Genomic DNA, 60,280 nt, shown 5'->3' on the forward strand with positions numbered 1-60,280 from the left:
CCCCAGCGAAGCCCAGCCCTTTCCCTAGCAACCCAAACTGAGCTCCAGGAAATTTGGTGAGGTGGTTTTACTACTGTACAACGGCTGCTGAAAAAGACAAGAGTTTTTTTGGTGACTCACCATCCAGAAGAAACTTGCTGCATTTATGTTGGTTGTGCAGGAGGCTCTACTTCTGCTTTTCAAAGATGTACGGTTGTATTATTGCTGTTTGCAGCCATTTTGGTATGTCTGTTTATAATTAAATATGATTAAATATCTCTGTTGTCCGAAATCCTCTTTTCTGATGAAGCTAAAGTTTCCATTTAATCTGGAAATGGATGTTTCCAGACCTGTAGAATAGGTCTCCCATTTCAGAGACTGAAGGAAACGTGGAGAGGCACAGAATCCACGATGCTTGAAGAAATAATCTGGTATTGTCAAGAGGAAGACGATGCAATTCAGACGACCTGAAGTCCACTATCAAAGCAATCTGGGTTTCCATTACATCTCAGCATTTCCACAGGCCAATTGCCTCCATGACACGCCGCATTGATGCAGTAATTCATGCAAAAGGAGCCCCAACCAAGTATAGAGGGCATAGAAATGAACACACTCCTCATCATTCTTAAATTTTCTTTTAAAAATTTAAAAAAAACTTTGTTTTTTCATGATCTGGAAGATGTAATCATCAAAACTACCGGAAATACGTCTTTGAAATATTTCACTCTGTGGATCTAGATGATATATTCACTGAGTTCCACTTTCTAAAATGAGTTCCAAAATAATTTTGAACTTTTATTTAATTATTTTTAGCTGTACATCTATATCTTCTGATCCATCGTCTCTTTCAGTTTTTTATTTTAACACTCAGTTATTGTTTTTCTTGCTGCAAAAGACACAGAGTGGCAACATGAATTATTGTTGGCTGCCTCTGAAACAATTCTCCCATCACACATTTTAATGTTTCTTGTTTCTAACACATATTTTATTTTCTTCATAAATATCTGATTTTAATATGATGATTTTCTGTTATTTCTGGCTGCCACTAATTATGCCAAATGTCTGCCAGCATTAACTTTGCAGCCACACAGTAAGATTATGTAACTGTGATAAAAGTTATGCAGTTCTGATCCAGCAGTGTTGCATAATTTCAAACTGCAGTACTCAATACTGAAACCACTCAGTAAGTTGGTCTTAAAATCTAAATTCATAACTCTTTAACGATGTTTAAACCTGAACTATTCTATGATAAACTCACAGATTATTGGAAGTATAATTGAGTAATAATAATAAATAACAACACAATTTTAAGAAGTGAGAATGTACAACTGTCTCACCAGGATCATCTTAGGATGATAGAGAAAAATACTGTCTGTATTTTACGAAGAGGTGCAGGAACCTCTTTGTATTTACCAGTAAGTTCTTGCAAATTTTACAACCCTGGCAGCAGGATTATTACACTATGATCAAGAAAAATATGCAGCAGAGTATGATCAAGATTTCTCATTAAAATTAGATGTTGCATATTTCCCCACATGCCAGTGAATGTTTGTAAACGGATTTGGAGATTGTAGAGACTATTGGCTCTGTGTTAATGTGAAATAAATACAATTTGGCATCATTTACAGAATCCCACCTTCAGAAATAAATCAGCTTTCTGTGCCCCCTTTATTTTTGTCCAGGGTTTTATGAAAATGCATCAATTTGCATCTCTACATCCCACTGTAACATGCAAATCAGAGAATGAATGACCACAGGTGGGCAACTAAAACTCTCACCAACTGAAACTACAAACTGGACCTGCTTTCACTGGAACAATGACATCACCGCTGAGAAACAGAGAAAAGGGAGGAAGGATGAGAGCGATCAGGATCTGTTCAAACTTTCTCTTTCTTTCTCTCTGTTTCATCATCTCTGAAACCTTCGTGACCGTCTCGCTCTCCCATTGCCTTTCATTTTTAACAACCTCCATCTCTCTGACACACCTCCTGGATTCCAGCCGTGTGAAAAAGCCAGCCACATATGGCGGACATATTTATGAATTTTCTCAGAGCCAAAAAAACAGAGAAAAAATGACTGCACAAAGGAAACAATTGAACAATCAAAACAAAGAAAAACACAATTTTGTTTCTTTCCACAAAGCGTGTAAACAGACAGTGGGTACTCACCAAATAGAGGTTCCATACTCGAACTGACTTGAGTGTTTACATTGACCATGTCGTCATTTATTTCCTCTGGAGCGTAAAAATGTAAAGATCCAGCTTTGTCCTTCTTTTATAGTACAAGATGTAAAAAATGTGTGAGTTTGGCCCAAACGTGCCGTAGTGTGAGAAGGGTGCCGTTAGTGCAAGGTAAGGCCGGCGTTGCTGCTGTTATCTTATTGATTTTCCTAATCTGGGCAAATGTGGGTGGGGAGGTTAAACAGTAACCAGGCTCTTATGGACACCAATCCATATAGCAGCTCTGTAACTATAGCAACATGATGATAGAAACTCAAATAGAAAAGAAAAAAAAAGTTATGATGTGCTTTTTCTCTCTCTCTCTTTGTCTCTGTCATCCAATAAACACTCGTTTCTGCAGAATAAGAGTTAGAAAGAGGGATGGGAGACGATTCGGAGTCTGAAGTCAAACAGCAGAGAAACTGGGTGGGGAAGGACGGAGAGGAGTGGAGAATTTGCAGAGGGTGGCAGCACTCAGAGCGAGTGGTGGGTGATGTTGTTGACTTTGGTTTGACTGATGGGGAAAAGTGATTTACTGCTCAGCTGCTGGAGTTTAAGACCCAAACGGATGAAAGTGAAAGTTAAAAATCTAAAGCAGGGGAGTCTAATAGTTCTGATAAAACGTTAACAAACAAAAATATTGCAGTTTTCTCTGCGTTCAATTGACACCTTTTCACATTTATATAATTTGGTTTGGTTTTTAATTAGAGTTTAACGCCTGTTTTCTAAAGCGTTTGAAAAACTGAAGGAGTTCAAATTGTTTAGTTCTTAATGCTAAGCTAACTAAAGATGCTACAAGCTCATAGATAGATAGCAGCTGTTTGACTCATTCTCAGTTATGAAATAAATACTTTTGTTGCTACAAATTTTATTTAAAAATGACTGAGAATAGTAACAGATGGCTGCTAAATAACTGTCCATCTTATTTATTTATTTATTTTTTAGCAAAGTTGAGTCTTGTACACATTTTCAGTTTTTCTAAATTTATCAAATTTGAATCAATATCTTTAATGAATTTCACAGTGAATTTGTATGACAGTCGGTAACAATTTAATGCAAAATTGTATAAAATTTTAAAAAAGGACGTGTGGCATGAATATTTATTCAGTTCCCTTTATTTTGATAATACTAAATAAAGCTGCTTTTCAAATTCAAATAGAAAAAAACACGGAGTCCACCTGTGAGTAACTTAATCTGTGTATTTACAGCTGCTCCATGAAGGCCTCAGATGTTTTTTTATTGAATATTAATGAAGAAACACATCAGATATCTCAGGGTTAAAACAATAAAACAATGTTTAAGGCTTTGAATCTCAGTTTAATCCATCATCTGGAAATTAAACAAATATGTCCCAACCCTTGTTAGCTCTTCGGGAGCTGCAGAGATCAGCTTCTCAGGTGGAAAAATCTGTTAACAGGACAAGTACTAATCATAACTCCACAAATCCAGCAATTATGACACAAAAACAAAGCAGCTGCTGGAAAGAAAGAAGTCACATTTATATTTTACTGCAGTCATGTAGAAGAAAGTGTTGCGGTTGGATGAGACCAAAATGATTTTTTTAATTCATTTGTCTGGTGGAAAACTAACACTTCACAACGCTCTACACACCATCACCATTGTAAAACACGGTGGTGGAAGTGTCAAGCTGTGGGGCTGCTTTTACTTTGTAGAAACAGTGAAAATGGATGAAGCTAAAACATCTTAGAGGCTTTAAAAAAATTGAAAATGATGCAACTTGCAAGAGCTATTGTATTAGAATGGTTTAGACTGGCCTAGTTAAAGTCCAGACCTAAATCAAGGAAAGATTCTTCAGCAATAAGTGCAAACTGAGGTTTCAAAATGTAGAAAACCAACTTTCCTTTACTTTGTCTTGAATTTTTACCTCAAATCCCTGTGAAAATTGACAAAATGTGAAGATGTGTGTGAGTACGTTTTCAGGGCGCTCTGTTTTTCAGATGTTTCCTGTTTGTGCTCACAAATTACGAGCGTAACTAATACTCTCCTCTTTTCTGACCATAAAAGCTGCATTAGAGTCTTGTTTTATGGCGGAGAAAGTCTCCGATGGGTAAATCAGGAGATGTAATGAGGTGAAATGCAGGCCAGAAAATTTCCTGCAGCAGCATAGAACAAACACGACTTGCCAACAACATGTTACCTGCCTGCAGGATGCTGTGAATCATCACTGATTTATGACTTAATTAATGGCCAGTCACACACACACAGAAGAATAAATTATATTGTTTTATCGTGGGAGTAACGCGCACAACGAAACGAAAATATTTCACGTGTCAAACTGAAGTTGTAATCAGTAGCTCGCCTCAGATTCAGTTTTTATTTGTCAAGAAGCTTTTACTTTTCTAATTAAAAGTCGTCATTTGGTTTGTTAAAAATAGTATTTGCTCACTTCAGTCAGAAGAATCAACAGCAATGTTTGTGTAAAACATTCATCCGGTGATGCTTTCCCCTCACGCTGTTGCCATGGTTACTGTCTCAACTTGTCATGCTAACGTTAAGCTCAGTAAAAACACATAAAGTGATGTGCCTCCATCGTTGATCCTTTGTTAAGGTATTGAGTTCTGGTTCTTCTCAGAATTAAATATTAGTTTCTCCCACCAGTTTCCCTCTGAAACGTGAGTTAGCGTTGGTGTGAAAAGTAAACACGCTCTGCTGAATGTTGTAAAGCCGTTGCTGTATTTTCTACTTCCTCTGTCACTGCTAGGGTTTTATGTAACAACACATAATTCATTGTTCAATAGCTTGCAGAACAAATCGTAGTTTAAATGTGTGAACACATCACCTTTATGTTACTAGGGAGGAATTTGGTCCAATTCTCTTCATAATTCATTAATTATTCATAACTATTTATTATCTTATTTATTTGTTTTGTTTTGCATTTATATCTTGATGATGGCTATGGTTTGTACGAATCAAGGTTTTAAGTTTTGCAGGTTTTGATGAGTTTAAATTTTTAGGTTTTACTTCAGATTTTCAATTTTATTTGAGTTTTTATTAGTTTTAACCATTTGCTTGATAGTTTAATTTTTTTTAGAAAGCTTAGTTTCAATTTAGTTTTAGTATTTTCTATAATAAAATTTTCATTCGGGGCAAGACTGAAAAAAACCATTATAGAAAAAGTTGTGGGTAACAAAATCCCAGAAAACAATCCCAGTTTTGTATCTGAAGTGCTAAATAAATAAAATATACTTACTGAATTAAAGTGGGGAGAACAAGTATTTGTTACACGGAAAATTTGAAGGTTTTCTCACTTGCAAAGTGTTACATTTTTATCATCTTCAACTGTGAATGAATGAATTTGAAACAAAAATTCAGGAAATAACACTGAGGGATTTTTAAGTAATAGAAACCTTAGACTAGTTCAGTACAAAGTAAGAGAATAATAAAGATTTAAATGTTTATTTTTCTGCATGATTCTGATAGGGATGTCACTGAACATCAACGTATCTCACTGGATCAGATATGTGGTTAAAATATATACTATATTTCTATAATCTATATGCATCAATCTACTACTTATTCACTCCAGTTACAATAATTTTTGCATTTTATGTATTTTCCAAGAAAGAAGAATAATATCTGGAAGAATCCCAGCTCATCTTTCTTTAGCAGAATTTGTAACTTAGTTTTGCTTCCCAGGTTCAGCTACTTGCTGTCCAGGCCATAGAGGAGGAGAGAGTCCCCAAAAATTATACTCAAGAAAAAGTAGCACTACTTCAACGTATTTTTACTCAAGTAAAAGTAAAGTACAGCTTGGTAAAAATACTCCTTAAAGCACATCCTCTCAAAAAAAAGTCACTCAAGTAAATGTGATTGAGTGACTATTTACTATATGAGTGAATATTTCAGTAGATCTTTATGTCTATAAACTGAATCCAGGTTTTTAAAATGTTGATTTTTAAAAGGAAAAGCTGATGGAAATATTGTCCTTTTTGTTCATTTCCAGTGAGGATTTTTTAAATGAATATCATAAAAAGCATTGTGAACTTGTTGCAACCGGTATTGAATGTTCACAAGGCTCATCGGGCAGCCAGAAGAGGAACAGGGCGTTTTGCAGCAGCTGGTGCGCTTCTCACACGGAGACTTAACCTCAATGTCATCAAGTCAGATCCCATGAAACTGAGAGGCCCAAACTAAACATCAACTAGAAGCATGAATAAAACTATAAATGATCTTTTTTTGCAGATTGGGTTAATTTATTTCTCTGCACTCTGAGATATTTCAGCTTGACTGCCGACACAGACAGTTTTCCTGCAGATGGCCGCCCTCTCACCGTCTGTCTGATGCAGAATGACTGATAAATAAAAATTCTCTCTATTGAGTTGCATCTTGTCTGGAAAGTGAGGAGAGTAACAAATTACACCAAACACCTACATCTAGCTCTGAAATAAAATCTTTATTTCTGTAAGTTGATTTAAATCCATCATGTAGAAAGTGACAGATGTCTGCACTGACAGTTTTATCAAGTAGAGTTGCCTTGTTGCAGAACTAAACTAGACTCTTTGTTGGTTTAGTTTGTTGACAATTTTAAAGTTTGCTCAAAAAAGTCGTTTTTATTTTCTTGTAGCGTAGTGACTTTGTAACTGTTAAGATAATTTCTAGTTATTTCTTTGGTCTAGCTTTTTCCTGCATTTTTAATTTCAAGAACTTAATGGTAAAATCTAATCTGTTCTGCATCTTTACAAGTCACTCACAGCGACAATTTGTAAAGCACAAATATAACGTTAATGTGAAACCAATTTGATGGTGCTGCGTAGAGGAATTTTAAAATGACATAATCAAGCAACAATAAACTCAGAAGATGAAAAAGAATGAAAGCATTGTATTTCTGCTTATGGGTTCAATTTGAACAAATATTCTACCACACATAAAACAATCCCTATTATGTTATTGAGGGTCTGAAATGCCCAGAGGTACTAAATGAATGATTAGTTAAATATTTTTTTATGCATGACATAATTATCAAAAAAATTACAAAACTGTTTTCATAATTCTTGAGATTAAATGTTAATATTTTTAAATACATAATACATGAGTTAAAAGCAAACTTTCATACAATTCAAATGGAATTTTTGCATTCAGTATAAAAATTATTTTGCTATTAATAATACATTTTTGTTGTCCTTATTCAAATGTTTACCTGTTTGAGAAAAAAAATGCACATTTGTTAATGAAACTGCCATGTAGTGTACAAATATGTACACTAGGTGACGATGTGCGTTTTGGTTTTACGCTGTGTCTTGCAGTGCACCCCAACAACCACATACAGAAATACAGATGTTTAATATTAGGGGAAAAATCATCTTAGACTTTTATTTTGAAAATAATCAATAATATTCCAAAGATTTCCAGGCCTGTCAAGATAGTGAGATTATCTTAGATCCCGACTTGGAGGAGTTGTGAACTTGCAGAAAACTGCGCTAAAGAAGCCACAGAGAGAGAAATTATGCTACCAATCTTATACAGCAAAACAGAAGAAAAAATATACAGTTAAGGAAGAAATTTGAGAAAATGTCAGGAATAATGGAATAAAGAACAGGAAAACGGTGTGTAAGATGACAGAAACTTCAAGGAGAAAGAGAAAATATATTTTATAAAGACTTAGGTTTGTTCATACAAGTCTGAACAGAAAAGAAAAGCAATGGACTGCATGAGTGAGATCGCAAGAGACAGGTCAACATATTCTTCTGCAAAGGTTCTAAGAGCAAAAAGGGAAGATTAAGTCACTTGAATTACTTTGTTTCGATTCTAGTCACAGTTTAAGTAGGACATTTTTTTCCAGTTCTAGTTTTAGTTGAATAAAGGTTTTCCTTTCTGATTTAAACTCCAACTCAGAAGATGGCGGTAATGCACTTTTAAAGCCGTTTCCTATCTGCCAGTATAATCTATGAAGAAGAAGGAGAAGCGCGATTGGCTGAGTTTCAGGTGACGTCAGCCAGACTTCAGCCCTACGTACGCAGTCAGAGCAGAGGCGTCAACATGGCGGTCATGGATGTCATTGTGGAGCGGTTGATGTCAGTATGGAGGATACCGGCGGTCAGACAGAGTTTTCCCTGGTTGTTTTTATTCATTTCTTTGCTGGGGTCCATTCTGAAGGAGCTGGACTTGGTTCCGCAGTCCTATTTCAGCAGCAGCAAGAACTTCGTCAACTTGTAAGTCCGGTCCGTGTGAGAATGGCGTCGTTCAGACGTTTAAAACTCCCCACCTGCTGGTGATGAGGATGTTTAAACTGACAGAATATAAGTCATTTTTCCTTACTTTATTTTTCAGTGATGTAGCGTCACTAGGAGGAAGAAGGTCATGAAAACATCCAAGTTTGTTCAGATTAAATAGTTTTATTATGGTAACGACGCAATAATTTCAAATAAAACATCTAGTTTTATGTTAGGAGTCTGTAAAAGTTGGTTTTGATTTAGTTTATGCAGAATTTTGAAACGCAAGGACCCTGAACAGTCTTGAAAATTTTTGAATTTTCAGCAGTTTCCAGGTTTGGTGATGTGTACTCTAGTCTAGATCATTCCCATTTGAACTTTTGCTTAATCTTTCTAATTTTTCTCAGTACATTTTCTGCGCTTTAAACTTATTTTGCCGGTATTTTTATGTAGCGCCAAAACAAAGTTCTCCATGTGAAAATATATGTGGCAATACATTTCTTTTTTATTCTTAATGTTCCAGATTCTGTATAGGCCTAACAAATCAACTCATAATTTACCTTAAAATTATTTAAAAAAATAATGTGAACAAGTGTGGGCACCTTTAAATGAAAAATAAAGGTAATCACTTAAAGTCCTCTTTGCATTTTTAATTTTCTGTTAATCAATATTTACACAAATACACAACTGCATTAACTAGTTTTATCACATTTCTGTCATCCACATTCCTCTGTATAAATTTGTGAATTTATACTGGTCCAGTAATTTAAAGTTTTTTTTTCATCCTTGTTTGGAAGATGACAAATTCAATAACAAAATATTCTCAAGTATAAATAAAAAGTAGTTCCAAGTTTTGCGTTCTTCAAAGAAACATTTGCTCAAATTTACAAGGAGTTTTGAAAAACTTAAATCTCTTAAGTCTTGTAAGTGAGGAGTTTTGGTTGCTCAGAAACACTTTAAGTAAAATAAATCTTGTCAAGTAAATCTTTTTATTATGAATTTCTTTTATTAGTCAGAAACAAAGTGAAATATATTACACTTACTCTCCAGTAGAACAAGCTTGCGTTTAGTCTAAATGTTAACATTTTAGAGCTGATTTTAGTCTGTTTTATTCTTCATTTGGATAAAGTTGCAGTTTTTTTCAGTGAATCAATCAAGTTTATTTGCATAGAGCATTTCAGCAACATGTCAGTTCATCATGAAAACAGAAACACATCAAATAGTAAACAAATGTGAAAACTACTGAGAGACATTACATTTTGTCGAGTCCATTTATTATGGTTCGAAAGCAACTAAACAGGCGAATTTTTAGCTTTGATTAAAAGAAATAAGTGTATCGGCTGTTTTGCAGTTTTCTGAAAGTTTGAATGCTGCTTCTCCATGTTTGGTTCTGGGTAAGATAAACAAATAGATGAGTTTCTCTAGTTCTTTCTGGGACTTTGGTGCTTTAATTCTGGAAATGTTCTTCAGGTGGTAGAAGGCCGACTTTGTAATCGTCTTTATGTGATTCTGAAGGTTCTGGAAAAACATAAATGTGTGTAAATTTCAGTGATTTGTTCTGCTTTGCAGGTATTTTGTTAAAGTCTCCTGGGGATGGACGCTGCTGCTGCTCACGCCTTTCCTCCTCTTCTCCAGCTCTGCCAACCAGAGCCGCTCCGCCCTGTTCAAACGCCTACTGGCGTTAGCCGTAGCAACAGCCGTGTGGTATGTCTGCACCGGGACCTTCCTCTACATCGAGGACGTGACGGGCTCTTGCTTCGATAGCAAAACTGCTTCCATTGCTAACGAGTTCACCTCCAAAGCCGCCTGTAGGCGTGCCGGCTTCCACTGGCAGGGCCACGACATCTCGGGCCACTCGTTCATCCTCAGTTACTCCTCCCTGCTCATCATGGAGGAAATATCCGCCATGACGGTTCTGAAGACGGTCAGGCTGCACAGGACGCTGCTCAACCTTCTGTACTTGGCCTTGAACCTGATAGTGGTGACGTGGGTGTGGATGTTCGCCTCCACCTCTGTTTACTTTCACAACCCGCAGGATAAGCTGCTGGGGACCGCGTGCGGACTGCTGGGGTGGTACCTGACGTACCGGTACTGGTACCAGAAGCCTTTCTCACCGGGCCTGCCGCCGCAGCGCCAGGAGAAAGAACAAAAGCAACGCGCCTGATGCACACCGCCGATTTTACAAGCTTCATTAAACCGTAGGTTATTTTTATCCGGGTCCAAGCTGGACGTGAAACTTGAAAACGTGTTAAGTTTTTGCATCCTGACAGGAAGGCTGCTTTGTTTGAAAGCACAAAATCTTATCAAGGATTTTGGTCCAGTTTCTAGTGCAAATATCTTAGTACACTGGAAATAACTTACAAGGAACAGGAGCTTGTTTTAAGTCGTTACTTCCTTAATATTTATGAAAAAGTTCTCGTTCCATTTGCAGATAATTTCATTAAAACATGACATTTTTCCCATGTTATAAGAGAAATAATCTACCAAAAGTGTCAACTCTCGGGGTCAGAGGTTAAGAGTTTGTACTGAATAAAGATGCAGTTAAAGAAGAACACTTCACTTTGTCAGAAACATCTGAATGTTTTCACTTACTTGGTTTTTAAATTTAATTCACCTGATTTAGGGGAATCGGTTTTGAAATGATTTGAAAATGTGCCAAAAATGAAATGAATGGAAAAATATTTGAGAAGACTAAATTTAAAAAAAAGCATTATTTAAATACAGCGTGGATTAATTTGTAGCACACGCTACTGTTTGTCTGCATTTGTTATAAAAGTGCCATCATTTGAGGTTGTTTACCACTGATGCTGAATATCGAAAGCTACCTTGATAATTCTACAAACAGGATTTAATTTAGCTGCTTTTTCTAAGTTTAATAACATATAGAATGTCATTTTAAAGATGTGTGCAACAAAGTACTTAAACCTCCCCCAGAATTTGGCTTAAAAAGGAAGAAAAGTAACAATTTGTGCCTCTAAATGTCTACAATGATGCTGTCCAAAAAAGTATTTCTTTAAAGTGCATGTTATTTATTTTTACTACATTTATTTGTACTTACCTCATGTATTCAGCACGTTTATCCCATTGGCTGCTAGTTTCTAAAACACAAAATAACTGCAGCACAGAAAGAATGAAAGCATTTCTAATAAATCTGCAGCATGTTTTTATTCTGGGAAGCCAAAACTAAAAGTTTGAAATGTTATCAGATATTCAAGTTTTACAAATCAACTTTAAATGATTTGTCTGCACTTCATGAATAAAAACACTAATAATGTTTTCTGAGAAAAGAAGAAAAAAGATGCAGCAGCCATATTGATTTTTTCAATTTCATATTCAGAATATTTAACTTCCAACAGCAAATGGGATTCATTAGTGTAAATCCAATTAAAAATATGCATTTTTATATCAAATAATCATGCAGTTTCAATTGTATCTAATAATTATAGTAAACAAAATCTGGTATTAGTGGATTTTAAATATTTTTGATTTTATTAAATAATTTCTGGATCCCACATTTTGTTTTTTCAAATCTTTGGCTTTGGAAATCACTGTGTTAGTCCATGCCTGCTCCCTCCTGTTTAATTATTTTTTTGTTTGTGTATTTGTATGAGCTGCCATTATCAGACGCTTTGCCGTAAATAAGTTAGTTAATTTTAACATTTCTATCTTTTCAGAGGGAACCAAGTGTTGACGCACAAAGTTTTAGGGTGCTCGGTATCTGATTGTCATCTGTCTTCTTTAAAATTCATATTTAAGAAAAGAAAACGGGGAACAAAATGTATTTCCTGTACACATTTCTGTTTTTAAGCTTCTGTTAGTGTAACTGTAGTTTCCAGGTGTCAATTTTATTTAAATTAAAAAAATAAAATAAATAAAAACCAGTTTCTTTCGATTCCATTTTCCATTATTTATTTGTCATTGATGGCAACTGAATAAATTAAGGCTTATGAACAAACATCATAAAAAGCACCATAAATAAATGCATATTAACACAAATAGAAACATTAAGGAAAATAAATAAAAATGAAAACACTATAGTGAGGTGTAATGGCCACAGCTGGGATTTCTGGTCCGAACAGGTTCAACCCGTTAGGAACCTTTACTGCAAATAAAACCAACCAGTGGTGCTGCGGCGTGTGCTTGCCATGACGACGGTTGGTCAGGTGAACACAATGATTGGCTGGTTATGACTTTTCACAACGTGTCTCCATCCTCAGCATCATCTCCCGTTTTTATAGTCACTCAAAAAAATCTGAGTGTTAAAATATTACATGACAAACGTCAGCAGGCAGTTTTGTTTACAATAGTTTGTACACATTTGCCACTCATTTTGCACTATAAAAGCTTCTTTCTGTCAGTTCTAAAATACAAATAAATCAGTTTGTCTAAAACACGGGGTTACCACAACCTGACTGAATGGATGCAGACGTACTGATTTACACTCCCAACTTACATTTCTGTGCCTAAATAGTCCATGAAAACATAAAACAATACACAGTTTGGGAGTGGACTCATACAGAAGTCTGGGGAGTTAAAAAAGAAAAAGGAAAAAGTTGCAACTTAAAGTGAAAAGTACAAATATTTGCAAGGCTTGCAAAAAGGGAAACAATCTCAATCTCATTCATAACTTCGGTGTGTTGGCATAGATAAGCAATTTCTACAAGAACAAATCTATCTGGAAACACATTGCATCCGGCAAAAAGGGGTTAATACCAAACATACGACAGCGTGTTCGGGACAGCAGATAGAAGAAGAGGAGAAATTTCTGCCAAAAAACTCAGAGATTTTGAGATTAATCTAAGAAATTGTCTGGAAAAAAAAGGTGCAGATTTCTGGGCTCCAAAAGCTGAAAATTTGCAAGACAAAATTCTGAAATTTTGAGGTGAATTTGATAAACTTTCTAGAAAAACCAAGTAAATTTTTGAGCTCCAAATATTGAAAATTGTGAGAAAAAATCAGAAATTTTGAGATTAACCTAAGAATTGTTCTAGAAAAAAATATATATTATGAGCTCCAAAAGTGAAACATTTGTGAGAAGAGAAGTCTGAAATCCTGAAATTAATTTGAGAAATGTTCTGTAAAAAAACAAGGAAATTTGAGCTCAAAATGTTTAAAATTTGCAAGAAGAAACTCAGAAATTTTGAGAATAATTAATGATTAATCTCACAAATTTGTCTGACATACTTTTGACTTTTGGAGCTCAAACATTTCTTTGTTTTCTCTAGAAACCTTTTAATCAAACAAGATATTTCTGACATAGAAAAGTCTAAGATTTTCACTTCTAGATTAATCTCAGAAATTTTCTGGAAAAAAACCTTGAGTTTCAAAAGTCAAACATTTTTGACTTTTGAACTTTATTTCTTGAAAATTTCTTGGATTAATTTCAAAATATCTGAGTTCTTTGATGGAAATTTTCTCCTTTTTTCATTTCCTGGCCCGAATACGGCGTCGTACAAACAGCAGCAATAAAACGTAATTTCACTTGCTTGGTATTGCTGAGGACGACCACTTGGACACTGAACAGTGCAGGTGCTTTAAATGTTACAATTAGCATATTCTACCTCTTATCAACACAAAGTGACCACCCCTTCACAGCATTAAACATTAAACAGGACCCATGCAATGAAACACACACACCCTAAACCTAATTCAACATTTGGTGCCACAGATGCAGAACTTCAATTTCAATAATTGTAAAAGCTAAGTGTAACGTTTAAAACACCCAACGTTTGTGACAATGACCCGACGTGTGCTGTGTAGCCTGTGCAGTTGAAAATAAACCAATTTAACAATGTCTGAGTGGTATTTTGTGAGCTAACATTAGAGTAATTACGTTGATATTTTTGGAAAAAGCACTAATCTGTGGGTTAGAAGAGAGCAGAGTTGTCACTATGAGGCTCAGTAAAGCTACAGTCTGTTAGCATCAGATAAAAACTGAAAACTGGATCAGAAATCAGAGGAAGTGTTTGACTGCAGGAAATAATGTGACCTGGTTTAATAACTCAAAAACCTTTTGGAAAACACTGAGAATCTGCACTAAAACCGTTTGCAGGTTTTACACAGTGATTGTACGCAGAAGTAGAGAGCAGAAAACTTGATTTGAATAAAACAAAAACATATGTAAACCATTTATCTCCATCTGTGGATTTAACACTGCTAGTTTTTTTATACAAGTGTGTAAAATATTTATTTTGAGGGTTGAACAAATAAAATAAAATACAATGTTAACTTTTTTAATCAGGTCCAACATTTAATATTGGTGAAAAATGTGCAGCAGCTAATTTTTTCTTTGCAAAAAATACCCAACAAAAAGCATTTTCAGAGCTCACTTTGACTTTGAAGATAACCGGTAAATTTAGTTATAGTAGTTTGGAAAACAATGTGTACGACTGTATTATTTGGCCTTTATTAATGAGTTTAAAAAAAATATGTCCAATATTTATTTTGGTGACTTGAGAAATCATTAACACCTCCAAAGCTCATTTTGAATTTGTAGATAAACAATAAATATGCCTAGTGTAATAATTTGAAAAGTTTTTACAAGGAGAATTAGTGAGATTCAGATTGGTTAGTTTATAAGTTCTAGCCAAAGACAAGCGAGTTTCTATTCTTCTTCTGTGGTCATTATTATAAGCTAACAATAATCATCTCTGTTCTGTGGTGCTATTTTTAAATTTGCAGCAATTGGGAAATTTATATCAATATTTTATTGTATTATTATGACCATATATCGTGTTTAAATTATGTAATTTAGTATTGGTAAGATGAGAAATGACGGTAGAAAACAGCATTAATTGATCTTGTACATTCTTTTTCCCGATCTTTATGCTAAGCTAACGGTAGCTATCTCCTTTCTGTGGCGAAAACAATTAACAACAAATGTGTGTGGGTGTGTTTTGAAATTTACACCAATTTAAAAAACATTAAAAATAAATACTTTGTTCTCTTCCTAACTTGTTTTTTAAGTATTTTTTTCATTTTTTGAAACAGGTATAATGTTAGCATTGCTGACAGACGAGAAACTTCAGCTAACCTCCCAGTCCAGAGGATAAATCCTGACAAAGAAACATTTCTTTGGCTGATTTTAAGTTTTGTAGATAGATATAAATATTTAGTATTTTTCTTAAAACTGCATCATTTCAAGTAGGTATTTATGGTTTTTTTCTACTAGCTCCAAAGTTTAGCATTGGAGAAAAATACCAAATAAAACAAGCTAATTGTTCTTTATCTCTTGGTAAAAAGACTTCAGAAAAAATAACTACACAGCTCATTTTGTAAGTTATAAACATTAAATTATGATATTTTATTTCAGGAATTGCATGGATTTAGTTTGGTCAACTCTGTAGGTTTCTGAAAGTCTTGTTTATTTTTCTAGTTTTCATGCTAAACTAATGCTAACAACTGTAGCATCATAGTAGCCAGAGTTTGCAACATATAAATTAAATAGTTTTTAAAATTGTGGAATATGGACAGTAATATTCTTGTTGTTTTTTTAGAGATATCTGGATATCATTCTTATTTTTATTCTGTTCTGATAAAAGAAGTTAAATTATTATACGAAAACGGCTAACTTTACTCTGTCCAAGGATAAAAATACCTATGGGATGCATCGTCATTAACAACGCACAACTGTGGTAATTTGAAATATTTTTGAAGGGGTATCGGTGATATTTGTATAATAAATCTTATATATTTCAGAAAGATCAAAACTTTTACCAGTCTTAACGCTAACTAGTGAAAACAATTTCCTCCTATTTAAAAATCATACTCCAACAAAACCTGTAATAAAAAAAATCCTTCCGCAGCATTTTATCTGGCAGTTTCCAGCAGAGCAGCACTTTTCAGAACATATTTATTTATATGCAGTGATTTTATCAGCTGGAAACTCAAGGAAATGGAAGAGTTGGTTAGGCTCACCGTTTTAACCAGGTCTCTGTTTTAATGTGGAAATGATGCATGCCTCCGTAAAACTAAAACTAAAATAAATCATAAATAAATAAATGAGATCTTGCATGCACAAAAGCTGCAAGTTTCAGAAATGAACAGTTAACTAAGGCCTTTACTACCAGAAAATGTGCTGTCATTAAATTCATACTATGGAATGTTTTCATATTTCTTTGTGTACCCAGGTAAGTAATAGTGTTCTCTATATAGATTCATTATATTTTCCTGCAGTCATAAAACATTACAGAAAAGTTGAAGCATCACACAAATACACAGACATTTAACACAACAAGAGGGCATTCACTACATGTATTTCTTTTTTAAATACCAGTAGGCAAAGTAGCCCATCCCACCCAGAGAGCCCATGAGAAACGAGGCCCCGAAGAAAGATGGCGGCTTCTTTTTTACCATTCGGAAGGCGTTGGGTAGGACTGCTGACAGGAGAGTCGTGTGGATGTCGCCCAACACCTTTCGAAAAGCGTAGCGTTTTTGGACACGCACAAAAAAGGACTGCAGGTTTGGCCGGCTGCCGTCCTCCCAGTATTTCCTAGAAAGTCCCAAGAACTTGAGCCTGTGCAACAAGGCTCCAAGGCAGATATCCGCTAGCGTAAATTCAGGTCCACAAAGCCACAACTCACACTTTTGACCTGTGAGGTAAAACAGCAACAATAAGATCAACAGTTTTAGGTTGCTTTTTGTTTTATTTTGAGTTATCACTTGAAAACTACCTTGATACTCTAGTTTTCTTTTCTCAAGTTCAGCCTCCACTTGGTCCAGAACCATGGCTAACTCCCCCAGGATTTTCTTCAAGTAGTTCACATTGTCATGGTCCAAGATTTTCGCCTAGAAATCATTAATTAGAGTTAATTAGTATGTTTTAAAATGTTTGTAGAATCGCTTTAATCAGTATAAAGCTCTATTTTGTGCACACACACAAAACATACACAAATTTTCCACATTTACTTAACTACTGTATGTTTTGTATAGTTCCCATAAAACTGATACATTTCAATATGAGTCTTTTATGAATCGGCATTATTTGTGAATTTTTTCCCAAATGATTATAAAGATATTTTACTTACAGCAGGACCAAATTTGGTTCAAATCAAATTTGTAGTAGTAGTTAGATTATTATAACAGATCAGATCAAAACACTGCAAAAACATAAAATCTTACCAAGTATTTTTGTTTAGTTCTATGTGCAAATATAGTAGTACAGAAAAAACTAACTCCCTCACAGCTTTTAGTGATATATAGGAGCTTATTTTAAGTCAGTAATTCCTTAATATTGATGAAAAATGCTAGTTAATCTGGCAGGTTATTCACTTATAAGGTGAAAAATATGTTGTTGTAAATTATTACTTTTTCATCAATATTAAGGAATTATTGACTTAAAACAAACTCCTATAATTTTGCTGAAAAGTTACTTCTAAGTTAGTTTACCTTATTTCAAACGTAGTAAAATATTTATACTAAAGAAAACTTGATATGATTTTATGTTTTTGCAGTGAAACTCAACTGGAACATTTTTAGGGATGTGAATAATTTAATTTACTGCATTTAAGCTTCTCTTCATCCCTCCATTCAGGGACTGAATGAATAAAACTAAATATAAACTGCATTTTATTGTATCTGCCATTGTGTTTTTATATGTGAATGTCTCTTTCTACTCTATTTTATAGATATAATAGTGTGAACTGCTTGTCAATTCTGTGTTTGCTGAAGACGGAGGCTAAAAATGACAGTAAACTCAACTGAAGAACACTTGGTTTGTTATAAACTCACCATTAGCTTTTTCTGCTTGGACAAATGAGGTTCTGTCAGCTGAGGTTCTTCATGGTCCAGTTTCATCAGTTCAGTCGCAGCATTAGCCAAGTGTCCTGAAGTTACACACATCAAGTGTTTTTGCATTATTTTATTGAATACAGGAGAAAGTTGTATCAAGTGGTAATATATAATGTCATTTAAGGTATTTTAAACTTGCCACGCCCCTTATTGTATCTTGGCTCCGCCCATTTTGGGAGGCGGGGTTTAGTTACAATTCGACATACTTTTATGACTGAAAAAAAATTGGGTAGCAATGAACATTAATCTTGTTTAACTTATTTAACAAGAAATAATATTAATAAATACATTTTATTTATATGGCGCTTTTCTAAAAACTCAGACACTTTACAAGAATCAAGTAAAGTTACAAACAGAGCAGCTAAGTAACTAAAAGAAAAAATAAATAAATACATAGCACTTAACATAAAAAACACACGATAAGTAGGGCTGGACTAAATGGCAGAAAAACTATTAACATCAACTGATATGAAACACTCATGATTAAGTTTTTCATCATTATTTATTAGGTTTTTTGTTTTAAATATCTGAAATACTATCAAGCTGGCGGTGTGGCATTTCCTCTTTCATCCACAGTTTTCTTTCCAGTGTTTATTTTTTCTTTTCAAGCAGTTTTGAGACACGGTGGCAAAACGTGAAACTGCAAGTTACTCAACAGGTCGTTGCTAGGTAACCAAAGTTGGGGGGGGGAGGGATCTTGAAACCCAGTAACTTGTTGCTAGGTAACCAAAGAGTGGGCGGTTCTGGATCAAAGTTCAGTGAATATTCTATGTACTGAATTTTTAATCATATATCTATTGCGACATATATTGTTATTGATTTATTGTCCGGCAATAGCCAAAAATAAAACAGCTTTAATTTATTAAAAGCTGTTTTGAAAACTCTACAACCCAAACTTTCTCCTTTCCTCCTGTAAGAACCACAGAGTTATGCAGATTCATGCCTGGCGTCACTTACTACGTATTTCTGCGGTGGCATACTTTGGGATCATAGAGTCGGTGGTGAGCTCTGGATGGAGGATGCAGCCATGCGTGTAAGCGTCCATGGGCAGGCCGTCCAGCAGGTGGCGGTACTGCTGCACGCGGTCGTAGAGAGGCGAGTCCGGGTCAGGAATCAGCTGAGCCACCGTCTCTGTAGGAGGGAGACACAAACGCAACAGGAAGGTAGCATTTCTGACGTTCAATGGCTCCAAAAACAAATCGAGATATTATGCAAAACTCCTCAGCAACTGTTTGCAAAATTATCAAAATGTCTCTGCCGGACAGAGAAAACAATTTTTACGAACTGCAAAAACGAAGCAAAAAAAACCACACAAACATTTAGGGCTGGAACGATTAAATTAATTAATCGTGATGAATCGATTATTGAAATAATCATCAACTAATTTAGTAATCAATTAATAGTTGACTGGAGTATAAAGACTGTTAAAAAAGGCACAGTTTGTATTTAAGATAAAAAAAAATATGTATTTGTTTATAAATGTGTTCTACCGAGAACTCCTCCAGTTGTGGTTTTAGCGTCACTTGGGTATACATACAGTATATATATATATATATAAATTTACTGAAAATGTCACTATATCCTCACAGTATGTTATGAAACAGATAATCTGTGAAAAAGAATTACCTCCTCTACCTTCTCCCAGTGCTAACTAGAAAGTTAGCAGGTGGGTCTTAGTGCTGTCAATCACCCTCAGTGTAGTGGTGCTCATTTACACCTCCCCTTTGTTTTCTGCTATGGTGCAGCTAGCATACCCTGTCATAAATGGTAAGGCTAGTTAGCATAGCCACAGATTACGGCAGGCAAACAGTTTTTCTGTAAAGGTAAGTTGTTTCTCCGCCATTAGGATTAGCATTGACCAGCCTCCTGGGTCTGATTGGTTGTTTTTGACCAGGAGTGATGCGTTTCTTTACTGTTTTACTTCACAGTTTTAAGAAATCTGAAAAAATAACTATATATTTTTAGGAAATTTACATACTACAACTTTAAAGTTTGGAGACCATATCCTGTGGTTTGATGAAGCAAAAACTGAAATGTTTCACTTTAATAAAATTTTGATGAAAAGTTGGAAAGCTTAAGCCAGAGAACACCATCAAACCTGTGAGGAGCGACAGTGATCTGCAGCTGAAATGCAGCGTTGACCGTTAATGACTGAACAGCAGCGTTGTTTATCACAGCCAGCCACTTTCAGGGATAGCATCTCTGACCCAACAGAAACGATCAGATAGCTGCTTTCAGCTGGAGAAGCTCCCAAAAGGGGGAGCAGAGCTGCACTTGGCAACGCACCAGAACGCTGAGTAATCAGTCTGTAGATGTGCAGACCATACAGTGGTCCTGAAGGTCTGCTTCTGCACTGTCATGCAAATGTTACAACAATAGAACAAAGAACTTCCCAACTGTGTTATACATAAGATAGAAGAGGCTAAACTTTAGTTTTTGTTTTTTACCATTTGGCTAAAATGTTTTTGCATCCTCAGCAGCTGTGTTTCCATCGACTGTATCATTTCATAGATATAGAAAATAATAAAAAAGACTGTTAAAAACCAAGTTAACATGAATACTAATTTATTGGACGACATAACAAATGTAAGAGAGGAGGGTGTAAAAATAAGTTCATACTTCAAGTTCATAAATCACAATTTGAAAACTACTTTTTCTATTTTATCAAGTTATTCTTGTCTTGTTAAATTTTGTTAGACGATTTGAAACTTTTAAAGGTGATTACAGAAAAAAAACTGAAGAAAGATGTAAGTGGGGAAATACTTCTCACAGCACTGTATGTGCAACATAGTTTAAATGATAAAAGAGATTATATATTTATGTTCTCTGAGGCACCTGAGGCCAGCTGCAGCTCTCATTAGGGATCTGAATGCGGAGAAAAAAACACGCCTGAAAGTCATATAACCCAGACTGAATTCTGGGTAAAAGGTTGTCCAGCAGGATGTCTGGTTTTACAACATTAAGGGTTTTTTTTCCCAATACTTTATAGATTACATAAAGACATCCATATCTCTGGTTTTGCTGTAAATGCTGGGGTTGTGCAGAATTGGTTTAAAATGTAAGAGTCTGGAAGGGAAAGAGGTTTCAGCTGCTGCGTTTTGTTTCAGAGGAAGCAGAAAGTCTGGTCATCTGCTGCTTTCAATAGAGACCATCTGTGTTATATAACGTCTCAGCTGAGAATATTAAACCAACACTGGAGTTACTGTGCATCACTATACATGAACTCCTGTGTGTTTTGTTGCAGTGGAATCCAGGCCAACATATATATATATATATATATATATATATATATATATATATATATATATATATATATATATATATATATATATATATATATATATTCAGTCTGGGATATATATATATATATTACTTTTAAAGCTCACCAATAAACTAAGTATTCAATATTTTAACAAAGTGAAAAAGTAGTGTGATTTTTATAGTAACAATATCTCTAAATCATCCGAAAAGTAAGGAGTCTTATGAAAAGAAAAGAAAAAAAAAATTAAAAAGTTTAATTGTTTTACGTTTTCTTGCTGTTCTTAAAGGGTACATAATGCACAAAATTCACATTTTGCACTTTTTTGTACTTCCATTTGGATTTCTACTGCTTCTAAAAAGACAACCAGGAGGTTGGAAAACCCACCCAGTCTGGTTTTTTTTTTGGCAATAACTTCATGTTTTTTCGATGTCTGAAAAATTAGCCGTTTCAAAAACCTCCGGAATGTAACAACACAAATCAGCAGCTACTGCCCGTTACCTAGCAACCCCAGCGGTGCTCTGCCGTTAGCTTGCAACCCTTGAGCTCAGCAACCCATGCTGAGCTCCAGCATGTTTGGTCGGCTGGTTTTATTGCTGTGTGCGTTGTACAATGGCTGCTGGAAAAGACAGGTGTTTTGTTGTTGACTTGCCATCCAGAAACCTATTGCTGCATTTGTTTATTTAAGGATCCCCATTAGTCTTCACCATAGCAGAGATTATTCTTTGTGATGTCCAACATTACATAAAATGACATAAAGGTATTCCTCAAAACATAAACAAAATTAAATAAAAAAAATCAAATGAACTGCTTCAATATCTTACAAACATTGTGAATAGATGTAACAAAATACCTTACCATGCTAACTATTTCAGCCATTTTAACACTTTCATACATAAATTAAGATCCTTTGTGTCAGGATATTTTCCAGATTTTTTTTTTTTAGGTAATCAATTGTAATTTTCTCCAAATACAAAGGTGTTATTTGAAAAATACGTTAGTATTATTGTTCTTTAGGGGTTATCTGATGTCACAATATTTTTTTTTACCTGCAAGAGTCGTCTACAGTAGAAGGAGGGACCGGGTCGGTTGGCATGCTTTTTTGTCTGTTGGCCATATTGGATTTAACAAAAATAATTTCTTGCATTTGCAGCTGATGGCCAGTAGTTGACAGTGTATTTTATGATGCATTCGTGTCCACTTCAGTGGTCTGTGTGCATTTATAACATAAAAATCCACAAGAAGCACAAGAAAATAGCTTTTAGATAGCTGTCCACTGTAGTGACCACTATGCATGAAAGGGTTAAAATCTAATTAAAAACAAAAATGCAGGAGTCTTCACTTCTGCTTTTCAAAGATGTACGGTTGTATAATTGCGCAACTGTTTGCAGCCATTTTGAGTTAGGCAGAGTGGCCAGCACCAACTTATTTGGATTTAAAGTGACAAGAGGTCTTAAAACAGCTCCTATATAAAAATGATTTTGTGCAGAAAATATAAGACTTGTCCTAACCTGTTCAAGGCAGCATAACAGGTCACCTTTTATAAAAACAATATCTTTCTTCAACACCATTTAGACAAGGTTAATGAATGGTAAATACCCCATATCTTCTGTATAAGTAGCAGTTGCTGCTTTTCACCTTCAGTACTTGTTTATTTTAGTCTCAATGCTTCAAGATACAAAAATTAATCTTCTATTTTCAAAACCACTTCCAGATTCCTCTCTGGGAAACAGTCCAGGTTTTTTTCTAATCTAATAATCCGAGATGGTTTTGGTGACATTGGAGCAAAGACGCAGCAGTGACTTCATACTGACACTCCATATAAGGACGACAGGCGGCCTTGGAATGTCTTCCAGTTGTCCCTGCTAGTCCAAATGAACAAGGTATGGACAGAACCAGCAGCTGCACTGAAACCATGCACAAACTTCCTGCTGTCTTACTGAAGGTTTTTCAGCTTCTGGGAATCCTTTGATAAAAAAACAACAGCAACAAATGCACAGTCATTATTGTTTCTAATGCAAATTATCAGACAGGTAGCTTTTATTAATTAGTTATTAGTATTTTAGGTCTAGTTTCCACTGCAAATATCTTAGTACACTTGAAATAAGACAAACCTATTTACAAGTAATTTTTTTAACAAGATAGAGGAGCTTGTTTTGAGTAAAGAATTTTTAAACATTGATGAAAAAGTACTAATTCCACTGGCAGATTATTTTTCTTATAAAAAACACAAACTTTTACAAAGTATTTTAAAAAAGAAAACAATGAACATAGTCATTACTGGTTCTTAATGCTTTTTTTCTTATCTGGTAATAAATTGCTTCTCCTGTTGAGTTAATGTCATAGTTGGCTAACACAGACAAGCCCCAAATGATTCATTTTCATATTGCAAAGAAAAAAATGTATTAAAAGATAGAGATTGTAATTTGAGAGGATCAGAGATAAAAAAAATATATACATAAACAAAAAGTAAGAACTAAACAAATCTGTGGAACAGTTTGTCTATAGAAACCAAAGAAAGTGGAAAATAAGAAAATATAATTTTCCATATTATCATTACAAAGATAATATATGTTTGTTATTTGTTACATACATTGTCTGTTTTGTGTTTAAATATGTATTTATCTAAATAGTTGATAGATGCTTCGTTGTTTATGCGTTGACTATATAACTCACAAACGTTTTTGTTTCCTTTTCGTGAAGAAGGAAGTTGCGTTTTTGTTCAGAGGTTTTCATGTCATTTTCTTTTGTAGTTCTTGATGCGGCGCCCCCACAGGCGAGGAGGGGAACAGGTTGCTCGAAATGTTTGATTCATTTGCCAGATTTCAGTGTGAAAGAGAACCAAACAAAATGAAAATGCAGTAAATGTTTTAATTTTAATTCCTAATCTAACAGAGTCTACCAGACTATAAGTGTGAAAACACCATAAGTCCTTTTAACCATCATCATCAAGGTGCTAATAAATCTGAAGGGAGCTTTGCACATCTTGTAAATACAGTAGATCATATTTAAAGTTTTTCTGTTTTGTAGAGGAGTGATTACTGGAAGGTAAAAAGAAAAATCAGATATCAGAGCGCCAGAAGAGCTGAATCTATCAGCGCTATGGAAATAAAAAAATATCTACGTGTCTTTTCCAGCAGCCAATAAACACTTTCTCTACGTTTAGATTCTAAACGTAGAGAAAGTGTTTATTTATTTCAGATATTTAAAATGTCTTCTACTTCCAGTGTTAAATATTCATTAGAATTTAAAGTTTTTTGATCCTGTATTATTACTTTACTTGAAAATGTTCTCAAAACAACAATACTATCGTTTATCGCAATAACGTCTATGGCAGGCCTAGTACAATCCCTGTGCCATACCTCCCACAAAGTTTTTCTCCATGTAGTCTATAATCTGGTTGTAGTCGCTGATGATGGTGTCTCCGTGGAGGAATACAGGAACCTCCTCCCCCAGGTTCAGTCTCATGAACCAGGGCTCTTTGTGCTCCTGCAGCGGCAAACTCACATCCCTCTCATCACACACCAGACCCTTCTCATGGATCACTAGACGTACCTGAAATTACACAGACATACGTGGCTTAGCTCCAAACAAACAGGATGTCAGTGTAGATGAATCACAACATATGGGTGCTTGTTTGTTTTAGACACACTGCAATGTGACATCATGCGCCAAAGAGCTGCTCGCCGACAACGACTACTATTGGTTTTAGCTGTCAAGTTGTGACATAACTCGCTAAATCTTAAATGAATGCCTGATATATAAAAGAAAAGGTACGCAGTGATGCTAATTGTCAACTTTACACAACTAGTTAACAAGGTCAGGAAAAAGTTTTAATTAAGAAAAAAACAGCGATGGAGAGGGAAGTAGATCAGTTCTGCTAGCTTGACTTTGAAAACCTTAATATAGATGTGCTGTGGAATTTGGTGTCTTTCAGTTCAGTTAACAAAAATTCAATGTCAAGTTGCAGTTTCATACTGCTAAGGTGTCCCATAAGGATGCATACAAATAACAAGGTTACTGTTGCAAGAAGAGCTTGTTATGTAATGATAGATTAGTCAATTTCTGCTAATGATGCCAAGATGTTCAAATGCTTGGAAGGCAAAATATGAGCTCCGGCTCAGTGTTGTGCAGCGAGAGGTAGCACCGTCTCTGGTGAGAAAATACAATGGTGTCAGACTTTCTTATTCAGTTTGATTTTTTTTAATTAAAACAGATTGGGAACAAATTAATAATTATTGTTTTTTGTTTTTTTTTAGAAAAACATAATTAAATGAGAAAAAACTCAACAAGATCAAGTGCGAGGTGATAAGTTGACAATTTTTTGGCTTTAAAACTTCAGAAAATTTACCCGAAACAGATCTGGGTCTTTTGCAGCTTTTTTTTTTCTTTTTTTTTTTTCCATTCAACATTTTCATGTACAAAAGCTATCAGCCAGAAGACATTTTGGACCGAGTTCAAGTGGCAATTTGTATCTGCTTTTGAGGACATTAAAAGTGTCTTACTCACTTTCTCAGTCAATGATTAAGAACATTATTCCTGATTTACCTACTACAATTTACCTACTAGATGAAACCTACTACGAAAGAAGAGGTTTTAATGTTGTCATACTATGTAGATCCTAAATGAATGAAACATAAGTTTGACACTCCCATTGTCTCTGAAATAATTTTCATCAAAAAACAATAATTCTCAGCGGTGGTGTGTGTTTAAATCTTTCCTTAATAAATGAAACATGTACAGCAAAAAGAAGGAAAAAACAATTTATCCATGAGTTGGCAGTTAAACATGGCGGGAACAGATTACAAACTGCTTACATGTTCAGTTAAAACTGTAATATTCTATTTAAATCAACTTTTCATCCTATTGCAATTGAAGAACTCATTTTTAACTAAACATAATACTAATATACAGTATATACTAATACTAATATCAAACCAACTTCCAGTTATGCATATAATATTTAAAACATTTAGTTTGGGCTCCTTAAGAGTAAATATAACAGACCTGCAGGAGGTTTTTCAGAGTTATTGTTGCTTTATTGTTGTTATAAAATGTCATATGTTGCAGAAAATAGAGTATTTTTGGTCCAGTTTTCATTTTTAAATGTCTTAGTACACTTGAAATAAGAAAAAACTGATTTACAAGTAATGTTTAAGCAAGATAGAGGAGCTTTTTAAGTAAATAATTCCTTAAAATATAAAAGTAGTATCTCCTCTGGCATATTATTTCACTTTTAACAAAATATTATACTTATAAGAAGTGAAATAATCTGGAAGGGAAACTTTAACTTTTTAAATCAATATTAAGAAATTATTGACTTAAATCAATCTCCTATATCTTGCTGAAAATTTACTTATAAGTTATTTTTGTTTTATTTTAAGTTTTAAGTTATTTGCACCAGAAACTAGATGAAAGTTACTTGGTTAGATTTTTATGTTTTGCAGTGTTTTAGGTGAAAAAAACCTTCAAAGCAGATTCATGCATGAGACAGTTTGGTGCCAGCCACATTTCTAATAGGAGACACAGATGGCTGACACAAATTATGAATTTTGAGAACATCTGTCCTTTTTTTCAGAAGTCTGCTTATTAGATTTAAAAATCAACTTCAGATTAACTCCTTTACAGCCTCACGTGTTGAAATGAAGTAAGACAATGATCTTCTGTAGCAGTCTTTGTTTTAAAGCAAACTTTTTAAGCGAGGTCAGGTAGTTGCGTAAATCTGTAATCTAATGACTCTGCACAATAATATAAAAACAATAGAAATAGTGAAGCAGCAAAAATTGCATAACTTATATTTCCATCTGCAATGACCTTTAACATCATGACACTAAAAAATAAAAGCAGAAACTAACTTTTACATGATTGACCTGAGGGATACTGGCATGTGAAACAGCTGAGTCTGACAGTCTCACTGCTGGAGATGTAAATCTCTGACCTGCAGATCCTGATCTTACCGGAGTGCGATCGATCTCTGCAGCTGCCCGCTGTTAAATGTGCCGTTATCAAGCTGCATCCATCTCTGACATTTTTATATGTGTTGTGTTCGCAGTAAGATGAAAATATGACATTATATTCATATATTAAAGCACAGGAAAAGAGACGGAAGCATCATGAATGCAGAAAACACCACAGATCCCCATTATTCAGGAGTTTCCTGAAGCTGCTGTCAAACATGGGGAAAGGTTGAGTGTTAGGGCCACACTCAGAAAATAAAAATGATAAAATTATGAGAATAACGTCATGATAGTACGAGGATAAAGTCATATGAGAATAAAGTTATAGTATTACAAAAATAAAGTCATAATATTACTTTATTCTCGTTATATTATGATTTTAATTTGGTAATATTATAACTTTATTCTCATTATTTCAACTTTTTTCTCGTACGACTTAATTCTCATAACATTATGACTTTATTCTTGTTAATGATTTATTTTCAAAATATTATAACTTTTTTTGTGACATTATTTCAGCTTTATTCTCCTACAACTTTATTCTTGGAAATTATGACTTTTCTGAAAATATTAAGATTTTATTCTCATCTTATTTCAACTTTTTTATTACCATAACATTATGACTTTATTCTTTTTATTCTGATTTTATTCTCAAAATATTGTGACGGTTTTGTCACATAATTTCAACTTTATTCTCGTAAAATTATGACTATTTTTGTAATATTATGACTTTATTCTCATGATATTTAAACTTTTTTCTTGTAACGTTATAACTTCATTTTTTGTAAAACTACAACTCATTTATAGTATTTCAACTTTATTCTCATATTATGTCAACTTTATTTTTGTAGATTATGACTTTTTTCTGAACATACAATGATTTTATTCTGATCTTATTTCACCTTTATTCTCATATTCTCATATTACGTCTTTATTCTCGCAATTTTATTTATATTTATTTCTTAGTATGGTCTTATGATACGCCACCGTAAATAATATGCCATATTTTTGTTTCTTGGGTAAACAACAAATCATTTCTGCAGACCGGTGTGTTTTTATTTTTCACAGAGCCGCAGAAGAAGCCAGTCTGTGACGCTGTTTACACATGATCTGAGAGCCACTCCAGTTCCAAGATTGAAGCGATAATCATGACAGCGAGCTTTATGTTTACCCTCCGCTGAGTGACGAGCGTTTCAGTCAGCAGCTCAGACCGGAGTCGATCAGATCAGAGCCTGAGAATCAGCTGTTCGGCTGCAGAGCAGAGAAATGCAAACTGTCCCACCAACTCAGGAGAATTCCTGAATCTGTTTGGTCCAGCGGTGAATAACAAGCAGTGACGATGAGTCCCATTAATTCTCATAACATTGCAATTACAGGAAGCAGAACTATATAGCAATAAAAACTCAGGCTAAAGGTTCTTAGGTGAAATCGCAGAGTAAGCATTATGCATTATTAATCAGTATTACACTTATTTAAGCTCCCAGAACCTAATGATCCCATTTAGATGTCATTTTGTCCACATGCAGACCAGAGATGAGTTTGTTAATTAGGACTGAAAATAAAGATCGTCTTAGTTAACAATAATTGTAATCATTAATCAAATTTAAATTTAAAAATTTGCAATCAAATGGAAGTAATATATAATATATTTAATTAATTTATTTATTTTCCTTTCTCTATCACAGTGTTTCTTTTTTCGTTTTGTTTTGTTTTTTCACCTCTTCTGACTTCAGCTTAATCTGCAAAATTGGCACATTTTGCAGAATTGTTTAGATTTACACATTTTTATACAACATTAGAAATATAACAAAATAATTCAATGTTTTTTGTTTGTTAGTTTTTTAAACAAGAAAATAAACATTTCATTGCCTAAAATGCAACAACAGCATTCAGCATTCGTAGTGAACATTTGTAGCAGCTCAAAAAATATTCTAACATTTTTGAATTAACTCCACATAATTTTGGATTATCCAAATAATAAATATGTAGGAAAAACTGCTTGATAGCAGTTTTTTGAAACTGGGTGAAATTAAAATACAGCACTTGAGGAGTTTTGGGTAGAACATATTTACAAGCAAATGTGTTTTATCTTAAATGCAAAATGTGCATATTTCTACAGTTTTGGCTTAATTACAGCTCTGAATGTGCTGTTCTTTGAGAAAATGGCCTTTTTTTTGACCATTACCTCAACAATTGGTTCACTGAGATTAATCCAATTAAACATTTCAGCCCAAATGTGAATTATTTTTATTACATCTGCAAAAAGATTTAATGCTTAATGGATTCAGTACATCACTGGAGTTATTTGTCGCCTTCTAGATGTGCTAGTTTTTTCCAAACTGAATTATTTGTGCTGCAACTAGTCTGCATGGAGAAAACAACCTGAGGTTTGATGTGATGTAGTGCTGCCCTTCCCCCACCTGTTGCTGTGAACTGCCACTCAAATGGCTCACGGAACACAACTAAACATTTTCTCTTCCCTGTAAGAAAGTTAACTTTGGCTGTTTGGAAACATTTTTGGTTGCTAAAAACATGAACAGTTATGGTGTGGAAACCAATGGAAAACCACAAATCTCTCTTTATGGTATAACGCAGTTAAGAACAGCAAAAACGTAAAATATTCTGCACCATTTAAAAACAACAACAAATACTCTTTCTGCCAAAATCATGAAAACAGTTTTCCCAAGAGAGCAATTCAAATCAAGAAGCTTATTTTATTTTTATCTAGCAAATATTTAACACCGTAAAAGGCCCTAAATGGTTTGCATTTGTTATTGAATGGATCATTAGATTTATTCATTATCAAAGTAGTTGCTGGTTATTTCTAGGCCAGCTGACGTGAGCAATAATCCCACATAAAGTACTGAAGGACCTCTGACATAAACGCATAATCCACGTGTGAAGATCAGGTTCAGATTGAGGACAGGAATCCCAAAACGATGGAGCAGAGGGTCCAACTTCACCAAACGTGATGAGCAGATCTACATTTTGTTACATTATAAAGCATCAGGATTCAAGAAAACTCAATCCCACAGGTACAATAATGAAACGTATTAGTGGATTATAATTTCTCTTAACATTAAATTGATAATTTCATATTAACTTTACTTTGTTAAATTCACAGCATTACAAAAAAGAAAACAAAATAAAATGCTATTTTGCTGGACCAGTTGATTAGGAACCATTGTTGACGCATTTAGATGTTTAAAAGCTACATTTCACATATACCAGTGTTTTCACACACAAATATAACTCCAGTCTTCTTAAGATTTTAATACCCCAAGGCACATTCTTGGCACATTTTCTGTTTTTATTAATAACAGTACACCGCTATGCAGATGATACTCTACTTTATTCACAAGGCTCTGAAAGGCTTTCCAGCTACTTTCGGTCAACCCCACTGCTTAATATTGCTTCTGAAAGTGAATAAAACTGAATGAATTTTATTTTCTAGAAATCTCTCCCATTAATATAGATTTTTATAAACTAGGCAGGAAACCTTATTAGTTCTACAAGTGCTCAGGTATTGGGATGGATGAAAGCCTGGCTTTCAAAATGGATGTTGAGCATTTGGTAAAGAAGCTAAATGCTAAACTGAGCTTTTATTTTTTTAAATAAAGGTTTAATTCATAAATAAAGGCTACATTTTTAATGTTCTTAACTGTGGATACATTATTTATAAAAGCCTTTTGCATTTTAGAACCAATTCGTTGCACAGAATGAATCACTATTTACTTCATCATCTGGTTTCTTTTCCCATTGTTTGTCATGTCCACTCATTGAAGATGTTTATTTTTGTATTCCTGGAGTTCACGTCTTTTTTTAGTACCGAAAATTTTAATCTTTTTGGGGTTGCCGTGCTTTTTCTGGGAGAGTTGAAGCTTTTTTTTTAAAACTTCTGATCCTGAAACAGTGAAACAGGACCTTGCTCTGTATTTTATTGAGTCTCACCTGTTTTATTTTTGCTTATGTATTTTATGTTGGGCAGGTCTTAAAACACATGTGTTAATCTCAAGAGACTTTCTGGTTAAATAAATATACAGTAAATAAAACAAATAGCTAAATGGACACAATGAAAATATTGCAAACAACAAAAATGAAATCCCTTCTTAATGTGTAGAACAGAATATCAAAATCATTTTGATTTCAGGTCACATCAGGATCATGAATGTTATCAAAGGGTAGAATGTATTACTAAAACTAATTTCTCTGCGATTCATTAGTACTTCTTAAAATTTTAACATCTTACATTGATGTAATTTGTTCCTACAATAATGAAAACAGATTTGACTTGACTAAAAAAAATTATATTCCAGCACACAATACATCTTAAAGTTCAATTTGACACTCTAGAGTCTGGAGGGCCACATAAATAGTTACTGCGGGCCAGATTTGGCCCATGGGCCTTGAGTTTGACACCAGAGTTGAAGAACATGACATCCTCCAGAAACTCAGCTGATTCTGATAAAAAATTTTTGCAAACTGTTGGATTTTCTCCAAACATCATTAGATGTGTTTCCATTACAAAAGTACACAAGACTTTCTGAATATTTCATTGATGTTGACAAAAACACAATTTCACAAATGCAGTGTTTACATTAAATGATTAATGCACTTAAATTCACACATGAACAAATGAGTTCGCTGCAAAAACATCCTCAAACTACTTCCTGTCTTCTTCTTCGTGGTTTGCGCCAGTGGCAACATCTGGTTGTTGATCATGTGACTTTTTTGACGCGGAAACCAATTTCACATGTTCTAGCGCTAAAACTTTTTATCGAAAAATGAGATTTTGTTTTTGAAGTTGGGGTGTTCCACAAAGCGAATTTACTTTTGAAATGTCAAAATTTTGTATTTATATAGTCAATGGAAACGCATTTATTGTTCTCATTTTCATAAAAGCAATTCAGCATCATGTAGACAAACGTTTCCTCTGAAGGTAATACAGCGGTATTTATACAGCGAATAAATATTGCTTTATGTGTGATGTTGTTGAAAAGGCCAGTTTTGGAGGCTTCATTGCTGTTGTTATGTATGTATTATGTGTAACCGACTGGCTTAAATGCTGGTTTTAATGCCACAGGCTCATTCAAGGAAGTTCACTAATAATTTATTACCTGTGGTGATCAAAAGGTGGGCTCGAATAAGGCATAAAAACAGCACCATATGGTCTGCTTCACAGGGAAAAGGCCTTTAACTCTGCACAACATTTGCATCAACTAAAACAGAGAAACATTCTGCTATCATCATGCATGACAGATGACACGTTTGTGTCTGCTGCATGTCGAGGAAATGAACATCCCGCTGCGGCGGTACTGTGTTGCACACACAGGAGGAGGTAAACAAGCCCAGATGCAGACATGCTTCGGTCATATATAGCAAACAAACATCATGCACAGAGACATGAAGCCATCTCCATTTTCATTTTCTGCTCCAGGTCTTACCTTCTGTGAGGCGAAAGACTGCGTCCAGTGGTACAAAACCAGCCTGTCTTTGTTGAAGGGTTTGGACTCCGCCGTGGGCTCCTCGCACTCCTCTCCGTCCGCCACTTTGCCGTCCTCATCCATGGCTGAGATGGGCCACCAGCTACAGTTGGTGGGGGTAACATGGTTGGAAGACGCCATGACAGAGCGTTTTGTGCGTGTGGAGGAGAGGAGCGGAGCGAGGAGGGACGGAGGGGATGGATGCACGCAGAGGGAGGAGAGAAAGAGAGAGAGAGAGACAGAAAGAGAGAGAGGTAGAGGTGGAAGGGGTGGGGGAGGGAGAATGTCAGCAGCTCGAGCGCAGCATCACCTGAGCACGCGGCGCCAGCATCAGTCAGCTCCGGTGCTGAAATCCGCCTCACCTCCCGCTACAAACCCGCACAGACTAATCCGTATGCAAACTGCCTCTCAGTAATAGTATGCTGCTGCTGCTGATGATGATGATGATGAGGAGGAGGATGCTGCTGCTGCTGCACGCGGATAAATCAGAAGGACCGTATTACATCACGCAATGAGGCACGCACAAACATGCGCGGTGCAGACGCGCGAAGGGAGCAGTCAGGGGAAGGTCATGCGGCTCCTGTAAGGACGTGGAGAATAAACCCAGCGAAACCTTTTATATTGAAGCAGATGGACCAACAGCAGGAGTATCCACACGTTTCATTTCATACTTTTATGTTTTTACTGGGATTTTAAATTAAACACGAGCACAAAGACTGTGAGGTGGAAGGAAAATTATATAGTTTGAAAATCAATCAGTGAAGTTAATAGCATTTATCAGCAACACGTGATAATAAACATGTTATACAATCACATTGAAGGTAGATTAACTTCAAAATGAAAGTCAAGACAAGGAAATTGTTTTGGTTTTAACTCAGAAATTAAAGTTCATGACGCTGATGTAACAATGTTTTTGTTTTTTTTCATTAATCGTGAGTTTTAACTTAATGCTGAAATTTAAACCAAATAATTATTTCACAATATGCAAAAAAAAAAACTGCCCTCACCTAGTTAAAGAGCACACATTTCTCTTATTTCCACTCACACTATGAAGTTAAAATAGCTACTTATTTAACTGTAGAATAATTTAATTCTTGTTTCAAATTGCATGAACAAAATTTCTGATCCAATAATGAATTCATTAAACATCTCAATGAATTCAGCTGAGAAACATTTAGTGTGAACAGGACATTATCCTCAAGCTTTGCTAACTGACAGTTGCATTAAAATAAAAATGTTTCTTAGTAAAACACAAGAGTCAGATCAATGTAATGCACTTCCATCTCAGGATACAAAAACATGCCGCTAAGCATTCTGGGAAATAGTTCCCACTTCTGTCTTTTTCTTCTTTCAGTTTTTTAAGTGTTAACCTAAAAACTCTCCAACTCTTGACAAAATGATTAAAAAGTTAACACAACTTACCGCTGTAAGTTTATCTTTCACAAACTCACACATTTAGGTTCAAAATATAAAACTCTATACATTTACTTGACTTAAACAGTAGAAGAGACACAACTAAATGCAGCTCAAATGTTTTACAGTGTAACCATTGTGAAAACCAGTAACAGACATTACATTTTGTCAAGTTAAAATCATCAATAAACATCAAATATAAAATATGTTGGTTACTGTCCCGTTTGTTATGGTTCAAAAGTAACTGGGATTTTTGCACCAGTTTAGTAATTGGTGCAATTACTAAACTGGTGCAAATCTGTTAGTAATTTGCTCCAATTACTAACAGATTTGTTAGTAATTGGAGTTACTCCAAATCTGAATTTCTTTCTGATTTTCCAGGTCAAAGTGACCCAGCACATTCGACACAGTACATTTCCTTTTTTATAAAAACATGCCTTAGTGCAAAACAACCAAATAACATAATTATTGATTATTAACATCACTTATTCCTTAGTAAAACGTTTTTTCTTTAAACTGCAACTACAGTTCATTGTTTTTTCTTCAGAACTTTTTAACTTACCTAAATGCTCTGAACGCTACGAAAGGTTTTCACCACAATCATTGCTGTTGTCTGTCAACACACAGCTGTTAATTAATAAGAAATTACTGATAATTCGTTCCCTAAATGTCTGAATATATGTTAAAACAAACCGCTTTTTCAATTTGACTTAGATTATGTTTTAAAATAAATAACACACAATAATACACTTTTTATGACTGAAAGTTAAATCACTAACTTATGAAATATTTTTAAATAAATGGCGCCAAAAAATTAAGCACAGCATTCAGATTGAGAGATTGTATCAGTACTTTTACTGTAATTTCTTAAAGATCCAGCAGGGGGCGAAATTAACTTATAATAAGTTTTTTTTAAAGTTTTTTTTTTAACGAAAATTCAAGAAAACACGGATGTCAAACAATGCTATTATAATGTTACATTGATTTTAATGCAACTTAGAGATCAAAATTAGTAATTAATGCATTTTAAAGCGCAAAAACAATTCCAGTACCACAAAATAAACGTGTCTTATTATTAAAATCCCACTTGACTTGATTCAAATAATTACAGAAGAACGCATGGTTGGATTTATGTGCAGATGTGGAGATCTTTGTGCTCAACTTTTCTACCTGCGTAAAAATGGTGTTTAAAAAGTGTGGAGTTGGACAGCAGAGACCTGAAAGGCATGCAGCTACTTCAGTCCCGAAGGGGCAAGACTCTGGCATTGCTCCTTGCAGGCAGCGGAGTTAAGGATTGGGTTGTATTTTTGGAAGGGTGTGTGTGTTTGTGGATTGGTCGCCTTGTTAGGTTTGCTGAAGTGTGTCCAACCGCGGCGGCTGTCAGGAGGCAGCTGGGTGGCAGGGACAGGGGGGGAAATGCCACCTGAGGAAGCCATGTAAGATCTCTGGCTTTTCAACACGCACTTCCACATTTTATTCGCAATTCGCTCTAATAAATCCGCAACACAAAAAAAATGAGTTGTTTCAGGAACGATGCTTGATTTAGAATAACAAGAACTCAAATGGAGATCGCAACAGAAGAAACCCAATAAAGTTCATCTCTCAGCTGCATGTCAGGTGAAATCCACGTCAGGAACTTCGGACAGGTAAAAGGAAACGGAAAACCCAGAACCGTCTTTCAGTTTTCAATTTGCGCTTCGGGATGAGTGGAGGTCGCTTCGAGTTTGATGATGGCGGGGCTTACTGCGGAGGCTGGGAGGGGGGCAAAGCCCACGGCCACGGCATCTGCACCGGACCCAAGGGCCAGGGCGAGTACTCGGGCTCCTGGAACTACGGCTTCGAGGTGGTCGGGGTCTACACCTGGCCCAGCGGGAACACCTACGAAGGCTACTGGTCGCAGGGTAAGCGCCACGGACTGGGAGTGGAAACCAAAGGACACTGGATTTACCGAGGGGAATGGACTCACGGCTTCAAAGGGAGGTACGGGGTCCGGGTCAGCGTGGGCAGCGGAGCCAAGTACGAAGGAACCTGGAACAACGGCCTTCAGGATGGATACGGGACGGAAACATACGCAGATGGAGGTGAGAGTCATAAAATAAGACTTAAAAGTTTTCTGAAGTTCTTAAATGTACGGAAGGCCTGAAGTGACTTAAATAAATAAGTCCTGAATTAATTCTTATTAATAAAATAGTTGGAATAAGAATAACTGATAGATACGGGACAGAAAAATACATAGATATAGGTGAGAGTAATGAAATAAGCATAAAAGTGTCCATCAGTCCCTAAATGTACGGTAAATGTAATGACATAATTCAATAAGTAAATGATCCCTTTATTAAAAGAAAACTTTGAATAAGAATAACAGGCGTCAGGGTGGATAAGGCACGAAACATACAGAGGTGGAGGCGAGAATCATGAACTATATACCTTAAAAGTTTCCAGAAGTCCCTAAATAGGTTTATATGCAAGTAACTCCATAATTAATATTTATTAATAGATTACTTTGAACAAGAACAGGTTTCAGGACAGAAACATACGCAGATGGAGGTGAAAGTCATGAAATATCCCTTAAAGTGTCTCAGTCCAAAATATATGGAAGGCCTAAAGTGACACAAATCAATAAGTACATAAGTCCTTAATTAATATTTATTAACAGAATAATTTGAATAAAATTGGAAATACATACTCTGAATAGTTACGTTTATTTATAACTATGTAATAATTTATAGAATTCACTAAATAAAATGGATAAATGTGGTAAAGAACCAGAACCCACAGCAGGAATGACGCAGCGTTCTGACCCGGAAACAGCTTGGTGTCACCTGGAATGAGCTGGAGCGTACCAGTGGTTGGAGAGATTGAAGTCTGGATTTTCCTACCGGACCTGGTACCAAAGTGACAATTATTTCACATTATTTTATTTTCCTGTTCTACAGTCGATCTTGGTGTTGGAATATCACATATATGTATTTTGCCTTGTGTCTATCATGAGGTCTAATACTAAATTACATAAGACCAAGGCTTTACAACCCTACTGACTCTTTAAAAATGTTTTAAGAAAAAAGTAGGTGTGCAAAAGTAATATTTAATTTAAGATTTTAAAAGTAAGTATCAAAGTATACTCCAATTTGAAAACTGTTACAGTTTCAAAACCAAAACCCTTTTTTCATATTGTTTGCACAGTTTAACAAGCTGACATTGTACAAACTAGAACTGCAATGTTAATCTCCCAGGTTTTGCTGCACACTGCCGGTCAGCTGGCTGCACCAAGACTTCTGTAATGTTTTCCTTGTTTACAGAAAAGAAATATGTCTGGTCGCAGAAAACACATATAGATAAATAATACCTCAAAGGAAAGTTTATTTGTACAGAAACTTATGAAGTTATAATTAGAAAGCCCAGATAATTAACCAGATTATAGTAGCTTCTCCTGCTCTTCTATAAAGGCAAAATGACAATTTATAAAAGTTAGAAATAACTACCAAATTTAGCAGTTCTTTAGTTTTTATTTTTGCACAAGTTTATCAAATAAACAATAAAAGATTGTCAATAACATTATTATAATAACACTAGTCAGTGTTATATCATTTAACAGTAGTAGGACTAACTGCTGCTTTTCTGTAAAAATAAAAGCAATTAAATGAAACATTTTTGTTTTATATTTTTGTCTAAATATGATGATGTTGTAATGGATTTACTCAGAGCATACAGTGAGTAAAACCATATGTTACAACTTAAAATTACAGAAAGTTCCTCACTATTACTGTACTACTCATATGCATCATGTAAGAGACATTTTACATTAATTTGCAATAAATTAATAACAATTTTAACAGATCAATGATTAGGTTCACTTTGTAAATGATGATCTGAACAGTTTCTTAAAGCACTTTTAAACCAGAGTCACTCTTACAGACATTCAAACATTTCCAATAGTTGTGAACTTAGGCATTAATTTGTGAGTTTGTATCAACATGTGACAGTTGGAATCAAGCCCATAACCTTCAGATTATGAGGAAACTACTCTTTCCACTGCCTCGTTTCTGCAGAAACAAAATCGTTTACCTTCATTCTAGTGTAGGAAAATGCACCACTGTTTCTCACTACAGAGGTTTTGATGATGTTTTGCTTTAATTTTTGATTTGTTTCTGAATCTTTGCCAAAGATGAATATCATTCAGATCAGATCAAATCAGCAGCCAAATTATGTTTATTATTTAATTGCACCAAGATTCTTTCTAGAAACGTGAAAGGAAGTGAGTGTGTAAGAACGAGTCCATCGCCAATGATCTCCTGGCGTTTTATGAAGTGAGTGTAACCGGAAGAAAACACCACCCTGCTGCTGTCAGTCAAGCAGAAATCTGAGCATGTTGGGAGTCAACCTCACAAAATGTTTTCATTCATTACTATAAAGACATCAAGAGCAAGACGAAATAGATATTCTATTTTTAAAAAATATAGAAACAAAGATAGCTTATGATGGATAAGCAAAATAATGCAGTCCTGCTGCTGTGCAGGTCAATATGGCGTCATATTTTGCATCACATTGTTTATTTTGAACTGGTGAAAGTAAATAAATGGAAAATTTGTTATCATTACTAAGTTCACATTTCCCTTCAGAAATCCACATTAACTAATGAATAACGGCATGAAGTTAAATAATGAATACTTTCCCAAACGTTTATATTTATAACACCTTCACAACAACTGTTTTTTTTTTTTATGAACACAGCTAATAGACACGTGCATGCTTAAAATTAAAAATATTCTAGCCAAGTAATAACTTTGACCTTGTTGGATAAAGCTAGATAAAAACATATTGACCCTGCTGGTACAATGAAAGCATTTCCCTGACTCATCAGGTTCCAACCTCGTCCACTGGAAGCTGTGGTGGGGGATGTGACAGCACCAGATCTCAGGATTTATTAATAGCACAGGCGCTCAGTGACCTTTTGGCCTTACCAGCACAGGACTAGCTATCTCTAGGATCCACACTCAACAGTTATAACTTGAGTAAAATCTGGTTGCTAACTTGTCATTTGGGTAATTAATGATTAAAATGATTATTTGTAGATATTTTGACATCAGAAATGTACTTCCTGCTTTAGGAACAGCTAAATTTAGCAACTCTGTCAGCCTTGAATGAAGCTAACTTTGGTAATTTAGCTTTGACCAGCTGGACAGAGCTAACATTTTATAACCTTTAGGAAATATTAATTGTAATAATTTTGGTGACAGATATAAATAAAAGTTAACTAAAGTCAATTAAATTTGATTCTTGTTTTGTTATAGAAAAATTAAGCAAATCTAAGGAAAGCTAACTTTGCTAAGTTAGATTTCACTAGTTTGGCAGAGCTAACTTTTCATAACCATTAATCAAACCACTAAGTTAATTAAATGTGCTTCTTGTTTAGGTCTAGAAACATTAACTCACTCGTAAGAAAAGCCAACTATGCTAACTTAGCTGTCACAAAAATTAGCACCTCTGTGCATGTTCCCAGATAGAGCATGCTAACATGCTAACAATACAAATTAATTTGTGGAAAATATATTGAACAAATATTTTTCAAATATTCCCGCTTCCTCTTACATGTTAATGAGTCCCTTAGGCAAGTCACTTAACCCCAAGTTTTCTACTGATGTGTGTTTTGGTGTATAAATATCTGCACATTTCTAAGTTTGATTAGGTGAATGTGGCTCTAGTGTGAAGTACTTTGAGTTGTCAGTATGACTAGAAAAGTGTTATATATATTCAGTCCATTTATTACACATCTATATAAAACAATCCAAAAATGTTCAACACATGCATAGCATGGTTGGGACTCTATCCGACCTTTCCCCTCCAGTTTGTTTTAAAATAGATCACTGCCATTCAGTGTTTCAGCTATCGCTGTCGAGTGTTGGTCGTCGGTGTAAAGATTCACCCTGCAAAGATAATAAAAAAATCATGACTCTGAAGACTCTGGATCTCTGGTCTTCAAGGATGAGGCCAAATATTCAATTGTCTACAATTGTAAGCAATTGTAAACATTGTTTACAATTAGCAAACATTGTTTGCTGGAAGTTTACAATGCTAGTTGTAATCATTAAATGCTTACAATTAAAGCATTTAATGCTTAAGTTAAACGCATTAAATCTAATCAAATTTAATGCATCTTACAATGCATTAAGTGCAAGAAGTCCCTGATCATATTCTCTTTCTGTATCAAGTTCAGATTTCAAATTCAATTTCAAATACCCCTTATCTATTATATTGAAAGCTTCTATTCTTCAGAAAACCACCCCGCAGTTTTCGTAATAAGTTCATGTTTTGTGGTGTCTGGAAAATGACCCGTTTCCAAAACCTTTGGAATGTAACGTCACAAATCAGCACCAGCAAAGACCAGCCTGTTACCTAGCAACCCAAGCGGTGCTCCAGCACATTTGGTCAGCTGGTTTAACTGCTGTACAATGTCTGCTGGAAAAGACATGTGCTTTGTTGTTCACTTACCATTTAGAAACCACATGGTGCAATCTTGTTGGTTGTGCAGGAGGTTCCACTTTTGCATTTCAAAGATATATTGTTGTATAATTCTGTTTCTGTTTTCAGCCATTTTCATGTGCGAGTTTAAACCTTCTATTACAAGATTCCCTAAAACATCTAATTCTGAAAAGAGCTAAAAAATAAGCAGAACTGAGCAGAGTAAAATTTCATTATTGTAGAATGATTTTGGGATGAATGTACCTTCCCTAAACATTTTCTCTAACCTCTGAACTCCTTTCTCTTGCCACTTAAAGCACAGGAATGGAGATTTTCTTATAAGTACTACCATGTTGTCCTAGACTGAGGAATATTTAGCTTAATAGAGCAGATTCCAAGTATCTTACATGCTTTGGTTCATTTTCAGGTACCTACCAGGGTCAGTTCACTGGTGGGATGCGCCATGGCTACGGTGTTCGGCAAAGCGTACCCTATGGCATGGCAGCAGTCGTGCGTTCCCCTCTTCGTACTTCATTAACTTCACTTCGCAGTGAGCACAGCAACGGCACCGTTCTACAGCAGGATGTCCCGGTCATCACCACCACCAATGCTTCGGGAGAAGAGACGCCTGTCGCCACCCCTACCCAGCTGGGACCATCCCGCGGAGGCTTCGCTCTCACCCTCCAGGTGGATCCGGAGGCTGTGAAGCCCAAGAAGAAGGGCCTGTTCCGAAGAGGCTCCCTGCTGGGTAAGCTGAAGAAATCCGAGTCAAGCACATCGCTGTCCAGCCAGAAGAGCAAGATCAGCTTCCTGAGGACAGAGTCCGCTCTGAGTTCCAACGCCAGCGACACAAACTCCACCATCAGCGGGGATGAGAGCCTGGCCGGAGCGGAGGATTTCCCCCCGGTGGAGGCTGACATTGACGCCACCACCACAGAGGTTTACATGGGTGAGTGGAAGAACGACAAGCGCTCAGGATACGGGATAAGCGAGAGATCCAGCGGCCTGAAGTACGAGGGCGAGTGGCTCAACAACCAGAGACACGGGTATGGCTGCACCACGTTTGCCGAGGGAGGGAAGGAGGAGGGCAAGTACATGAACAACATGCTGGTGAAGGCCATGAAGAAGAGGGTGATCCAGCTCAAGGGAACCAAGATCAAGCAGAAGGTGGAGCGGGCGGTTGAGGGAGCGCAGAGGGCGGCAGCCATCGCCAAACAGAAAGCAGAGATTGCTGCTTCTAGGTAAGGATAGACACGTTTCTGGTCCACTTTATGTCAACGTAGTTTTTTTTTCTTGTATTATGAGTCCAAAAAGGGTTGCTATTCATTTATTCAGCTAAATGGTTTGAGAGGCATTTTGAGGATTTTGAAAATATCTTCAGAAAAACCAGCCACTGACGTCTGGGTGGGCTTGTCACTATAAGTAACTTTGCAGGACAATAAATTGTCCCAAAAAATGGCTACGATAAACAATAATACTATTAATAAACTTTAACTTTTAAAGAACTCTTAAAGCAGCAGAAAGTTAGTCGTTTCAAAAACCTACTGAATGTTAAGCAGCCATTGACGTGGGCTGCACCGTTACCTAGCAACCCCAGTGCATCACCTAGCAACTCAAGCAGAGCACCAGCACGTTTGGTCACCTGGTTTTACTCTTGTACAATGGCTGCTGGAAATGACAAGTGTCCACTTGCTGTATTCTTGTTGGTTGTGCAGGAGGCTCCGCTTCTGCTTTTCAAAGATGTATGGTTGTATAATTGCACATCTGTTTGCAGCCATTTTCATGTGTGAGTGAAAATGGCTGCACACATTTTGGAGGGCATGCCATGCTTATTAGCACAGCATGCTAATTCTTTATGGAGAAATTAACGGGCCTGTTACAATAAAAACAATTTGCTGGATGATAAATTGTCCCAGAAGTTATTGCGATAAATCGTAATGTTGTTGTTTTGAGACCTTTTTCAATTAATAAAATGGAAATGGCATAATAATGCAGCTTTAAATTCTAATGAACATTTAACAGTGGAAGTGGAAGACATTTTAAATATCAAAAATAAATAAACAACATCAAATAAAATGAATTATAAAGTCTAAATAAAGTGTAAATAAAACTGTCCTTCAAAAATTGCAATAGTTGGGACCAAAGCACCAGACTGAAGACTTTTATCATCCAGTTTTTGGTATATAGAGAGAAAAAGGAGAAACATTGAGCTTGTTTTTATTTATCATGTGACTAATTGATATACAATTTTTTTTTTATTTCATCTTATATTTAAATGAGAGGGCGTAGTTTTCTCTGTAGTGGGAAATAAGTAAATTAGCTTTACAAAACAAAAGTGTTAACAAATAAATCATCATTATGAAATAAATAATTAAAAAAACACATAAAACAATCCTGAAATAAATACATGAATATTGAAATAAAAATTCTAAATAAATAAATAAATAAATAAGTTAAACTGTGATTGAAAAAAATGAGCACCCCAAATAAAAATATTTATTTAGTTTTTATTTCATGGTACATTCATTTATTTGATTGCATATTTATTAAATATTTATCAATAACCATATTTTTTTAAATTACTTATTTAGATCCATTCCATAAAATTCTGATGAATACATCGACGTTTCCGTTAATAAATGTGGAGAAAGTTCAACAGGTTTGGGTATTTTCCTAAATGCTCTGAGTTGAAGTGATGGTGGGTGAATTTTAGAGAACTAGTGGTTGCCAAGACGATGCATTTGAAAATATATGGATATTTAGGCTCATTACGCAACATGTCACTTATTTACTACAGTATAATTAACTGGAGGAAAACTGTTGTGGTTATTTCTCTCTTTTTAAAACATTTGGAGTTGTTTGGTTAAACAACAAACCAAACCCAGATTCAAAATGTACTCTGGCATTTTATGGTGACTTTTTAATCTCTTGTGGTTGAAGAAATGCCAGGGTGTTTTCACTTGATCACTTTACCGTTCACATAGGTCAGATCTGGGCATGGACTCCTGATCGAGCGCCCATCAGTACTGCTTCTGTAATTAAAAATTGATCAGTACATAAATACATAAGGTAGTAAACTTTTCATTATTTACATCAGTGTGTAGCTTTTGGTTTCATTATTTTATACCTGATGTTGTTTTAATGGAACAGAATAAACTTTAAATATCCACTGGAGTGGTTGTTACATTTAATTGCACCTCTTCCCAAATATAAATCCCAGGTCACAAATCAGGGTGATGTTTTGTTCAACATGCAGTTTGTCTTTGACCGTACAAGGTGTTGGTATTTCTGTCCACATTCATTTTCAGAACCCAAAGTAAGCTCAGTGTTTACAGCAGGCGGACACTTCGCTGATGCTCTGCAGACTTTCTGCAGACACAAATCTAAATATCGCACTGCACAGATAGCCACTAAATATGAGTTATTATTTTTCTCTGTGCGTTGGGCGCACCTACAGCATGCACATGAGGATTTATGCAGGCCTGAGTTCGGAATATCTCAGTGGGCTTCGGAAACAACCAGCAATGTTCAAACTGCTGGAAAATAATGAACAGATTTAATCAAATGCATGCATTAATAACAGATGCACTGATTTGGCTATCTGTCTTTGGTCATATCTTAAAGGAATTGGATAATCTCCAGATTGCACCAGTTAGGAATAGAAATGATTTGTTGCTTCTCATTCAATACTAGTAGATATTAACCTCATAACTTAAAAGGAAGGTTATTTCCTGGTTTTATTAATTCAGATTACACATGTGAAAACACAAAATCTAACTAAGTACTTTTGTCTATAGTTCATTGTGCAAATATCTCAGTACACTTTAATTAAGGCAAAACTAACTTACAAGTAACTTTTCAGCAACATATAGAAATTTAAAATTTCTATATGTTGAATTTAAAATTCTCTTTCTTTAAGTACAAAACATGCTGTAGTATTTTTCATACTTTTAATACAGCTTAAAGTTTGTTTTTCTTTATGTACTTTTAATCTGAAGATGGAAAGCTCGTTCTGTATTTGGAACATTCACTGTTGCTATAGTAACGGTTGCCAGGGGGATGATGTGTTGTTAGAAAATGACAGTTGAAAACGAATAAACAACACAACAAGATTAAATGGCCTCCATATCTTCAATGTTTTATGGCATGACAACAACATGATACTGATTTAGTGAATCGTTTGAAAATGAAATAAAACCCGATTTTGATTCGACTTTAGAAGTTAACATGGACCAGGCTAACTACTATTAGCAATACAAGCAATACGTTCATTAGAAGACTATGTGAAAAATTTAAAGAGATAAGAAATAATCACAAAAGAAAAAGTTGCTGTTTTTTGTCTTATGTTTTAGATGTAAGGCAGCCATATTGGATTTTGGAGGGAAAGCTCCCGGTTTCCTATGTCAAATTCCAACTTTGGTGAAACTCTGTTATTGCTTCAATGTGAAACTGAAGAATTTTAACTAATAAGTAAAAATGGAATACATAATTAAATTGTATCCTTGATAGGATTTTTTCTTTATACGAATTTCTTGCATTTACTTTTAGAACAACGCAACAAACTTTAACTTAAATTTCCTCCCGTAAAACTAATTCTTTACTGCGGCGGAAGCAGCGGTATATCACAGTACTTCTGTTACCACAGTTACTAAGTGGTGAGCAGCAATGAGCATTAAGCGTTATTATATAAGCAGTGGAGAGATGACACATCTGTTCCTGGCAGCGGTTTTCTCTTGCTATGATCCTTTGGCAGAGAAGTGGAGGGTTTAAAAATACAAGCAGCAGCGCGGTTCATGGGATGCCACACCGGACCTCTTCAGATCCAGTTGGTTAAAGTGTTTGCTGGTATTCAGACACTCTTTGGACATTGTTCTCTCTCTCTTTTTTTTTGTTGCTTGGGGCTGGCAGATGGGCCTGGGTGCCATGACGGGGTGCAAATGACGCACACCGAGGCCGCGCGGTCACAGACGGGCCTCTGACTAAATATGGACAGGCACACTCTTGCTGTATCACAATCGCAAGGGAATGCAACAGCTGATTATCCCCCTTCCCCCGCTGCTGTCTGACCCCATCTTCCGTGCCTGCACACAGACACACACGTTTGTTTTTTCTGTGTAGAAGCGCAGTGGCTCTTCTTTTTGTTTGCACGCTTGCTCAGAGTTCCTCTCTATTGATTGGGACCTGCTGTCGACGGTCTGATCTGTGTGTCCGCCTCTGAGAGCCTCGGCTGCTCTGCCAGGCGGCGACAGTTAAAGACCCGGCTCGCCTTGCGTCAGCAGTGGTGTCAAATGGTTCTGCAGATAAAAATATGGCACAGCTCATAAGCAAGTGCTTCGGTATAAAGGGGTGGCATATACATGTACCTCACCTTGCTTTAGTAGTCGAGCTTGGATTACGCGCTGTTCTGCTGATACAAGCTGTTTGCGCAGTCGTCATTTGTAAACAATGTTCAACATGGAAATTATAGCTATTGTTGAGGAGGAAAAAGTAACTAGACAGTATTAAATAAAGCTGAAAGCTCATTTTAGTAAATTAATTTAACTTCACTTCACACAAACTGCAAAAACACCAAATCTTACCAAGTATTTTGGTCTAGTTTCAATTGCAAATATCTTGAAATAAGACAAAAGTAACTTACAAGTAACTTTTTCATCTATATTTGGGATTATTGACTTAAAACAAAGCTTATATATCTTGCTGAAAAGTTACTTGTGAGTTAGTTTTGTCTCATTTCAAGTGTACTAAGATAGAAACTTGGTAAGACTATGTTTTTGCAGTGCAGCTGAACGGTAGCATCCAGAAAGCTCTTGCGCCAGTTTGAGAAAATATCTGTCGCCACCAGCTGGTTTTAGGACAGGATGGCTGCTGCTGAAAGGAAGAACAGAAAAAAAGATAAAGCAAAATTAACGTTTGTTCTTTCCTGACAGTAAATCTTTATTTTCCCACATTGTACACTGCAAAAACACAAAAACTTACCAAGCTAGTTTCATTGCAATTATCTGGTAATAAGACAAAACTAACTAACAAGTAACATTTTCATAAAAATTAGGGACTATTGACTCAAAACAAGCTTCTATATCTTACTGCAAAGTTACTTGTAAGTAAGTTTTGTCTCATTTCAAGTGTACTAAGATATTTGCACTAGACTCAAGACCTAAATACTTGGTAAGACTATGTGTTTTTGCAGCGCAGCTGAACAGTAGCATCCAGAAAAATCTAACAGCACAGGCCAGAGATTGAGAAAATATCTGACACCATCAGCTGGTTTTAAGACAGGATAACTGCTGCGGAAAGTAAAAACAGAAAAAAAGACTTTTGTTGTTTCCTGACCAAAAGTCTTAGTTATTTTTGTTTGGTGCAAAAATACCAAACATTACAAAGTATTTTTGGTCTAATTTCTACTGAAATATATATTAGTACACTTGAAATAAAACTAAACTAACTAAACTAAACTAAGTAAATTTGCAGCAAGATATAGGAGCTTGTTTCGTAATACAGACTTGCAGATTATTTCACTAACAACAAGGCATTTTTTGAGAAAAGTGAACAAACTTGGCATAGGAACTAATATTTTTGATCAAGAATTGTTGACCTAAAACAAGGTCTTGTATTTTGCTACAAAGTTACTCATATGTTTGTGCTTTTGTAATAAGACAAAACTAAAACAATAGCGCCAGAAACGAAACAAAAATACTTGCTAAGATTCTGTTTTTTTTGCCGTGTGCATTAAGCTTCTGAGATCTCTTACCATCTCAGCATCATAAAGCATGATACCTGCTAGATCACATCGTCATATGTTGAAAAGAAAGCCTTCAAAAAGTCAATGTGCCTTTGGGCAAGTCACTTCAAATGTAAAGTACTGTATGGTTACTGTAAATAAGATCCAAAGGGGTGAATTCACAAAACTATTTGCGCACGCTAAATGTGTGCGAACTGGTGTTTGTACATCTGTCCAATATTCAGACTTCAAGCAACTGAAGATTTAAAATAGTTCAGCTGATCAAGTAACGCCCTTCTGTGCCAACTCTGTTCGCTCACATTTAAATAAGACTTTATGGAGCGTTTAAATGGTAAATGGATTGAATTTATCTCATGCTTTTCTACTCATACTGACCTCTAAAATTCAGACAGCTGCTCTCACAAACATGCTCACATTTTTGGAAACTTGGAGCTAAGTTCCCTCCCATCAGGAACATTGATGAGTGTTCATGTATTTTTACATGCGTAAAAGAAGCGCATGTGCATTCAAAGAACTTGCTAACATGTAGTAGACTGCATTACTCCATAAATGCCCCTTTACTTTTAACTTATATAAAATGTCATGTCATGATTTGATTTTATAGCCTGTAATTTAAATGTCAGCCATTTGCTGTCTTCAGGAAAACCAAAACAGGATTCCTGCTTTGTGATCACAAAGAATCAAACTAAAAGGCTGATGTTGAGTTGAGAACTTTTTATTAATCAACTGCTAGAAACTTATTCAGCCAGATTTAATCCACTGCGTTTTTCTTCATAATTTAAATGTATGAGTCTATTTTAATTACTTTAATAAAACTGTCAGCATGCTGAATTAAGAGTCACTAACACTTTATCCTGTTGATCTATAATTCCAGTTGGCATTCTTCGCAGACACTTGAATATGTTCATATTAAAGTGTTTGCACAAAGGGTTCTTGAAAGCAATAATTGTGAGTATATTTGGCAGAGCAGCTGCACAATCTGGAAAATAAATTTTAAAGACTCTATTCGGCCATGAAATTAACCGATATCGAAGCAAGTTTATATAAACTCTAAGCTGGGAAAAGTTCACAACGTTGGTTTTTGTGCAGGTGGAACCGATTAATTTTACAGTTTAAACAAAATATTGTCTGTTCTAGTCCACTGGATTCAGATCATTTTCAATCCAATCATTGTGACTCTGCTAGCACCAATTGGCTGGACCTTTGTTGAATTAGGTCAGTCAATTTAAAGGGATAGAATAATTATGCAATCTTGTATTTATCATTATTTTGTGGAAATCAGTTTTACTGTTTTTTTGTAATTATTTTGTCAAAAAGCCCTTTTTTTAGATCACAATTTATTTATTAAAGCAATAGAAAGTGTGAAACATTCAGTTTTATTGGCACTAGACAACCAGCCTTAGCTGTAAAGGACCAGTATTGGTTAATTGTCTCATCACAGAGACACTAAAGTCTTTTTGTTGACATCATGTTAAATATTTTTATTTGTCATTATTTTTGTAGAAATCAGTTTTCACTTTGATATTAAAGTTTTTTTTTTGGGGGGGGGGGGGGTTACAATTATTTTGTCAAAAAAAAACAAACAAAAAAGGATTAAAAATAGTAAAACTCAAGGTGATGAATATGTTTTATAGGCACTGCACAACCTACCTAACTGTATATGTAAGTTATCTGCAATTTTTGGTAACTAAAGTCTTTTTTTCAGCAGCATTCTGCTGTAATTCAGGCTCTTTATTTGATCACTGATTTTGACAGAAAATGTAGTGTTCATTCACATTGGTTGGTTTCCTGGAAGCATTGTCGCCTTCCAGCAAGACAGTCCTGAGTTTGAATCCCAGCCTGGAGTCTTTCTGTATGGAGTTTGCATGTTCTCCAAATGCATTCGTTGGTTCTCTCTGGTTAGTTTGTCTCTCTAAATTGCAAGTGTGTGTGTGTTCACTTGGTTGCTTGTGCTGTGTGTCTGGTGATTGGTCCAGAGTGTATCCTGCCTCTGACCCAATGACTGCTCGATACAGAAGTAGGTTTAGTTGACTGGATTGGTGGTTTCCTGGCACTGTTGCAGCTTTTAATCAGAGTGCAATGACCTTAAACAAGGTTGTGGTTACTGTGAAAGATTAATGTTAGTCTGCTTTATTAAATTCAAAGCTATTTAGCTGACAAAAAATGTTTGGAGGAGTGAAGGTGAGGGTTTATGTACACTGTACCGCCTATAAATAATGATGGTGTTAGTATTATGTTGCTAACATAATGCAACATATGTTGCGTTATGTTAGCAATATATGCTAACATAATGCATATGTTAGCATATGCATTATGCTAACGTAATGCATAATACATTATCCACTGAAAGCTAAACAGCTTTCAACCACTGACAGATGGAAAATCCTCAAATTCTTCAACTTCACCTCAAATAAGCATCCAAATGGTTGAAACTTGAACCCAGTTGAGTTTTTTCACTGCATCAAAATTGCTTTCGAAATGGTTAAAGCAGGTTAGCAAACCTATGGAATAAAACAACCCCAACTCTGCTGAAAATTACTGGACCATATTCAAAACAAGCAAACAAACTCTACCAATTCTCCAGAGAAAAATGTTTTAATTATGCTAGAATCCGGATTACGCAGCCTAAAAATAAGCTGTTGATTGTAGTCAGGCAAAAACAGGAAATTTATGGCCATTTAAAGCTTTTGCTTTAACTAAAATCAAAATATGTGATATTACAATTGTAAGAAATCCTGTTTAAAAACAGCAGGAAGAGCTGCTGGGGTCTAAAGTGACTGACAATAAACACAACCTAAAACATGTTTATATTTCATTTGCACTTGCCAGTGTAAATGTGTTTAAACAAAGGGTTTTCAGACAGGTGGAGATCACCTAAGTCAATCAGGGGACATTCTAATTATTCCACTGGGAAGCACCTTCTCCACTGGGTTTATAACTGGACTGGGGAGCTATATTCAGATCGGTATTAAGTTACAGTATGCCAAGTGTCTTCAGACTAATCACATTCAGTTATTCTCCCAGTTACTATGAGACAAACAGCAGCAGCAGCTGCATTGATTATCAGAGAAGTCTGTCAGTTAGTAAAGACAGAAATATCTCTCCAGATTGTTGATGGAAAACTTTGAACCTTTACACACAATCTGCAGCCGCATGAAAGTTTTCCTCATTATTTCTAAGACATTTAGAAATTTCGGGCCATTCAGAAATTTTAGTTCAAGATCTAATATCATGAGTTGTTTGTTTTTGGATGATTCAGTTTAACACAATGTACAGTTGAAGTCAAAATTGTTAGCCCCCAACCCCTCCTATGAAATTTACTTTTTTTGTTTTATTCGCCAAGTGCTGTTAAACAAATCAATGATTTTTTTAAATACACTTTTCCAAACATCCTAAGTGTATTTTATTTTGCACATAGAAACCAAACTATTTCACAACCCAACATGCAACTTTAACTGAAATGCCAGCACCTTGTCAGTGTTTCACGGTCTGACTGAGGATTTGAGTGTCAATGCATCTTCGTCTTAAAGATCATTGATAGTCCTGATGACGAGTCAGAGCTTCCCAGCAATGATGCTCTCTTTAAGGGTTCCAAACCCAATTCCTCATCTGTCTCCAAGGTTCTGTGGATCGATGTATCATGAATCTTGGAGTGTCTAAATTATGACTCCAATGGTCTAAGTGCCAATGTCTCATCACTTGCCAAGGATCCAAGCAACAAAAGTCAATGACTCTGAGTGTCCAAGCAAGGATACATCAATACTAAGCATCCAAATGTCCCCGCCTCATCAGTCTCTAAGGCTGTGGGCATCGACACCTCATCCGTCTCTGTGGGTCAGAACAATGAGTGTCTGAGCAGTGGTACCTTACTTATCTCCAAAGGTCCAAACGATCATGCCTCACATCAATTTTTGAATTTTACAATAAGGACTCATTAAGTCTAAGGCATGAGTGTCAATTCCAACTCTCGAGTTCAAGTTTAACATGCAACTTTCGAATGTGTCCAAATTACAGTACATCTAAATCAAATTACAGAATTACTTCCTCGTGCATTTAGGTTCTACAGAGTCTTGCTAACAATCTTATTATGTAATTCAGAGGGGTTGACGAATGCCAGGTCAACCTCTGCTGGGCCTTGCTTTATGTTTCAGATCTTTCTGGGTTTCTAACTTGTAACCAGAGACTGGTTAAGGGTGTGTTGTCATTTCAAGATCTGATGAACTTCAATAACCAGTGGTCTTTCTGAGCCTGAAACCAATAACAAGACATTATTGGTTTTTAATGCATTAGTTGTTACATTTTTAGTGATTTTCATTTATCTAAAACATCATATTGACGTTACCTAAAGTTTGTAAAAACATAAAGTTATTGAGTTCTCATTTAATCCCAGAACTATGGATAATGATAATGTATCTTTTGAAGCAGACTGTCATTGTAAGTTTTAAACATAGTTTTACATTTTCTTCATTGCTGCATAATTTGAATGTCTGTATTTGGGTGTAGTTAATCAAAATTGCTTTTTTGCTTTATTGTCGAGAGTTAATTAAGCATTTGCTACAATAATATGGACTTTATCTTTTATGCACCGCTGCCTTTTCTCTGGGGGTAAACTGATCTAGGTCCATTGGCTGTAACCATACGGATTTATGTATATACTGTAGATCTTATTAACTTCTTGGTTCATGACCTCAAACGATGGTGTGCACTGATGATGTTCATTATAACAAATAGTACTGTTACACATGACAATTTGCCAACATTGCATTCTGTTGACGCAGTCTAAAAAAGGGAGGTGTGATGGACTGTTGTTGTCAGTGATTCACGACTTGTGTTGCATCTCTTGACTGCAGGACATCCCATGCAAAGGGCAAGTCAGACGGAGCTGAACAGGCCGCCCAGGCCTCCAACAGTGAGTCCAGCATTGCCAGACTGGTTGCCAAAGAGCTGTCGCCTTCTTTCTATCAACCAGGTCAGTGGACAGCAACTCCTCAGTAACAGGGCATAATATGATTTTATGTTTTGTCTTAATACAAGCCTCATACTGTGGTTTGCAAAAAGGCATTTTGTCATGTAGCAACTAAAGAATTCAATGTAACTTTATGCGGTAGAAGCATGAAAGGTGTGCTGAGCATTAATTTTGTCCAGCCCCCTTTACTCTGATATCCCTAAATAGAGTCTAGTGTAACTTATTTGTAATCAGAATCACCTGTAATGGTGATTTTTTTGGCATACAAACAATGCACATTTTGTTTTTAATGTACAGATTTCTTTTGTACAGATATTTGTGAAATACAAGGAAAAGAAAAAAAATATTTTTTGAAATTTCACATCTAACCTCAAATGTGTGCATTTGAACCATTTCTTGCAGTAGATTCAGCTGGAAGTATTTTGGGTTTCTACTAATGTTGCACACATACACGCTGATTAGTATTTTTTGCTTCCTAATTAAGTGATTTCTGAATGCACTTAACTTTATTAGGTTTATCAAAGTAAAGTAAAATATCGCAGTAAATGCTTACTCCATTCATGTCTAACAAAAAATGCCAATTAATAGATGAATACTAAGTTGTTTAGCTTTTTAATTTTTTTTTTAACAGTAGAGCAACAATTCAATATATTGTTCTGGACTAATATTGTGCAGCTCTAATTATGACAATAGTACAACATTAGAACTGCACAATTTTTTGAATTCTAAAATCAGTGAGCAATACTGCAATCACTAGGCATTGCTGGTATTCGATATTTGACAAGATATTATATTGCAGATGTCAGACACCTAAACTGCCTCTCACTATTATTTATGGATTGACTCTAATTGTCCTTTTTGCTCATAACTGATGCATGGTTGAAATCGTAAAGCTAACTGAAGGTGTTGAAGACATTTTGTTATAATAAATAAAGAACGTCTTCAAGAAAAATTGGTAACCAAAGATGGTGCAATGTTGTGAGATGCATATATATTACTGTATTTTTCGGAATATAAGGCGCACCGGATTATAAGACACAGTATCAGTGAATGGATCTATTTTCATATATAAGATGCACAGGATTATAAGGCGCATAAAGCGAAACAAAATACGGTAGTCGGATAGGTCAGACTTTATTCAAATTATTAACAATAACTGTTAATATCACACAAAAAAGTACACTCACTTTTTCAATCATTCATCTTCTACGAATCCATCAAATTGCTCGTCTTCGGTGTCGGAATTTAACAGTTGGGCGATAGCGGCATCAGGCAAGCCCGGATCTCTCTCGTCATCATCCGATTCAGCCTCATCGCTGTTGCTTGGCTGTTCATTGATGATTGAAGCACCGTACGTATCAGGAAAAGTGGTTCGCCGCCCCAAAACAAGTCTGTCTAGACAGCACAGAAAGCTGACTCCACGAGGTTTCTGACCAGCAGCGATTATGCTTCGACAATCAAGGGGAGTGGCTTCATCGCTTACCAAAGTCATAATAAAACATACAGTACACTGTTCACACATAAGATGCACCGGAATATAAGGCGCATTGCCGATTTTTTTGCAAATATGGGGATTTTATGTGCGCCTTATAGTCTGAAAAATACTGTACCCTGTCTATGACATGCAAAATTTGCTTCATACTTTGCCTCCTGATCTCAGAGCGTATGCTGTTGAATCTCTCTGCTGAGGCTCCCCACAAGGCGAGCAGAACTGAATGTCTAAAAAAAGGATGGTCTTATTCAGTCCTGGGGATTGTATCAGTTTCAGCACAGGCTTTTTGACACACACATTGACACAAAAGTAAAGAGCCACTTCGGAGGTCCCTGCTTTTCTCTTTCAGCAGTAGGCTTAATAAGACACAAATAGACAAAGACAGAAAAAGGTATCCAGTCTTCTGATGTTACTTACAAGTTCTGAAAATAGAAGGATGCATATTTTAATGCAAATGAACTACTACAAAGGTCAGAGGAAACCTTTTTGGCTTTAAGACGTGTTCTTTTCAGTGATTTTGAACTCAAATGTGTAAATAAAGAGAGTTGATGTCAGTAAAGTATGAAACATTGCTTTAATAAATTTTTTTAACAGTCTAAATTCCTTTCAGCAACTTACATTGTTGCCCATAAAGTTTAAATAATTTTGTTTTTAGACCATTTTACTGATTTGTTTGGAGAAGATTTAGGGCCACACTTTTTACAACATGACAGGACAAGTTGGTAGTATATTAAGAAAGCAATGTCCTTAAGTAAACTAAGAGTTGATAGGGTTGATTAGTTGTCAGTAGTGTTACAATGCCTGGATGTTCAGCACAGGGATATAACCAAAAAACAAACATCTGAGGTGGCTACTGAACAGACAAGTCACACAGGAAAGCTCAGAGGAGAATGCGTTTTAGAGTTTAGGATTGTCACATCAATTAATGCCTAAATTAACACCTGCAATACTTTAAAATGATAGTACACACAGTCAGTTTTACACATTATCATACTCAAACCTAGATACCGTCAACAAAGCCCTAACCTGCAGAGCTCCTGGACTCAAATCCCGGACGAGCCCCCAATTATGACATGGCTCAAAGGTCACAAAAAAAGAAACACCCTATATTGGAGTTCTAAAATATAAATGTATTTAACAAAACCAAAAGTTAATATCCATATTATTTATATGAAGTGTGACAGTTAGTAAAATTAGGGGTGTATGGTGTGCATGAGTATAGGATGGATGGGAAAGTGTTGTAATGTACAAGCAAAATAATCTACATTTCAAAAGGTGTTTGCATACCTGTAATAGATATCAGCTGGAGTTGCCCTTCATTTTAAGAATATGATCAGATTTTATTTGTAGATAAATTGAACTGAAACGTTTGACTGTTTTTAATTTTTAGGCCCTGAGTATCTAAAGAAAAGGGTTTTGCTGGAGGCTGTGGAAGACCAGGAGAATCCTGACACTGAAATACATGAGCCCCTGCTAGCAGAAGAGGAGCCTCTGCTGGCTGATGAAGAGCCCCTGCCCACACCACCAGAGAGCCCGATTCTGAATGAACTGGCCAGCCTCATGCCTGGCTCGTCCCCGGCCCGAACTCCCTCCCCGAGTCCGGCCATAATCAACAAGGAGGATCCCAAACTCCTTGGTCCAAGAGGCCGGAATGAAGATAAATCCATGAAAGGAAGTTCCACTAAGGGTAGCCTTAAACCCAGCAGTGCACCAGGTAGTCGTGCCACCACTCCTTCAGTGTCAGCTGCTGCACCTGCCTCGGCTGCACCTGAGGAGGGAGCGGCTTCCAGCAGTCGTCAACCATCACGCTCCCCTAGTCGTCTGAGTAACAAGATCGAGCAGGGCTCTGACTTGGAAATTAAACCACTTCAGAAATTTGACTCTGAGGTAAAACCTGCAGATGTCCCTCCAGCCACTGACGCTCCAGAAATGAATAGCCTCATCTCTCCAGATGATGAAGAAGAAGCTCCTCTTCCATCTGCCAGCGTGCCTCCCAAAGCTGTGACCCCTGAACCCAAAGCCCCTGAAGTAAAAACCGAAAGAGCTCCGTCTGTCCACGAGCGGCCGCCATCCACCTCTGAGAAGAAAAGGCCATCCAGGGAGGGAAGCAGGCCTGGCAGCAGAGCAGAGACAAGACCATTACCAAAACGGCAACAGAGTCCAGCTCCGCCTCCAAAGCGACAACCAAGTCCTGCTCCATCTCCAAAACGACAACTGAGTCCATCTCCGTCCCCAAAACGACAACCTAGTCCGTCTCCGTCTCCAAAACGACAACCGAGTCCTGCTCCACCTCCAAAAGCTGCTGCTAATCATGAACCTAAAACAGTTTCAAAGCCGGCGGAACCCAAAGCCATAATTGCCAAGCCACTCGTAAAGAGCCTGGTGTCGAGAAAAACGGCAGAGTTTTCAGATCTGGAGGTGAGATGGTGAAGATACACAACATAAAAGGGACCTGTGATGCAATATTCACATTTTGCATGTTTTGTACTTCCATTTGGGTCTCTACAGCTTCTAAAAACAATTCAAGCGATTTAAAAAACACCCAGCTGTTTTTGGCAGTAAGTTAAAGTTTTTAGGTGTCCGAAAAATGATCAGTTTTAAAAACCTTCCAAATGTAATGTCACAAATCAGCAGGCATTGCTCCGTTACCTAGCAACCCCAACAAAGCCCAGCCCGTTAACTAGCAGTCCAAACTGAGTTCCAGCACATTTGGTCAGCTGGTTTTACCGCTGTATGCACTGTACAATGGCTGCTGGAGAAGAAAAGTATTTTGCTGTTGACTTACCATCCAAAATTCTTGCTGCATTCTTGTTGGTTGTGCAGGAGGCTCCACTTTTGCTTTTCAAAGATGTGCGGTTGTATAATTGCACATCTGTTTGCAGCCATTTTCCCGTGCGAGTGTAAATATTGAGTTGGGGGAGTTTGGGGTAATTTAAAACACATTTCGATTTCATCATATATCTTTGTGCAACTTCTTCGTGTCTTGTTTTGTATTAACTTTATTTCTTAACTTAATATGCAAAAAAAAAGTTGATGAGCAAAGTGCACAGCTAGACCTGATGATGCAGCCATTTTCATAAGGATTAGGAATCATTTTGAGCAAATGTATTTTTTCTGCAATCTGTAAGCACTTAGAAACTGCCTCCTATTCAGTGCCGGATTAATTGTAGGGATTCTTTATTTTAGCATAACTCTGAGTCATTTGACTCTGTTCAAAGCTTTATAAGATCTCCAAAAACCAAACCAGCAAGTATACACATAGCATTTTATGGATAACTCTTGACGTTAATTATTAAGGGATTTGTTTACCAACTGCGTCTACCATACTCTGGTAATTCCTAATCAGCCAGTCAGTAATTAGACATGATGTGAAAACTGGGGAGTAAATATGGCGTTCAGTGGATACACTGTGATCATTGCTCTTCTCCTTCCTTTCCAGGGCCCAAACACCATCATGGTGTGTATGGTGATCCTGCTAAACATCGGCCTGGCCATACTCTTCGTTCACATTTTGTCATGAGACGTTTTCCACCATATCAGGTAATACATATAACCTGGTTTCCATGGAGACATTTGGGTTAAAAAAGTTGGATTTTGGTAATGACTGAATATATATAATTAATGTCAGATTAAACTGTGAGTCTTAAAGGAGAGGTTGTGTTTTCATTGACAAAAACACTCCATGATTATGCTGCAAAAATTTAGTTTGGAACACATTTAATAACAACATTTAATATTTACAATTTCTACTTGCACCATAATATATGGAGGAACTCCTGATGGACAATTACAAAATATAACCCGGTGGTTTGCATTAGTCCATAAAAAACAATTCTTGACAAGCATCTCCGAGTCAATTAAATACTACAACATCTGCAGGACCTTTGGCCACCATACTTGTCCCAGCATATTTTATATACCAATTTCTAGCTGTGTTTCCATTAACCATATAATTAGGTTAATAACTAGGATGATGTAGTTTTTCAACCGAAATAGATGTATTTCCCAAAACTGCAATGGAAACACTTTTATCACATCATGAGTCATGTGACTACTGGCGAAAATGATGAAGAAGACGACAGGAAGTAGAAGGAGGAAGATGGTTTGGTTTAATTTTTTTCAGACAATGTGGAACTGCTTCCACCGGAGCTCTCACAGCAACGCACAGTTCATAAAAAGTTGTGCATCTTTAGATTGTGTTGAATGCAAAGCTCTTCAGTAAATTCGCAGAGTACAGTTTTCCCAAAACGTTGCATACATAGCCTCTCCCAAGTATGAGAAGCTTGTCGCCTGAATAAGATGCAGACGTCTCCTCTGATTGTTGATAGATGCTGAGATGATGGCTGAGTTATGAATGTAATCACATCTAACTGTTTATATCGGTCACTGCCACGATATTTATTGATTTATCACGTAAACAAGCTTATTCACGTGTGATTTGAATTTAATTTCTAATTTAATGGAAAGATTTGCTCCATTTGTATTGGAAACAGCTTCTGAGCTGCTTAGTTACCAACGAACAATTCCTTCTTTGAGTTTAATTGCGTTCTTCTGCTGCAGGTCGCAGGTGGTGTTGGACTGTGATGGCGCTGCTCCTCCACCTCATGGACCAGAGATCAGAGACACCACTGGCGGCTGGCAGGAGCCTCCTGGAGTCGTCTTTGTCGGTTCTGTGAAGCTCTTCTTCTGCAGAGCTTTGGGGAAAACTGAAGGACAATGAAGAGCGGAAACGTCTGAATATGACTGTTCTGTTAAAGTTGGTGGTTAGATGGTAGAGCAAGTCTTGGAGCTGTGTGGGCCTCCAGAATTCAACTTTGTCACAGAGTGTCACAAGGTTTGCTGTCATTTTGCAATATGGGTTGTCCTACTGCTAATTTGCCTTACACCGAGTGGTCCTCACAACACTGAATCAGTAGATCACACGCTGCCTCGACATGAAGTAATGTTGAAAACTCATCCAGACTGAACTTTCACTCCAGTTTGCCTTGAATTTGCTCGAACACAGCAGCGTCCTTGTGAAGAAAAACTGCGTTTTTCGACGCCTGCAGCGGGTTAAGCGCTGTGTGTTTGTGTCGGTCATCTAACACATATGTTCTCTTTTTACAGGGGTTTACTGTATGTGTGAGTTTTTATTCTGCTGCTTTTTTGTGTAGAAAGAAGATAAAAAGAGATTAAGAAAGGAAAAAATAGAAGAAATAAGAATATTTGAGAGTCCCTGCTGACATTTTTGTCCTGTTTGTTCCTGTGGAGCCATGCACTGCTAATTAGCTAAGGGGAATGATGTCTTCATTCAGATTTATCCAAAGCAATCACTGTATATTTTAAGAAAGATGCTGAATCTGTGGATTGTTATTCCTGCAGCAGGAGGAGTTTTAAAGTGATCGCTATGTCTCTTGAGATCCTGACTCTGTGTTGCATTCAGCTTTAGATCCAAATGTTTGTATGCAGGAGGTGATTTTCTGTACTTTTGTACATTTTTTGGGAATGCGCCTTTTCATCTTATACAGAATTCTGCTGTTACCTTTTATTTATAGCTAAAATAATTAAGCCACACCAAATCCTAAATTAATTTACCTCACTGTAGTTAGATTAAAAAACCAGAATGATTCTTAACTCCATGTCTTACGGTGAAAAGACTTATTTTCTCTTTCTTTGTGTGGGGGGTCGGGGCCTAACAGAGAAGAAGTATCTGAAGCTGATCTGCCTTTAAGTTTGATGGTGTTGTTGATGAAGGAAAAAGCCTAAAAGTATTTGCATTAAAATAAAGAAAAAAAAATCTCCCATGATTCTTCCTCTGGTGGTTTTTGTAAGTGAGTGTGCAGGGAAATTTAATGCTATTTGAAGAACTGAGTTAAGTGTGTCACCAGAACCCATTTTTTCCAGGCCAATGTTAAGCTTTGTTTTTGCTTTAGTAAAGCAGGAAGGTCTGTTTTTACCATGTTACTCAGACATGATGAATCCAGTCTGGTATAAACAGTTTGAAGTATTTTTAAACACCAACTGGCTGCCAGCATGCGACACCCTCTGTTCATCCCTGGGGCCACTTTGAATATCACCTTATTTTAGGCTGCAGGTCTGCTATGGAAGACCATTCCTGACACAAAAACTTATTTTTTAGAGTCATAAAATATGTCTTTGAAACTTAGAGTTATGACTTTTTAGCTCGTTGCTAGAACTTTGTAATCCAACACTTTCTCAACACCCTTTTAATTGCATTATAATAACTTTAAAAGCTATTACTTATAAACTGAAAATCCATAATTACAACTACCATTTAATTGCAATAACTTGAAACTTGTAATTTTAATCTCATAATTATGAAATTGTATATCACAATTATATTTTACCTCCTAAA

At 35.9% G+C, this 60,280-nt stretch overlaps 3 protein-coding genes across 5 annotated transcripts; 2 read left to right on the forward strand and 1 right to left on the reverse strand.

Moving 5' to 3' along the window:
- The first annotated feature begins 8,159 nt into the window (after positions 1 to 8,159).
- On the forward strand, positions 8,160 to 12,373 carry fitm2 (fat storage inducing transmembrane protein 2). The gene is made up of 2 exons (XM_032559285.1): positions 8,160 to 8,368; positions 9,938 to 12,373. Exons 1-2 carry the CDS (start codon positions 8,196 to 8,198, stop codon positions 10,530 to 10,532), a joined length of 768 nt encoding a protein of 255 aa, XP_032415176.1. The 5' UTR covers positions 8,160 to 8,195; the 3' UTR covers positions 10,533 to 12,373.
- gdap1l1 (ganglioside induced differentiation associated protein 1-like 1) lies at positions 12,265 to 33,373 on the reverse strand. Of its 3 annotated transcripts, none has more exons than XR_004338791.1 (7): positions 32,818 to 33,373; positions 24,779 to 24,971; positions 19,115 to 19,288; positions 18,098 to 18,192; positions 17,041 to 17,155; positions 15,093 to 16,959; positions 12,265 to 15,023 (listed from the first exon to the last, which is right to left on the reverse strand). XR_004338791.1 is itself a non-coding variant. In XM_032559272.1 (7 exons), exons 2-7 carry the CDS (start codon positions 32,938 to 32,940, stop codon positions 16,616 to 16,618), a joined length of 1,044 nt encoding a protein of 347 aa, XP_032415163.1. In that variant the 5' UTR covers positions 32,941 to 32,959; positions 33,167 to 33,371; the 3' UTR covers positions 12,265 to 16,615. The 3 variants fall into 3 exon arrangements, 2 of the variants coding, with proteins under 2 accessions (XP_032415163.1, XP_032415153.1); XM_032559272.1 differs by having other exon boundaries at positions 12,265 to 16,959; positions 32,818 to 32,959; positions 33,167 to 33,371; XM_032559262.1 differs by having other exon boundaries at positions 12,265 to 16,959.
- A 2,260-nt stretch (positions 33,374 to 35,633) lies between these two features.
- Positions 35,634 to 59,711, forward strand: jph2 (junctophilin 2). Its single transcript, XM_032559301.1, has 6 exons — positions 35,634 to 36,350; positions 41,156 to 41,969; positions 52,318 to 52,436; positions 55,316 to 56,343; positions 57,365 to 57,465; positions 58,486 to 59,711. The coding sequence occupies exons 1-5, from the start codon at positions 35,972 to 35,974 to the stop codon at positions 57,443 to 57,445; spliced, it is 2,421 nt and encodes an 806-aa protein (XP_032415192.1). The 5' UTR covers positions 35,634 to 35,971; the 3' UTR covers positions 57,446 to 57,465; positions 58,486 to 59,711.
- Positions 59,712 to 60,280: the final 569 nt, after the last annotated feature.

Source organism: Xiphophorus hellerii, chromosome 1 (assembly GCF_003331165.1).
Source record: "Xiphophorus hellerii strain 12219 chromosome 1, Xiphophorus_hellerii-4.1, whole genome shotgun sequence".
Taxonomy (NCBI): domain Eukaryota; kingdom Metazoa; phylum Chordata; class Actinopteri; order Cyprinodontiformes; family Poeciliidae; genus Xiphophorus; species Xiphophorus hellerii.

Excerpts from the sequence above, each read along its gene's own strand:
- gdap1l1 (XM_032559262.1), bottom strand. The coding sequence starts at position 32,997 with ATGGCGTCTTCCAACCATGTTACCCCCACCAACTGTAGCTGGTGGCCC. Across the intron at positions 24,972-32,817 it reads AGTCTTTCGCCTCACAGAAG|GTACGTCTAGTGATCCATGA; the intron begins GTAAGACCTGGA and ends GTGTAATTTCAG. Across the intron at positions 19,289-24,778 it reads GGAGAAAAACTTTGTGGGAG|AGACGGTGGCTCAGCTGATT; the intron begins GTATGGCACAGG and ends TCCCTCCTACAG.
- jph2 (XM_032559301.1), top strand. The coding sequence starts at position 35,972 with ATGAGTGGAGGTCGCTTCGAGTTTGATGATGGCGGGGCTTACTGCGGA. Across the intron at positions 41,970-52,317 it reads GCAGAGATTGCTGCTTCTAG|GACATCCCATGCAAAGGGCA; the intron begins GTAAGGATAGAC and ends TCTTGACTGCAG. Across the intron at positions 56,344-57,364 it reads CAGAGTTTTCAGATCTGGAG|GGCCCAAACACCATCATGGT; the intron begins GTGAGATGGTGA and ends CTTCCTTTCCAG.
- fitm2 (XM_032559285.1), top strand. The coding sequence starts at position 8,196 with ATGGCGGTCATGGATGTCATTGTGGAGCGGTTGATGTCAGTATGGAGG. Across the intron at positions 8,369-9,937 it reads AGCAAGAACTTCGTCAACTT|GTATTTTGTTAAAGTCTCCT; the intron begins GTAAGTCCGGTC and ends TCTGCTTTGCAG.